Genomic DNA, 72,089 nt, shown 5'->3' on the forward strand with positions numbered 1-72,089 from the left:
ATCCCTTCTTCTTGCTGTTCGCCGCTGCCGCTACCAGTTTGGATACGCCGCCGATGCAATCTTCGTTGTGGAGTTTGAAGAGCCCAGTCTTCGTTGTTTTTATTGTGGCTGAGAGCGAAGCCACCGTTGGGGTGGCGTTCAATCGGGAATTGATTCTCATGGCGCCGTTGTTGTTGCTCGTGAGTCGTTGTTTGCCATCGCACGACCAGACGTCGGGAATGTGGAAGAACTCCATGTGGGATGTTAGAGACCTTGTGACGGGAGTTTGAACCGGTTTTGTGGTCATGGGAAGGACCGGCCATACCTGTTGACGTGGGATATCGATATGAACGTACGTTGCCGCCCTTAGCCGCTGTGTTGCCTATTTTCCATGCCGTTGTCGCTGCCTCATGTCACCAGGTGGGTGGCCGGAGTCCTAAGCAAAATCGTGTGTGTGGGTGTGTTTTCAGCTATTAGTGTGTGATGTGAATGATTTTCTGGGCCAGAAATGTAAAGGGACCACCATGGCCGCCAGCCATGGTGGCTGCCACCATCCAACCACCGCCCGCCGCCACAAGGTCGGTCGGGTGTGTGTGTATGTGTTCCGTGAGTGTGTGTTTATTTGAACATCATGTTGTAATATTGTAATCATCGGAATAGAAAAGAAAATCCGTCACCACCACCGTTAGGTGGTGTTTGCCGCCTCCTGCCGCCACTGGCCGCCATGTCGGGTGGCGGTGTGCTTTGATTGCGTTTGGACCTCGTTTGGGGGATGTTGGGACAATGTGGGATCAATGAAACCCTAAAGGGCCCAATAAGGCCCAATGTGACCTAAAAGCCCAACCAATGGACTAATGGGATAGTATTGGGTTGGAAAACCTTAATTAGGGTTTGGAAAACCCTAATGGCATAAAACCCTAATTTTGAGAATTCATCGGGACACACGAGATTATTGAATAACTTGAAATATTAAATAATAATCATTGGCAAACTAACTTAAGGCATAATGGACTTAATGGATTAAGTCCTTAATGGGTTAAGTGAGAAACACTTAACCCTAATCATCATTTCATGTGAAAACCCTAATTTTGGGATTATGGGCTTAGACTTATCAGGACCCACATTTAGGCCATTGGAATGGACTTGTGTATTAAGCCCAATCACACCATATGACTTATTTAGTAAAGTAAGGGACTTAATGGATTAAGTCCTTAATGGGTTCAGTGAGAAACACTTAACCCTAGTTATCATTTTATGTAAAACCCTAATTTCACTTGGGCCTTGAGTTGGGCTTTCCTATAGGGTTTTGGTGGTTAGACTATTGATGGACCATCCAAGAACAAGTTAATGGACCAAAGTAATTAGATGGGCTTTAGGATAAGTCCTATGTGAGGACTTGGGCCCGATTTGGAAGATTGGGCCATATGTTGGGCCTTGGCCCATTACTTGATTTTTGGGCTTTTGGAGTGTGAGTTGGACTTTGCGCTTGGAACCCAATTATTAATTGGGTATTGTTTGATGTTGACAGTTCGGAAATATCTCAATCAGCAGCTGGAGTGTACTTGCGGGACTTCAGCAGTGCCAGGTGAGTTCTCATCACTATATCAACAGGGTCTAAGGCACCAAGGCCGACCCTTTATGGATTGTATTCGGATTATTGCATGTTATGCTTACTGATTTATATCCTGGTAGTTAGGATGGTGATAAGCTATGCTTTAGTGACCCGGTTGGGTCGGTATCCTGGTATATAACATGATGCTATGTTACTGACCTGTTTGGTTGATATCCTGGTTATAGGATTGTTGCTATGCTTGTGATCTGTTAGATCGGTTTGACTGTTATACATATACATGCTAGTGTTATATGATGTCTATGTGCACATGATTGTCCTGGTTATAGGATGATGCTATGTTAGTGACCGGTTAGGTCTGTACCCCGATTATTGGGATGTTGCTATGATTGGAGATCAGTTTGACTGTTATATGAAATGAGCTAGCATATGATATTTATGTGCACATGTTTGTTTGATTGAGGGTTGGGTTGAGGCGGCCCTGCTTTGTGTTGTAGGCCAACATACCCGGCGAGCGGTCCGAATAGGTTGTAGGCCCTGTGTGGCGGTTCAGACGTGCTGAAGGCTCGAAGAGCAATCCAGATAGACTGAAGGCCTGTGAGGTGGTCCAGTCAGGCTGATGACTCATTATGCATGTTGTTTTGCATTGTTTATATGATATGGTTATGTTTGTATGGCGTTGGTATTTTGGGGAAACTCACTAAGCTTCGGGCTTACAGTTGTTGATTTTGTTTCAGGCACTTCGGATGATTGCGGGAAGGCGAAGGCGTGATCGTGCACCTCCTCATATTTTCATGATTGATTCTGGGAATACTCTGATGTCTAAACTATTTGGAAAACAACCTGTAATAACTTAATGGTTTTAAAATGTGTTAAAAAGTTTAAATTTGGCTTGAATTTTATGGATGTTACAAGTTGGTATCAGAGCTTTGGTTTGAGTGAATTGGAGGAACACTCGTGTGAATCCAGTCTCAAATCAAGGAAAGGATTTTAAAATGAATTTTTAAAAGGTTTTCAAAATATGTAAAGAAGGATGCAGGGTGTACGATCAGCCGGAGCCAGTAGATAGACCCAAAATACCATACAGTTATTTGATTATGTGATATGTTAGAACAACATGCTAGTATTACGCTAGGGATCTTCAGCAATTGCATGATAGAATTCCCTGATTACATGATGCCAGCTAGCCTAGGGTTTCCTTATATGAGATTGACATCATTATTGTAGTTACTTGTGTATGCATCACGGCTGTATATAATTAAGATCTTATAGCCTGAGAATGTTTGATTTGGCCTTATGTTCTATTCTTATTGACTAGGGCATAGGGTAGGATCGAATATTCAAAAGTCTATGTGATCCAGCGTTATGTATGGCTAGCATACACTAGTGCTGCAGGGTTGATGGAAGTTTCATGGATGGGTGGGTTGTGTGAGTCCGGGAGGCCAGTTATGAGATATTTAGCATTCCTCTAGGAGTGAGGATTGAGTGCTCGCTATGTTTATGTATATTGTTAGGGCATTGTGATGATACTTGAGACAAATATGGGTAGGTGTGGAAGGTAGTATGGGCCCCTACTACTGAAATCACAGGACCCATACGCGTAGCAACGAAGTCACAACCCCTAGGGTTTGGTTGGGAATTGGCTCTTTGTCATTATATGGGTTATCAGAGACCTTTCTGGTGTGTTACCAAAATGGTGGTTACGAGATGTCTTGAGAGCGGATTCGAGTTAGGATCGGGAGCTGGCAGCCAGGATAGGCCAGCATTGTCAGTGGATCGTGTCGGTGAGATCATCTGGGAGGAGGTGATCAGGGTTTGTCCGGGGTCAGATTCTGGAGATTTTTGTGTCTATCAAGACCGCCATGGTTGAATACCTTGATGAGCACTATGTAGCCATTATTGAGACGACTGCCGCAACAGCTTCAAGAGTTGTAACGACGGCAGGGGGAGGAGCTGGTCGAGCTTTTCAGTACCGGGACTTGTTATTGGGACATATTCTGATGAGCAGAGGGATACAGTTATCTGGGATCAGGAAGACGATTTGTACTCATTATATTTTTGCGGGTGAGTGGGAGAGGATAACACCTTATTTTCTAGATTTGAGGCTCGTGGGTTTTGCTCGAGGTCGGATGTGAGTCGCGGGGACTCCGGAAAGGAGTAATGATTGTGTTCAGCTGGAGTTATGCAACTGGATTTAAAAATGGTTTATTGATAGGATTGGAATGTCGTTTCTAGGGCAAGGATTGTGCCCTTTCATTTTACAAGCTCGAAGGATTAAGCAGGCTTGTGACCCCAGGATCAAGTTGTATTCTAACTCGGGGTTAGTTGGTCATCGGGATTGGCGACCGTCGTTTAGCACGGGTAAGCACAGGTGGGTCGATGTGGCATAAGTATTTTGGAGGTCCATTTCGCCTTGGATCTCTTATATTGGACGGTAAGGACTGATTGTGCAATCTATTGCACTTTCAGGATTGTAGACTATGTCTTGGGAGTGGTTGTAGCCTGGTCTAGGGCAAAGGTTGTTTCAGCTACTGCAGTTCAACTATGGATGATTGAGTTGGTGAGTGAGTCAGGGTGCGAGGCCCTGAATGATATGATTTCTAGAGCCGAGAGCGGGGGATTTGTTGGAGCACCTTGAGAAGAAGGGTATTATATGTGAGGTCTACGGACAGGGTCCCACATGATGGTTATTCAGCATTGTCAGGATTCAGTGGTTTTAGTAAGCGTTATTGATTGGCGGAGGGAAGCACCAAGGGAAGTAGCTTGTTGTTGAGACATTAGTTGGAGTATCTATCTTTGGACTTTAAGATTTGGGAGTGGGATCACTCGAGCATTGGGGACTGTTGGTGTCCATGGGATTCAGAAAGTGTTCAGCTAGTTGTTAGAATTGTGTGATCACTAGGGATTGGCTGGTAATTGAGCACTAAGTGGTAAGAGTTGGTTGTATTTGGATCGATCGTTGGTAGTGAGAAAGATTGGAAATTCTCCAATTTTCATGAATTGTGAAGACTTAGTCGAATCTTAGTGGAGGAGAATTGTCTTGTGATATAGAGGCAGGATTAGTTTTGGAGATAGGATAAGTTTCGCATCATTGTCATGAAGGAAGACAACCTAAGTGGCTGTTTGGTTTTTGGGTTGTGTGAATTTGGAGTTTGGTAGAACTCCTGAGCATGAGTATCATGTTTTCCTGGTGATTGATAGCAGAAGTCGGGAAACCAGGTTGGAGTTCTAGTCATAAATTGTGTTCAGGTCGAGTATTCGGCCGAGGGTGTGCTCGACTCTGGAGGTTTTGGATTGATAAGTTGAGGGTTTTGATAGCTTCCAGGACTCGGCAGTACATTCGGCACAGGTGTGCGGGTTATTAGCATAAGCGGTAGACACTTAGGTCAGGAAATAGACCACGAATTTCCGAGAGGATGGACGATCGACATAAGGCCTAGGGTTAGGCCGGTGTTAGATTCCACGAAATGGATCAGGAGTTCGGAACCCTAAGTGGGTGAGAACAGTCTGCTTGGGAAAGATCACCAGGGGTGGTCCAAGGAGATGTTCAATAGTTTAGAGTGGTCCAGATGATTGAAGGCCTAGTGAGGCGGTCCAGTCATGCTGAAGACTCTATATGTGTTTTTAGATGTATGTGCGGGTATTGAGTATACTGCTATGCTATATCAATCAGTAGGTCTGTTCCCAAGTATCGAACGTGTTGCTGGAGTGGGCTGAAGACTCCAATATATTTTGGGTTGATCGAAAGTTGTTATTAGAAATCGGAAAGAGTACATTGGATCTTGGTGATCTCATCAGTTCGGAGGGTCTCATGGGATTAATCTCTTTGAATCAGGTAATACTCCATTTAGGTGATCGGGAGTAGATCTGAATGGGTATTCGTCAGTTTTGGGAAGGCTTGGGATTAGAATGTTCTGTCGTTTAGGTTCTGGGAACCGGATTAGACCTGGTTAAGCTAGTGATAAGACTGTAGGAACGTCACTACATTTGTGAGGTTGAGGAAGAAATGGATTGCTTAAGGTTGCTTGTGATGTAACGCTACCATTGGTCAAGTAACAATCGCTCTTAGTCGTGGATTTGGTAACGGCGGGATACGCACATGGATCCAATTGGGTGGATCAGGAGGTTGTTAGAGTCGCAGTGGCATGATAACTAGTGGTAACTAGTTCCAGGAGTGGATTTTGTTCAGGAGTCGTGAGAAGCAACTATGTGGGAGTCCTTAGCTTCGTGACCGAGCCGGAACCCGGTATTTCAGATGAGTGCTATTCGGTTGTGGCGAATCAGAGGATTTTGGGTGAGATGCAAGGATAGGTACTTGGAGTTCAAGTTATAGGTTAGACCCGAGTTATGTATATAGTGGTATTCCAATCGAGGGTATTCCATCCTAGGGATGATTGGACCCGTCGTAGGCATGCCTGGTATTCCAGCCCAAGACTGATTGGGTCAAGTATGAGTATTCATGCTTATGAGTCGATTATTATACGTATGTGGTTCGGTAACTAAAGGAAACATTGTCTTGTTGATCTAAATAGGGGATCATAGTTAGCAGTGTGGGGTTTGTGATTCTGTCTTCTAGTGTAACCTCAGGTTATCAGGAGTTAAGTAGCTGATTGAGAGTTAAGTGCAATGCATTCAACAATGAACCAGGGTGGGTAGTCTGTCAAGGAGCCAAACTCTCCCGAGACTCCAGATTTCGAATTGAGTAAATATGATCATATTGTAAGGGATTTATTTATTTTCTTGGTTTTAGAACCCTTCGAGGGTTGGACATGGTCGCCTGGGAAAGGCTAGGGTTATGCTCGGGATGCTAGCCAAGTAGTCCAAGTTGTTTGGCATGTAAGGGATGATAAGAAACGATTTCGAGGACAAAATCAAATTTAAGTGGGGGAGAGTTGTAACATCCCGTTTAAAACATAGCGATTAAATAATAATCCCCGAAACCCGAGAAGCGATTGTTATTATTATCTTATATCATTATAGTCCAAAAGTCAAATAATAATTAGTGGGGTATTGGTTTCGGGGAGCCAAAGATATAATTTTGATTTCTGAGGGTTAAAATGTAATTTCGGGACTTTATTGTAAGGATTTTCATAAGTCAAGGAGTGTTTGGTAACATTTTGGACTTGATATGAAATGATTTTCAAAAGGGAGGGTTTAGATTGTAAATTTCGGATTTAATTTGCAAGAAGAGGAGAAGGAGGGGTGGGTCTTGTCAATATGGAGAATAGATTGGAAAGGATCGGGTATAAAACTGTTGTATCGCCTCTCCAACCCTAACCCTAAGGAGCGGTCGTCACCTTAGCATTCAGCTGCCATCACCTGGTGCCCCTTCGATCTCCGGCGCCGCACCACCCCCCTTTCATACATGATATCGGCCGGCGACGCTAACCTTTGCTACTGCGAAAACTCGAGTCGCTAACCTGCTCTTTCTCCGTCCCTTCTTCTTGCTGTTCACCGCTGCCTCTACCAGTTTGGATACGCCGCCGATGCAATCTTCGTTGTGGAATTCGAAGAGCCCAGTCTTCGTTGTTTTTGTTGTGGCTGAGAGTGAAACCACCGATGGGGTGGCGTTCAATCGGGAAGTGATTATCATGTCGTCGTTGCTGTTGCTCGTGAGTCGCTGTTTGCCATCGCACGACCAGAAGTTGGGAATGTAAGGTCCAAATAAGAATCTTTACCAACAATCAAGCAATAAACAATCACAGAATAAGAACATGATGAAAAGAAACCAAGCTTGCACATGATTATATTCAATAAATCGTCAGGTACAACTCGATGGACTGCTCTGTAAACTCTATGGCATTAACAACCACAAAAGACCAACTCCTCCGCTATTTATACTTGACTTAGACCGCAAACAGTATTAACGACCGTAAACATGGTTTACGGCCGTAAACCATGTTTACGGTCATGAACACACAAAATGACCAAATTCACATAAACACCACATAAACTGTATTACAGACTCTTGCCAAAACAAAATACACTGAAAGCCTAGACCAAACCATTAACTGGACTCTTCAATCTCCCCCTTGGTTTGGTGCTAGCTTGGACTCAGTTGTCGACCACCAGTACATCGGACTTTCCCATCGCTCCGTTCCATATTTTCTTCTCTATAATTGCAGCCACCATCGAAGTATATTCTTTTGCAGCAGGCTCAAAGATATCTTCATCCACCACAATCTGATGAGCAGCGAGATGATAAATGTCCCGCTTGCTAAATTGATGCAAATCCCTTTTGTCATCCAGACAGAAGTAATCTTCCTTAAGCTTGATGACAGCAGCATCTGTGTGGATTCATCATACATCCAATATTGCATGGATGTGAGAGAACCATCTGAATAATTTTGAAGAACAGGAATGTGCTTAACTTGAGCAGTAGCAGGCCACATCACTGACCGAAGTGGCTGACTTGTTTTGGGATCAATGACCTTTTTGTGGACCTTGACAAAAGACTGCAATCTTCATTGAAGGGAAGCCCTTGGCTACTTGATCTTCCAAAAAGGATTTGAACTGACTCGCCCTGGGATTTCCTGATGGATTTGAGAAAGGAGGATTGGACAGCTCAATAAGATCAATCTTAGTAAAAGAATGAAAGTCGTGAGCGTCTTTGTATAGTTCTTTATTGCCTCTCTTTCTCCTCACCATAAACATGTTCATGGTGTCATGGAATCCCCACGAGATGATTCCAGACCTATCGCCATACATATCTCTGAAACGATGCACGCCCAGATCTGTAATGGTGATCTGTGGACTATCCCTGGGTGCCTTTGTTGGATTAGTGAAAACCCATCAGCCTTATGATCTACGCTCCTTTTAAATAGCAATTGACCTTTGTCATAAGACTTGTCAGTAGACTTGTCCAATTTGGCATGTTTCAATGTTGCTGCACTTGGAGCTTGAGCCGGTTCCTTTTCAAAATGGTCCTCGATGATGGTGGTTCTGGTAGGTTGAGGAACAATGGGAAAATCTTGGTTGGGAAGATAAATATGTGGCTTGTCAACAGATGACTTGAAATCATCGCCGATTTTATCTTCCATCTTTCTCTTCAAATCGTAGTAGCTGGCGGTCAACAGGCCAAAATGTGTCTGAAGATCTGTAATCTGCTTTGTCTTCAGAACTTTATCCTCATTAAGTTCGGCCACTTGAATATTGAGCTCTGTGTTTTCAGCTTGAAGGTCTGCGACCTTGATAACCAGCTCAATATTTCTCTGATTAAGATCAATATTCTTCTGATTCAGTACGTCGATCTGTTTCTAGAGTCCAAGAAGTGAGGGAATCTCTTCTCCTGAGCTGTCACCCCAATAAAAATTCCTTTGCCTGATGGGGGTGGTGTAGAAAATTGTTCTTCTGCCAGGAGCCTAGCTAGCCTGACCGAGGCATCATCATCCTCTGTCCTGGGAGGAAAGAAACCTATTGGGAATGAAGAGCCACCAGCTTCATAGAAAGTACTAGGACCTTCATTGACGGTTTCTTCAGAGACTATGGCAGGTGTGGTTGTTGGTGGAGCTGTAACACTTTGAGTTGCCATTCTAAGGATGATTATGCGTCTTTTACTTGGAGGAGGAGAGGCTTGAGTAGTGGTGTGATCACTTTCCACTGGCTCAGATGTAGGTAAGACAACATCAAGGGGAGGAATCCCTAATACTGTCACCATAGGAGTTGTTATTTCTGCAGATGGATTGGTAGGAGTAGGAATGGCTTCAAGAACATATTCTTCTTCCCTTGTCTCTGTTGTCGTATGAGCAACTTCATCGACATTATCAAGCAACTTGTCGAGGCTCTCTCCGGTCATGAAATCTTCATTGCTACCGAAGTTTAAGGGAATTTCATCATTATCGAATCCTGTGAGGTCGAGATACTCATACAATTCAGTCTCAACCCCCGACCCCTTATTGTAATCCCCTTGAACCTGTACCGACTGCAATTCGTGTTACTCGGCGACTTGGGAATTTGCAGCTGCAGTTTCATTGGCATCATGATCTAAAATGGTGATGACATCATCAGAAACATCCCTTTCAGAGGAAGTGGGCTCAGATGATGCTTTATCATATGTTCCATGAGACTCAGAAGATTCATCAAGCTCATCAAATTTCCCGAACTTCACCAGGGGATGTAATCCTTGAAAAACAACCTTGCCCTTCCGATTTTGTTTAATAAGACCAACAGTGTGAGGCCCCAAGGATTTTATATCCAGCTTGTCACCATCCTTGACCATCTTTGGAAATTGATCGTCGATGAACGCTTGAATAAACCTCGAATATAACAATAATGCATCTCTGGTTCCCCGGGTCATGGCATTAATGTTCACCAAGAAATCATCAAGAATAAACTTCGAGAAGTTGAATTTAATGCCAGCAGCCAAAGAGACAATCGCCCCTGTGTTTCTGAGAGAGATTTCGTCAGCTCCTGATCTCCTGCCTGAGATGCAGCTCACGAACACGTGTGCCAGGAATCGCCAGTAAGGAGGCAAGAGCTTGTTCACTGTGGGAGGGTATGTACCCTCATATCCCATCTTCTCAAGAATCCGCTGTACATCATCAATCCCAATTTCAGTAGGAAAATTGGATTCATCATTGACCAGCAAACTATCTCTGATGTACTGCTCTGTGATTCTGATCTTGCAGCCCTTAACCACAGCTTCGATCGACATCTCTCCATTGACTTTTGACATCTTAGCCGTCAGGTAGAACTCCCGCACAATGTTCTGATTAATGATGGGATTCACTGTGATGGCACAAAACAAGCAACACTCTCTCAGTCTGTAGATCATTGATTTGAATTCTGCATGAGCGACCGGAGGATCATCCAAGACAATCGCTAGGTTGTGCATGTCTGCAAACTTAAGATTCGCCATTGATCTGCACTAAACAGGCCAAGTAAGAAAACACAGTATTTAACAATTTAAAGCTTTTAGTTTTCTTAGATAAACAATTTTTATTTTGGCCTTTAAAAATTAGTTTGACTGCAAAAGATTAGAATTTACGGTAAAAATTAGTCAAACAAGGAGTTTACGGTCAAAGTGGGTCAAAATAGGGTTTACGGTCAAAGTTGGTCAACAGACCGTAAATTGAGTTTACGGTCGTAAGCTCAGAGGAGTTTACGGTCGTAAGGCCAAAATGGGTTTGCGGTTCTTGAATCTCCCCAAACCGTGAACCCCTCAAGAACAGTAAACGCCGACGATCATAAAAACGCAGATTACTCCTCCGGTTTTGGTCGGAACGACGAATAGAAAGCAGATTCCCAGTCGGTTTCATCATACCTTCGAAGTGGACTAGTCGATTTCACAAGATCTCGCAAAAAGTTTTTCGAGGAGAGAGAGTAGAGAGAGAAAGTGTGCTTGCGGCTGTAGAGAGGAGAAGAGGGAGTGGAAAAGGTTTACGGAAGTAAACTTTTCCTTTTATACTCCTTAAGCTTTTACTTGTCTCCCACATAGTGTAAGACCCAGTCCAAATTTCAATTAAAATTTCAAAAATAAAACCTTTTGAGAATATTAAAATAAAAATAAAATTAAACTAAAAATAAAATAAACTAATTTCTAAAATTTAAGAATAAATATATTTAAAAATTAAATTTTTGACAATTATAAAAATAATATTAAAATAAAAAAAAATTGATGCAGACAAAATTTACCTCAAAATTCAGTGAAAATTTTCTTGTGATGTTGGGATCAAAGTTGTTAGACAACCTTAATCCACTTATCGGTACCTTTCATCTTCACATCTTTGTCTGGTCGATCGTCGGTATTGTGGTCCACTTAAACACGAAAAATTGTGACAATTTTAGGACATACTAATAATTGTAAGACAAAGTGATCATAAGTTCCTAGATACTATATCTGAAGCTAAGTTCCTAGATACTATATCTTAAGGACCATTCAACTAAAGAACGACCAGGGATATTGTTTTCCACCTAAATTGAGCAACGAGATCTACAGACAATCTGTATGTGTTCAATTTTAATTGTACTAGAACGTGTTTCCCGCTTCCTGATATGCCCCAACAATCAAAGGCTTCCAGAATACTCCTTACATCGGGTGAGCAGAAAATTATAAAGAGAGAAGATAGATTTAGAATGCATATGTTATACACCCAGGTCGGATCTCTTCCAATCACGTAGAGGGTGAAACATATGACTAACTGAAGTTTTAGAGGGGTTGAAAAGTAGAATGGTGCTTATACTGTGTACCAGGTCGGATTGTGAGTCACACAAAGGATATAGTATATGGCTAACAGATAGAAAGAATTGCATAGATAGAAGATGCAGAGAAATAGAGTTGCATATGTTACAATCTAGGTCGGATTTTGAGTCACTCAGAGGAGATAACATATGACTAACAGATAGAAAGAAATAATATAACCTTCTACAGACCTAATTTATCGGAATTTACCAGTCGCCCCATCAATACCGGAATTAAGGACAGAATCCGCACATTGAGGAAAAGTTAATCCATGGTTCCGGATACGGGTTCATTTAATGTGACGAGTAGATTACCATATATATCTCCCTGCTCAAGCTATCCAAGCGTCGTATTGTCAGGCTAAACAGATCTAACTAGGTCAAGATTTTTCAAGTCTATAGATTTCCTAGGTTCAACTCTGCCTAGTCATGTCCATTTAGAATCTTTCGTGCAGACTTAGATTGCTTGTTATCACTTCCCAGTCCTTCATCAACAAGCAAAAATTTATGCAACAATTTTTTTAATTTTCTGAATTTTTAATGTTTTTTGATTTTTGAATGTTTTATGAAAAAATAAAACAGAAGCAGAATGTTTTTGGATTTTTTTTTAATTTTTCAATTTTTGTTTGGTTTTGATTATTTCTCCCCCTAAATTTGTGCATGGAAGAGAATGAAATGACTTAAATGCTCAAATTTAAACTAACCTAATTAATAACAAAAATTAATCCTCAAAACGAATCATTTTCAAAAATCCCACAAGCACATCGAATCGAGCTTTGTTAAAAGGCTTAGTGAATAGATCTGCCACATTATTGGCAGTGGGAACCTTTTCTAGCCGGATGAGAGAACGCTCATAACAATCTCTGATAAAGTGAATTTTGATGTCAATGTGCTTGGTTTTGGAATGTTGGACCGAATTTTTAGTGATTTGAATAGAAGCCTCATTATCACAATGAATTGGGGTTTCTAGATAATTCAAACCGTAGTCCAACAACTGATGTTGGATCCAGATAACTTGAGTACAGCAAGCTGATGCAGCAACGTATTCCGTTTCTGATGTTAAGGTAGAGATGGTATGTTGTTTCTTGCACTGCCACAACACCAGCCTATCACCAAGGAATTGGCACCCTTCTGATGTGGATTTCCTGTCAAGCTCACAGCCTCCATAATTACTGTCAGCAAAAGCATATAAATCAAATTAAGAATTCTTCGAATACCAAAGACCCAATTTTGGGCTGCCTTTAATATACCGAAAAATCCTTTTGACAGCAATAAGATGTGAAACTTTAGGATTAGCATGATAGCGAGCGCATTGACACACTGCAAACATGATATCGGGACGGCTTGCAGTGAGATACATCAAGGAACCGATCATCGATCTATAGTGAGTCTGATCTATGGATTCTCCATCAATATCTGGATTCAGCAGGGGTCTTTCGGCCATTGGTGTCGATGTAGGCTTTGCGTCTTCAAACCCGAACTTCTCAAGAATATCCTCCACATACTTAGCTTGATGTAGCAGGATTCCTGTTGAAATTTGTTTGACCTGAAGCCCCAGAAACATGGTCATTTCACCTAGAAAACTCATCTCAAATCGCTTTTTCATCACGCCTTCAAACTCTTTGCAAAGTTTTGGACAGGTAAACCCGAAGATAATGTCGTCAACATAGATCTGAACTAGTATCTGATCATTACCCACATGCTTGATGAATAAAGTTTGATCAATAGTACCGCGAGAGTATTCATGCTCGAGCAAGTGCTTTGTTAGAGTCGCATACCATGCTCGAGGAGCTTGACGTAACCCATACAACGCCTTGTCCAACTTGTAGACATGATTAGGGAACTTTGAGTTAACAAATTCAGGGGGTTGATCAACATTAATTTCTTCCTTCACCTTGCCATACAAGAAGGCAGTCTTGACATCCATTTGGTAGACCGTGAATTTCATGTAGGAAGCGTATGCGAGAAAGATACGAATAGCCTCCAAACAAGCCACGGGAGCATACACCTCAGTATAATCAAGACCCTCGATTTGTCGAAACCCACGAACCACCAACCTTGCATTATTATGCACTATTACACCATAATCATCCTGCTTATTACGATACAACCAACGCGTGTCAAGAGACCTTTTTCCCTTTGGTAACTCAACCAACTTCCCAACCCCGAGCTTTTCAAACTGATTTAGCTCTTCATGCATTGCATCTACCCAGCTGGGCACATTCAAAGCCATGTCAATGTTCTTGGGCTCTATTTTAGATATAAAGCAAGAGTAAAGACATGCATTGACATGTCCACTCTGACTTCTGGTTTTAACTCCATCACCCAGCTGGCCAATGACGTTATCGATCGGATGATCGCGTTGAATTCTTGAAGGTATGTCTTGGCTGATATCATTGAGTGAAACAGGAAGAGTGTGTATGTTGAAACCTCCATCATATACTGATTGATTCACATTAGATGAATCTGTTACAAACTCATTAGCAATTTCTTCAGGAAAGAGTAGTTCCATAAAAGTTAGATTGACAGCAGAATCATCTCTGGACATGAACTCTCTCTCTCTCTCTCTCTCAACAGCTGTAAGAGGTGTAGCATCTGCATCAGGAGTTTCATTTGTAACCTTAGACTCTGGACTATTTGGTTGATCAAATGACTCCCCCTCAGGTGGAGCAGAGGACGCCCCCTCAGATGGAGCAGAGGACTACCCATCAATCGTTGAAGGTCTGTAGACAACTTCTTCGTCTTCGTCTTCAGAAACAATCTTCGAACCAGAAGAGGATCCACTTGAACTATCTGTAGACACATTTAAAGATTTGAAAAGTGATATGTAATCAAATAACCAGTCGGGACGCACTCGAGCATCTGTTTCATTCTCCTCCAACCAGCGCACGTCATAGGATTCTACTATATGCTTAGTCTTTTTGTTGTAAACCCTATACGCGGTGCGTGCAGCATACCCTACAAAGTAACAATCATCGGCTTTGGCATTGAATTTAGGGTTGGATTCCAAGTGAAGAAGGGTGCAAGGGCAGCCAAATACACGGAAATGGCTGACAGAAGGCTTGTGTCCATAGAGAATCTCGTACGGTGTCTTCATCTGTGCTTTGTTGATTAGAACACGATTATGCATGTAGCAAGCAGTGTTAATCGCCTCGGCCTAAAAGAAAACAGGTAGTTTGGAATCACAAAGCATTGTCCTTGCGGCGTCTTTCAAAGTTCTATTTCTCCTTTCAGCAACACCATTTTGTTGAGGCATGTGAGCAGAGCTATATTGATGCACTATCCCCTTTTCTGCACAAAAATGGTCAAGAATTGCATTCTTGAACTCAGTTCCATTGTTAGTACGAAGCGCCTTCACTTGGTTGTTGGTTTGCTTCTCAATCATCACAATGAACTTCTTTATCAAATCAGCAACCCCGACTTTGTTGGATAAGAAGAAGACGCACGTAAACCGAGAGAAATCATCGATCACAACGAGACAGTACGAGCTTCTGTTGATGCTCAGGACGTTGACCGGACCAAATAAGTCCATACGCAATTCTTGGAGCGGTTGACTGATTGAGTTGACTTGCTTGGGCAGGTGTGGTTTCCGATGATATTTGCCTTGAGCACAGGAAACACACTTCTCAAATGTAATAAAGTCTCTGATGGGAAGGCCTCTGACCATCTCATTCTTATCAAGGCAATTCAGGTTTTTCGCGTTAGCATGACCAAGCCTTCTGTGCCACAACATTGCATTTTGTCCAGGGACTTTTGATAATAGGCAAATGACTTGTTCAGGTAGGTTACTGTTCATATCAATAATGTAAGCATTCCCATCCTGCTTAGATTTAACTAGAATCCACTCTTCCGGGATGACAATGCCTGGCTTGAGAATCATACATTCTTTATCGGTAAAATGGATAGAGTAGCCTTTGTCGCAGATTTGAGAAACACTCAACAAGCTGTGCTTTAACTCGGGAGCGAAGTTGACATTCTCAAAGCTTAACACTCCATTTGTAACGGTTCCTCTTTGTGTGATCTTGCCACCATCTCTGCCCGCGAAGGAAACATAACCCCCATTAAAAGATTAAATTTCGCTCAGTTAGGAGATGTCTCCTGTCATATGCCGGGAGCAGCCACTGTCGACGTACCAAGGACAAACGGCATTCCTCTGCAACTGTCCCTGCAAAATGAGCGGAATCATTTAGATTTAGGAACCCCGGTCATCCCTATCCTGGGTTTCCTTTTTGTTATCTCTGATTTATCATTCAATATTTTCAAATTGGGATCCTCATTCTTAATCACTTCAGAAGATGTTAATGATGGATTAGAAAGTGATTTGGGCTTCCATTGATATTTGGGTTTTACAACATTCTTAGGTGGTTTCGAAATATACTTCTTAGGAGTTTGCATTGAGCCTCTGGATTTTCTACCAGAAGCGGTGGAAGATCCAGAATTGCTTTTAGATGAAGCCGATCTTGGCAAAGCCTTGTTTAGTTTTGGCAAACTATTTTGAGCTTTGTTAGTAAAAAGCTTTTTATTCTTTCAAAAATTAGCCCTTTTTCTGCTTCGATCATCTTTCTAATCATCATTTTGAGAACGAGTTCTTGAGGATTTTCTAATTAAAGACCTTCCTCGAGATTCGTTCTCTCCTCTTGGTGACAAGTAGTTTACAAAGATCCTATTTTGACAATTCCTAGCTATATGACCACCAACACCACAATTAAAACAAATCTGTTTATTATTTGAACTTGTACTGCATTTTTCAGATTTATTTTCTTGACAGACACTCTCACTTTTCTCAGAAGAACATGCATGAGGGATAAATTGAGAGATAAGTGAGGGTGTCTCAGATGTTGTGACTTGTGGAATTGATGGTGTTTCATGAGTATCACAAGCATCAGAATTACCAAACAGTTCATCAAACATATCAAAGAAATTAAATACTGCAGCATCAGATGTGGAAGCATCACACAAAAAATTATCAGTCTTAACATCAGAAACATAAACGTTTTCATTTGAAATAGAAAACTCAGAATTAGAAACAGAAACAGAAACAGGTCCTCCGACTCCATGCTTTGCCTGGTCTAAGGGTTGATCTGCAGGGGAAGTATAAATGTTAGTACTTTCAACGTTAATAAATCCGCCTGAAACGAAACCAGATGGCTTGCCATAAACCATAAATGGTTCGTTGGCAACCTCCTCCTTGGATAGAGGTTTATAATGATATGTATGATTACTACCAACCTAGACCAAGATTTTGCAAAGTCTGGTTTATGATTTCACTTACAATACCCATAAGTGGATAAGACCCAACCTTAGCCTTGGTTAGTATCGAAGTTGGTTACATGTTTGATACTAATGTTTGAAGTTTGCAATTTGAGGAATATGCGAAGTTACCGTTGACGTAGTAGGTGGTTGATGACTGTTGCTTTCTCTTTGATCGAGGCAAACACTCATGGCTTTTACATGTGATAGATAATGATGATGTCTCTTCAATTTTCACCTTTCCATGTAGCAGAACATTATTAGTGGACGTTTCAAATTCAAATTTTCTCCATTTATAAAAATGGTTTCGGCGGTTCCTTGTTAGTTTTTCTGATCTTCGTCTTTCTCTCAAGAACCCTAACCCTAAATCAATCTATTTCTCTACAAAAGTCTTACCTCAAATCATCATGTCTAACGTCGACCAGTTTAATACCACCGAAGAAGAGATTTCCATTCCGCAAATGAAGATCCAATCAAATAACATATGGTTTAATCCAGTTATTGGCGCTTATCCAGAAGAATTATAGATGCTTGTTGAATGTTTCAATTCATCTGTTTTACCTCACACATTAACTACTTCTTTTTCCATCCTAATGAAGTGGTTATCCTTGGCTTGTTCTACTGCGGTTTACATCAAGGATTGTGAATTAATTACTTTTCAAATGGAAACGAAAAGCAAGAGGAATCTCACGAAAAAACAGTTTACTCAGATTCTCCAGTTTGAATCTGGTGGTCCGTTTGAAACTATGACACCTAATCAAGTTCTTTCAATGTTGAATGAAATGGGGTGAAATCCTCCGATTACGCTAATCGGTGCTTTTCAAAAGTCTAACTTACCATCCCTATGGTGTTTTCCTTTTTGGAGTGATCATTTGTTGTCTAACTAGACAAAATTTTGGGTTAGATAGGGCAAAACTTCAGTTTTATTCTCTTCTAGCAGGCTTGTACTTTCATATGAAAGTAGATTATGCTTCTTTTCTATGGGAGGAATTTACTTCATATTTCAATCACTCGAAGAAAGCTACTAAGATCGCTAGTGCCAGATTTTGGATTTTGATACTTATCGAAGCTTATCAACAAGCTGGGATTCAGGTTCCAAAAGGAGAGGAAGTTGTTGTGTTTTCTCATCTCCAAATAAAAAAATTGATTGATGATCCTAAGGTGTTTCCTGTTATTGGAAGGATACCAAAGGCGATGATCGAGTTGGTACCACTATCGAATCCTATTCTGCTTCGATATCGTGAAATGCTTAGTGTGGTTCCAAAGGTACCTACACCCAAGAAGACAAAGTCCAAATCTAAGGGAAATGTTGTGATTGCAGAACCCTATGCTGATGATCACAATAAAAAAATGAAAGGTTGTTGGAGTGTTAAAGACTTTGAATGGCAGGAAGCAAGTTAATATGCCAATAAGAAAGAAGAACTAGACTGTCGAAGTCACTATCCTTGGTAATCATGATGATGATAAAGCAACTGATACTGAGGATATGGATTTATCTAAGAGAGCATTTTTGCAATACAGCCGTCGTGTGAATGCAGATTATTTGGATTATATGACCAATGATGTATTTGTCAATGATACTCCACCTGTTTCACCACGAAAGATTGCCACTTTCGAATATAATGCAAAGGAGATACCCAATCCAGATGTCACTATGAACATATCTGATGTGGACACAAACATCACAAATGCTGAAACATCTTCATAATCTCTTCCTCAATCTACAATAACTACAACAACTATCATACCACCCGAGTTTCCTATTTCCAAGTCCATTCCATAGGAGGGTAGAACTTTAGGCATCCCTAAGAACACATCTAATGTGGACTCAAATGTCAGCATGGGTGAGAAGTCTGCAATTGACACTTTGATAGTCCATCCATCATCAGATTTACATCTCAAAGTCTCGTTGTATCTTTTGCAACATGCTCCAATGTATGCTGGTATTCATACTCAACCAATTACTATTTTGTTTTCTTTTTAGTCTACAGATCAAGGAAAGGATAGTCCTTAGACTATGGAAGAAGATAATAATGAAGGTTTTGGTTTTGCAGAGCTAACTTTTGATCCCGGTGAAGAAGATATAGCTGATGAAGTTTGAATGTTAGGGAAGCAATACAAGACTCTTAACTTGAATATGAAAATGATTCTTCAGTTCATTAATGATTTCACTGGGGATACTTTTTCATCTGTTAGCAATGATGAAGTGGTATCTTCGTTAAAATCTCATGAATCGAAGGTGAAGAATATAGTGAAAGGACCAGTAATTGAACTCCATGAGAAGATGGATAATAGTTTGAAAACAGTCTAGTTGGATCTTACTGAAGTTTGAAATGTTACGAGGGAGCGACATGAGATAATTGAGAAGTACCTTTACGAGGTCAAGCAGTCTGTTGAACTTTAAATCAAAGAATTTTATGACTTGCTCAATGCCGAAGTTAAGAAGATTGATGGACTGTTCCTTGGAGTCCAAAAGAACGTTGATTGTCTGTTAGGTGCTTCACAAACTTTCGTTGAAGATGTTCATGCATTTAATGTGGAATACAGCATAACACTAGAGAAAAAGAATGTAGGTGATGAAACATTGTTTAACGGTTTTGAGCATTCTCTAACTACTTTCTAGGAGCAAATATCGAAGGTTGCTACTACTTTTGGAACTTTGATATATATATATATATATATATATATATATATATATATATATATATAGAGAGAGAGAGAGAGAGAGAGAGCATGTAAAAAAAGGTTGTATCTTCAATTGAAGCTTGTTTCAAGACTCAACTTGCTCCTATTTTGGATCTTGTTCTTTTTCTACCCATAAATGCTCCACGTGCTTTGCGTGTGTCACAATGGGGAGACAAGGGTGGTTCGTTGAAGATTAAAGGTGCAGAAGATAATGGCAAAGTGGTAGGGAAGATATTTACTCAACAAATTCCAATTCCAATTGCAATAAAGCCAGTTCAAACAAAAACAACAACAATAACAACAATGACTTCGAGTGTAGTGGTGACTCATCACGTTGAAGTTGATGTCTCGTAGTTTAAACAAATAGTTTGGTAATTAAGGAAGGAGGAAGCTCTTCGATTGTTAAACCTGTTGGTGATCCAAGTAAAGACAAAGGCAAAGTTCTTGAGCCAACAAGGGAAGAGAATAAGAGAATGAAAGAGTTGGAAGCTGAGAAACTATGTCACCTAAGTAGTTTCATAAGACAAAGGGTGAATGATCCTCCAGGATTGAATAAAGGGGATGCGAACAAGTTATGGAATTACGAGACTATAGAGTCAGTAGCATATGGAGAATTAGATGTTTTTGACAAATTGCCAGAACAAAGCTTTACAACTAAAAACTCTTTAATGTTGAAATTAGATTTTCCTTTTATCCTAATTATGTTCACTTTTATTTAGTTCAAGCTTGCTGATAATTTTCATGAAAATGAAAATTTGAAGTTTATGAAGATGATATTTCATGCCATTTTGAGGCAAAATAAAGAAGTGGTATGTTCTTTGAAGAAGATAAACAAGTTACTCTCAATATCAAAGGATGTTCTATTTGAAGAACGACTGCAGAACTATCAATACAAGGTCATAAGAGCTGGAAATAGTGTATGTAAGCTCACTATTGCTGACTTCCCATTGATGAATCTTAATAATTTGATCACATTGGCTTATATGATCAAGTCGTTGGATGATAAATATGTTACTGAAAAAAAAAAGTTTATTTGATTGGATATGCCTATATCAAGAATTATATTGACTTTTATTTAGCACATCTTGGTCTATCTGAATTTGAGATAGCGAAGGCATACAATAAACCTGAGAGGAATCCAAAGACTACAATTGCTAATGTGGATTTGGAGCAGTATGATGATGGGGAGATACCCTTGAAGCCTTTAGGAGTTATTTTTCAAAGAAATAAGATCAAGGGAAAACAAAAGAAGCGTTTATTTTACACAAACATGAAGGATGTGTATTTTACAAAAAACTTAACAAGTCTTCTATTTAGAATTGCGAATTGCAGAAAGAACTCTGATGCTGAAAGACTCGAGATTCGCAAGCATATTTGTCGGTACTTGGAGATAAGGGAGACAATCATGGAAGCAGTGAAGTCACTACCAACAGTTTGAAGACTTGAATAATCTTCGCAAAGGGTAGAATGTAGAGTTCAAAATTTATGAAGTTATTCTTGTTGGATTAATGTCTAAGTCCATAACTATATTTGGTATGTACTTGACCCAACTCGGCATGGTCCATTTGGGTTGCACTTCACCAGCACAATTTATATGGATAGTCTTTTGAGAATAGTATATTTATGATTAATATTAATATATTATAAGTTCTAATATATTAATATGGAATCATATTATTTAATTAGTATTGATCAAGAATTAATTTAGAATTAATTATGTGATCAAAAGTAACTAATTAAATATGGACTCTTATATATATGGAAAGGGCCAAGTTCATTTAGGTTGGGCTAAGCTTTTATGGATAGTCCATGGAGCTTTTAACCCATGGATCCTATGTAAATGAAAGTTCATGGGTATTAGGGTTTACATGGATGTAACCTTAATCCTCCATAATATATAAATGGGTCCTTGGCTCACAAAATTGACACAAGTGTGTGAAAATAAGAGTGGGCCAATTTTAGTGTGCATACATATTCTCTCAAGTTCTTCCAAGGTGTTTTGGTGATTTGTGATTCCATTTGAGGCTTCCACACTATTGGGGCTAAGCTCTTAAAGCTTGAAGACATCAAACTACATCAAAAGGCATGTCATCTAACTAGAACTTTGTAATATAGGTGCTTCATAATATGCTAGTTAGGATGAAACCTTGGAATAGTTAATATTTGCATGTATAATAGAGAAAACATAGATCCAAGGTTTATAAGGTTGCATGTACACCATAGGAGTGTTAGAATGCTCAAACCCAACAGTGGTATCAGAGCCATGGGTTGTTTTATGTTATATTGATGCAAATGTTTTATTTTCAAAGTTGAAAAAAAAACATGACGTTTGTCAAATTTTAAGATAATTACTTGTTTTTGTGAAAAACTAATTATTAGTAAAATTTGAATCATTTTCTATATGAGTTGAATTAGGTCAAATTTAGTAAAAGGTAAAATGATATGATTATTTTATTAGTTTTAAAAGTTTGATCTAAAGAGTTTTTTAAACCTCCATAAGTTATGGATATTAAAAGGTTTTTTTTTTTAAAATTGATTCAAATTTTTTTATGGAGTTACAAAACTTGGTCTTAATGTTTTAAAGAATTTTATAATTTGTTCTTAAGTTATGGAACATGAAAAGTTTCAATATAAAACAAACATTAAACTTCATAAGTTATGAAATCCAAAAGTTTTCAAGAGTTACAAAACTTGCCCTCAAGTTTTGGTATTTGGAAAAAGTTTTTATGAAAAAAAAAAAGAATTGAATTCTAAAAATCTTGGGTTTATAACTTAAACAATTAGTTAAATGGTTTTAATTTTGAATTTAATAATTGGAATTATGATATTTTTATTGAATAATTCAATTAACTCTTATGGACTTTATTAATAGATAATTAACGTGTTTAATTAAAATAGAATTAATAAGTCCATAATGACATGGTTTAAGTTTAATTAAATTAAGAGTATAGTTTAATTAATAGATTAAACCACCAAGTATTTATAATTGTCTAAAATTCACCCTTACACTATTATAATATTAAAAGTTTAATATATTATATGTATAAGAGCAAGTCGTCTTACCATTAGTAGGCCTCATTCACGAAGCCAGTCTATAAAGGGGGTATAAGGTTACTGCCTATAAAATTACAGTTTAATGGGTGTCCACTTTGACCCACCACTTCCTTGACCGGTGGAGGGTCGTTAGCCGAACAGGTAGTACAAGGACTAATAATTCTCCCTTCATTAAAAGTATTAATGATAAATATAAAGTAACTAAATGTTTTTTTTAATTCCCAATCTTAGTTACTTTAGGAAAATGTGAATAAGGTGTTAATCCATGAAATTACACTTTGCACTTTGTTTAAGTCAGTTAGTGGAGCGTGTGTGGTTAACCAACACACTAACTCGTATTTAACAAGGTAGGAAAAGGGTAACTTAATATTTATCATAGTATCGATGGAGCGTGTGTGGTTAACCGACACATCGATTGAGGGCTAAATATTAAGGGTACCAAGTATATTTGCATGGTTATTCACACCTTGTTTTATGATCCTCGGCATCCCAGTCACAAAACCTGAAGGGCACACTCGAGATTGAAACATGCCATTGAAAAGTTCAATGTATCTCAAAATATATAGGAGTTTCAAATCCAATTAAAACTTAATTATATTTCGTTTTTCATGGTGGAAATTGGTAAATCGTCATTTACCTACCTTCAACTATTTTATAACTTGGATTACGACGTCCCTCTTCCATTTATAAATAGGTTGTTGGGTCCTAGCCTTAATATTTCATAATGGGTGTTATATTAAGGACTTTAAATCAACTAAACTTGAATATCTCCCAAAAGATGTCTAGTTCAGACGTCTATGATCTTCCCAAATCTCTTGAATCTTCACTTCCTCCACCTCCTCCAATTATTCTCCCTAACCCACAAGTTCAAGATCACTCAAGCCCTAATGGCAAGGCAAGGTCTAGGTGTGGTCACATCTTGGAGATGAAGTCACATATTAACAAGTCGGGAGAGTTGAATGTCAAAGTCTTGAGAAAGTTGGTGGTTTAATCACTTTCTAAGTCACATAGTGAGTTCCTTTGGGACTCCTATGAAACAGACTATAACAAGACCCTTAATGCTCTTATTTATTTGCTTGGTACTGCTGAATCAACAATGATTTGGAAGGCTAGTAAAGCAAATTTGATTAGAAGATCGACTTCCCAAAACTTTATGGACATTGACAATGGTGACACTAGAAATCCAGAAAAAGCATTGTCTTCCCAATGGAAAGGGATCGGCCATAGTCAACTCGGTTAACCAAATGGTAAAGAGAAAAGCTAAGTTTGTGATAGTCCCATGTACCATTACCAAAGGGTCCATATGTTAAATTGTCAAAGTAAGGGACATTGATTGCGAAGCTGCCAAATTTACCTAACGATGTTAAAGTCAATAAGTTTGACTCTACTTCAGGTAAAGTCCATTGTCTAACTCTGTTAAGCTCCTATTTGGAGATTCTTATTACATAATGTGACTGAGTCACACGGTGATGTTATAAGAATCAAATAAAATATAGAAAACTTAAAGAAAAGAGTATGTTGAATCTGATCACGAAAATGGATTTCAATCGCTTGGTTGAAGATCGGATTCTTGAGCTACTTTTAGGAGTTATGATAAATAGCCAGGAAACATGTAATAACATAGTTTTAATTTCAAGTTGCATTGTAAGGAAAAGGTTTTCCGTATTTTTATAAATAAATAAAAGTTTTACTTTATGTCTCCTTGCAATGGCATTTATGAAAACTTGATGTTTGTATGTTTCTAGCAATATTGGAAATATGAATTTGATTCTTTCGTTTGTGGTAGTGTCTAAATTTACCAAATAAGGAAAGATTCTCATCACCTAAGTTTCAATTGGACCGAAACTTGGAATCATACAAGTTGTATAGTATGATGTATGAGAAGTTTCATTTTGGAAAATTAAGACTAGTTCCTTGTTCACATGTATATGTGACTCAAGAGAAGGACTAAGGGATCAAGTACACATTCTTGTGCACTAGCCAAATTTCACCACAAAAGATGGATAAGACTATTCGTCATGATTTACTAAGGTTTAGTAAATATGATTATACTTACAAGCTTAAGTATAATTCTGAGACATTGGAAAAGTTCCAAATGTATGGCAGAGCGAATAAGAAGAATCAAATTAGGCAAATGGATAAAAGTTTCTCAAATCTGAAAAGATGGGAGAGTACTTTAGTATCATGTATATATGATCATCTTAATGATTAAGGGACCTTATCACAATTCATCCTCTAAGTGCATTTTGATAGCTAAGAAGAGGAGTCGTGAATTGTTGAAGTGGTTAAATTAAGAAGTTGAGTCATACTTTGTTCCAAAACAAGTCTTAGAGTCATACTCCAAGATTGTAACTTGAGTGACATATCTTAAAGAAGGTTTATAACACTTGTTAAATGTAAGAGTAAAAGTTTTCTACTCTTATACATTTGAAATTGGTAAGTTGTGGTGTTTTGGATAAAACAAAGACCAACTAAGGCTAATTGTGTGACGTGTTAGTCTTGATTAGAATCCACACTATTTCCTTGAATATTTTGCAAGCAAGTCTTATAGGTCAAGAAGACAGGCGGAGTCTAACAGATCTTGATATAGTTTCAAGAACTAATCAAGAATAAAACCTATATTTCATCACTAGCACACAACTAGAGGTTTATAACCTATTGTGTTGACATTTCTGTGCCCATTCCAGTTAAGTTGGCTAGAAAATTTGAGCTCTACATGTTCTCAATTGTTTTCATAACTACTTGGAAGCAATGGCAGGCCCTTGTGTTGCCAGGTGGAAAGAGGTAAAGATTGCACAAGTTCAATCCATATGAGTTAGGATTTGTCACTAACCTAGTCTTGTGATTATGGTTTTGACAAATTCACGTGGATAAGAACACATACACCATAAAATATAAGGGTCATAAGGTTTCTCTCTGATTCATGAAAATGATGGTGAGGAAACACTTCTACCAAGTAGATTTTAAGTAAGATAGCAATTGTAATCTTTGCATTCTCAAAGTCATTAGTGGAGCGTGCATGGTTATCCGACACACTAACATGGACTTATGAGAAATGACAAAAGTCTAAACAATTGAGACTATGATTACGGCATCCCTTTTCATAGTTCTGAAATTGTTTAGACACACCTGTGAGTTATCTAAAATAAGGTGTATGATTTTGATAAAGTATTATCAAAGCAATCTAGTATCAAAAATATGAACTTTGGTAAGAAAGTCAATAAATATTGACTTCTAGAAGTCCATCTGTTTTCTGGATACATGTCAAAGTTAGTGGGAGCATAAGTGTTATGCTAATAATCATCATGTTAGTGGGAGCATGATAAGTATTGCAAATTAGCAATGTTAATTATAGAAAACAAAAGTTTCAATTCGTGAACAGGGGTTGAAAAAGTTGTTTTGCTATAATTAAGGGAGAGGAAATTATACTTCATTTCAAAAAAAACTTAGATTGAGGTTATAATCATTCTAAAGAGCTTATATTGAGGTTTTAATCACCTTTAGTCAAGAATATATATATATATATATATATATATATATATATATATATATATATATATATGAATTTCATGTTGGATTGGTTCAACTTAAGAAAATTCTATATATTGCGTTTTCAAAATTCGATTATGATTACGACAACCCTTTTTATAGTCAAATTTTGAGAATATGGCAAACAAAAAATTATTATGGAAAAAGACTAGTCTAGAACCATGTCTTTACGTGAAACATCATGAATCGTGTCCCATTTACTTTGGGTACAAGATCGATTACATGTGCTACAATATTTATTCTTTCTGAATTTTCCAAATACCTTGGGGCATTAAGGAGGAAAATGTCTAGAATTGGATATGACTAAAGTGATTAAGCAACTATCGAGGACAATCTAAGGTTTACCAAAGATTGGTTGCTCAAGGACAGTTGAAAGTATATTGTTAATATTGGAAGGACCATATTGACATAGTCTGAAAAGAGGCAACTCTTGTTCAGAAGTGGTAGTCAAAATGAGAATATAGAGTTGTCTTCAATCTGTGTAAGGTTAGATAAACTTAATGCAACAAACATGTTCAAAGCAATGCGCTTTGAATTTGAGACATTGTTTCCATGGAATTACACTCCATTGGGATACTCTGTAATGATTGTTGCCAAGCCTTTGTGGCTTTGTGCATAATCATTACAAGAGGAACAATGCATATAAGTTTAAAATCTAAACAGATTTCGATAAATGTTAGGAATTCTTACATTTACGACAAGGATTTGGAAATGTGAAAAGAGAATCATTGAAATTATGTTCAGTCGATCTGGTTCACAAAGTAAGGATCATAGATAAACATAGAGTGCATACTTGGTGTATGGAAAATCTATTGTTTAGAAAAACATAGTGTACATGCTTGGAGCATGGGACAACTAGTGTTTTTAATTCAAGTATAAAGTTGATAAAACTGAAACAATGAATAATGACTAATCAGTATGGTGATAAATAAAAGTGGTCTATTTATATTCATAGGGTTTCATACCATATTTGATTCATTTATTCTTGTGTTTCACTTTGCATGTTTTGACTTCCATAATAACTAGGTTATTCTTCCAGAATGACTAAGTTATTCAAACCATCCACAGTCGGTCATATGTTGGAAGTAGATATGAATCAAGACTGTCATGGGTTGGCTTGTAGAGGTCCAAGTTGGTGGACAAAGTTGTGCCACAACATTCATGAGTGCTCATAAGTTCTGAGTACTGGATTCAACCCGCGCTCATTTGAATTACTTCATGGATTTTATCACGAGTGATCATGAGACGATAATATCTTATATTCTTCAAACCTAGAGATATGAGTTGTTACTATGAGTTGGTTGTACATTGATTGCACGAAAACGCATTCGATAACTCGATGTTATAAAATGTGCCTTTGTGTATGATTAAACAAGTAGTAGAACAAGCCATCTGAGTCAAATTTTATCCATTCCTTTTACCTTCGGGATAAAAGCGATATCTGTGGGCCCCTCGATGATTTAGTGATGACACATGTGAGTGCTTGGCCAAGCCAGGACTGATTTGATTTGTTCAATCAGTCAGTCGTCATAAATAGAAAATCGGGAATCAACAAATGGATAGAGAGAATGATTATAATCCATGTCTCAATCCATATGATATCCAGAATGGAGGAATATGTGATCCCTTGTCTAATGGAAAAGTCATTGGCAAAGGTCAGAGTTCGTTGACAAGATCATAGTTCGACAGCGACTTTAAGAGCTACGATTGCCAGTTGGTTTTTGAAGTCATACTCAATAATAGTTTTAGACTTATCCAAGTGGGAGACTGTTAGATTAATGTCTAAGTCCATAACTATATTTGGTATGTACTTGACCCGACTCGGCATGGTCCATTTGGGTTGCACTTCACCGACATAATTTATATGGATAGTCTTTTGAGAATAGTATATTTATGATTTATATTAATATATTATAAGTTCTAATATATGAATATATAATCATATTATTTAATTAGTATTGATCAAGAATTAATTTATAATTAATTAAGTGATCAAAAGGAACTAATTAAATATGGACTCTTAGATATATATGTGTAGTGGGCCAAGTTCATTTAGGTTGGGCTAAGTCTTCATGGATAGTTCATGGAGCTTTAACCCATGGATCCTAGGAAATGAAAGGTCATGGGTATTAGGGTTTAACCCTAATCCTCCACACTATATAAAGGGTCTTATGGTTCATGAAATTAGGCTAGTGGCTAGTATGGATACACTAAAGAGGGCAATAATCGATTTCATAAGTGTGAGCCAAGTATCCATATTCTCTAAAGTCTTCAAAGGTGTTTTGGTGATTTGTGATTCCACTTGATGCTTCCACACTATTGGGGCTAAGCTCTTAAAGTTTGAAGACATCAAACTACATCAAAAGGTATGTCATCTATCTAGAACTTTGTAGTATCGGTGCTTCATAATATGCTAGTTAGGATGAAACCTTGGAATATTTAATATTTATATGTATAATAGAGAAAACATAGATCCAAGGTTTACAGGGTTGCATGTACACCATAGGAGTGTTAGAATGCTTAAAACCCAACATAATTATCCTGAGATTCAAAAGCAGGAGCGGTTTTGAAAATGGGATAAGTTCGCATCATTGTCAAAAGGAAGACAACCCAAGTGGTTGTTTGGTTGAGGGTTGTGTGAGTTGGGAGTTCGGTAAAACTCCCTAGCATGTGAATCGCGTCTTCTTGGTGCTTGATAAACATAATTTAGGAATTTCCAGGTTGAGCGTCAACTATTGACGGTTTTGTCTATTTCTGTTCAAATTATGGTTTCCAGAATGGTCGGACAGGAATTAATCGATGAACCTCTTAGGGAGCGGGGATTCTCTGAAGGAGTTCAAAAGGAGACAGTTGAGAAGCTAGTAGCGTGTCACCAATTCCCTTATGCCGTGTGATTATGTTTCCAAAGTATTTGGGGTATGTTTTCCCTCGATGATGGAATAGAATTTTGATTTGTATTGGACTTGGATTTCGGTAACCTTCAGGATAATTGTGGAAGTCTTCTCGGACTAGTTTGGTATTAGTAGATTGGATCAGTCTCGATCGAGTATGGGCTTTGTGGCGAGTAAATATGGAGATAGGAATTCCAAATTTTATGCATGTTAGTGATTCTCGTGTGTATTTGTGGGTATTCAAGGTGGAAATAGAGTTGGTTCGGATTACGTGTGATCAGGTCCAAGTTATAATTTGCAAAGTTGAATATAGAGTTTGACTATCCTTCTATTATGGGATCGTGTACGATCAAAGTCGTAGGATTTAGCTCAGATAAGCAACTTGTTCTATAGGTGGATCATGCATAGTGGAATTTCAGCATTGTGGCATTGGTGGGTGTTGTGAAGGACGTTAGTTAGGCCTTCGTTTTTGGACAAGGTTGATAGTTTATCAGGAGCATTCCGGTCATGAGCTGAGGGCCTGGTAAGGCATACCAGACTCATGTTGTGGGCTCAGAGGTAATCCTAACCTATGCTGAGGGCCTTGTAGGGGTATTCGATAAATGATAGGAATTTGGAATTCTTACATTTAAGACAAGGATTTGGGATTGTGAAAAGAGAATCATTGAAATTATGTTCAATTGATCTAGTTCACAAAGAAAAGGATCATAGACAAACATAGAGTACATACTTGGTGTATGACAAAGCTATTGTTTAGAAAAACATAGTGTACATGCTTGGAGCATGGGACAACTAGTGTTTTTAATTTAGGTATAAAGTTGATAAAACCGAAACAATGAATAATGAGTAATCAGTATGGTGATAAATAAAAGTGGTCTATTTATATTCATAGGGTTTCATACCATATTTGATTCATTTATTCTTGTGTTTCACTTTGCATGTTTTGACTTCCATAATAATTAGGTTATTCTTCTGGAATGACTAAGTTATTCAAACCATCCACAGTTGGTCATATGTTGGAAGTACATATGAATCAAGACAGTCATGGGTTGGCTTGTAGAGGTCCAAGTTGGTGGACAAAGTTGTGCTACAACACTCATGAGTGCTCATAAGTTCTGAGTATTGGATTCAACCCGCGCTCATTTAAATCACTTCATGGATTTTATCACGAGTGATCATGAGACAATAATATCTTATATTCTTCAAACCTAGAGATATGAGTTGTTACTATGAGTTGGTTGTACATTGATTGCACGAAAACGCATTCGGTAACTCGATGTTATAAAACTTGTCTTTGTGTATGATTCAACAAGTAGTAGAATAAGCCATATGAGTCGAAGTTTATCCATTCCTTTTACCTTCGGGATAAAAGCGATATATGTGGGCCCCTCGATGATTTAATGATGATACATGTGAGTGCTTGGCCAAGCCAGGACTGATTTGACTTGTTCAATCAGTCAGTCGTCATAAATCAGAAATCGGGAAACAACAAATGGACAGAGAGAATAATTATAATCCATGTCTCAGTCCATATGATATCTAGAATGAAGGAATATATGATCCCTTATCTAATGGACAAGTCATTGACGAAGGTCAGAGTTCGTTGACAAGGTTAGAGTTTGACAGCGGCTTTAAGAGCTATGATTGCCAGTTAGGTTTTGAAGTCATACTCAACAATAGTTTTAGACTTATCCAAGTGGGAGACTGTTGGATTAATGTCTAAGTCCATAACTATATTTGGTATGTACTTGACCCGACCCGACATGGTCCATTTGGGTTGCACTTCACCAGCACAATTTATATGGATAGTCTTTTGAGAATAGTATATTTATGATTAATATTAATATATTATAAGTTCTAATATATTAATATGGAATCATATTATTTAATTAGTATTGATCAAGAATTAATTTAGAATCAATTAAGCGATCAAAAGTAAGTAATTAAATATGGACTCTTATATATATGGAATGGGCCAAGTTCATTTAGGTTGGGCTAAGCTTTTATGGATAGTCCATGGAGCTTTTAACCCATGGATCCTATGTAAATGAAAGGTTATGGGTATTAGGGTTTAGATGGATGTAACCCTAATCCTCCATAATATATAAAGAAGTCCTTGGCTCACAAAATTGACACAAGTGTGTGAAAATAAGAGTGGGCCGATTTTAGTGTGCATACATATTCTCTCAAGTTCTTTCAAGGTGTTTTGGTGATTTGTGATTCCATTTGAGGCTTCCACACTATTGGGGCTAAGCTCTTAAAGCTTGAAGACATCAAGCTACATCAAAAGGTATGTCATCTAACTGGAACTTTGTAGTATAGGTGCTTCATAATATGCTAGTTAGGATGAAACCTTGGAATAGTTAATATTTGCATGTATAATAGAGAAAACATAGATCCAAGGTTTATAGGGTTGCATGTAAACCATAGGAGTGTTAGAATGCTCAAAACCCAACAATTCTTATGCGAAGTCTTGTATTGTAATGACAATGGTAGTGTAGTAGTCTATTTCGAGGTTTACACAACTTCGATATGTCTATGTATTTCTAGGAACGTATTGTTTGTGTACTTAATGTCAAAGTCTCCTTGTATATCTTTTATATGTTGATAGAACTATAAATAGTGTTGCAACATAGTTACAGGAATGCTTTTCAGACTTCATTTTTACACACTTGTAACTATGCTTGCTTTCCAAATAATGAGAGCTTAAATAGATTTATCTACTTCTTGTATTCATCAATCTGTTTGAAATCGATACTTGATTGAATTATTGACTCTTCAGAACTTCAAGAATGTTAAAATAGTTGTCATTCTCTCCTGGGATCATATATATATATATATATATAGAGAGAGAGAGAGGGAGAGAGAGAGATAGGTTTAAATGTTTTTGACAACTATTGTGTGCATGACTGCACCAATAGGAATTCAGGAAAAAATAAATACTTAAATAATCAAAATAAGGCTAGATATGTAATTTTGCATATAAAGTAAATAATAACCAAAATTAAATCCCTTGATTCATGGATCAAATCCCTTAAATGAGACCATCGATTTAGCAAACCTATAGCACCACCACTGATTCCCAATTTTCTCTAAGAATCAAAGTCTACAAAAACCCTTCGTCGTTCCCTCGTTTTCGTTGGTCCTCCACTTCCCGCTGTTAATCGCTCGAATTTCACCACCATTCTCGCTACCCTCTAAAAACACTATCTTACAAACATACATGCTCAATTGAACAGTTCATCAATTGGGTTTTCTTATATTATAGGTAATTTTGATTATTGAGTTTTTGATTTGGAAAAATATGATTCTATATTTTTGGTGTTTGTTGAAAATGGTTTAAAAATTTTAACGTTTTGGGAAATTAGCAAAACATTGCTATGCATTTGATGTAATCGAAGATTGGTCGTGGCAATTCAAGAACCCAACATTGCGATTATCAAGGTTAGTTTGATATTTTACTCATATTTTTGTTCCTGCATTTTAATTTAATTAGGGATTTTAGTTGTAATCTTGATTCTATTTGTGGCTTCTTTTTTATCTTTGTATGTTTTTTAATACAAATCCATGTTGTAGTTTTTTTTAAATAAAATGAATTATTAATTTTTTCCACCATTATTTTGACAGAATTCATATGGTGTTAAAACTAATACAAATTCTTTAAGAATATTAAAAACCATTCTTGGAGAATTTTTACAGTATCATTCTTGTAGAATAAACATGTTTCTTGATAGCTATTAGACTCTAAGTAATATTTTGTTAGAATAATTCTTTAATTTGGTGTATTTTATGTTTTTGGAATCTTTTTTCGATTAAAAATTGGTGGTCTGAGAATTACATTCTATCAAAATGGTTGAACAAGTTCACACTTCTTCATGTACTTTATATTAACTAGAAGGGTTTCCCCCGCGTTGCGGGGGTTGGAATGTGTCACTTTTGTGTGAAACTATAGTACATAGTCTGAATTGGAAGTCACCGTAAAGTATGTTGCTATTCTTTGCAACTGAAAACTGGAAGCTATATAAAGAAATGTAAGCATTAACTGAATTACTCAACATGCAAAAGCACTTGGAGGTATAGTAATGTGTTTCAAGGGATGAGTGAACTGTTGTGTGCAGATATTACATAAAGATTGTAATCCTCCTTCAAGTTTCATTTAAAAATTGTTGTAGAAAATACAACACAAAATTCTACCAGGTCTCCAATAAGGTTTTTCCAAAATCTGTGGTTCCAATAAAGAACAAAGAGTCAATATTGAGAGAAAAAGGCAATTTAGACATTTCTCATAAAGAATTTACCTCTTTCTTTTGTGGATCAAGTCCAGTAAGCATTTCTGAATGGACATTCATGGGTGTATTTTGCATTTCTGTTAAGCTGTAAAGCAAAAAAATGAATAATCATAACTCTCACATGAAAATCAGTGTGACTAATATTTTCTCTTTTCAATGAAGTTCAGGCTACGGCTAAAGAAAACTATTTACATTAATTTTAACAAATATATGGTTTTAAAAATATTTCAGGGAAATGTAATCTTCTTTATCACTATTTTCACGGCTTCATCAAGCACATTGGCTCTCCTAATCCCCTCTTCTATTAAAAGAACTTCATTTTACAGATTTGGTTGACTCGGACGCTTCATCAAACAGCTGGCATGAAAAATAAAATACAATTACAAATAATAACAAATTGTTTGAATAGAACCAAATCTAAAGGGTCAAATTCTAATACCTGAAAGAGATTATGAACCCAAACCTATCAAAAAATATACATCAAAACTTTATAATGGACCATCATTAACCATTATCCAACAAAGAAACATACGAAAATTCAGAAGAAACACTGACGAAAATCAAACTTTATGTTTGTATTCTCTGAATACAAGTTTGAAAGAGAGTTCTTATTACCTTTCATAACTATTCATCAAGAACAGAAAGTGTAGAAACATGAAGAAATAAGAGCTCCGCTTCCAGTTTCAGCAGCTCTACCCTTCCAGTTGTTTTTTGGATGTTCTTGGACTATTTTACTCCTGCTTTGTACTTGTTTCAGTAATTCTTTTTTCTTATAATTGATCTGAAACGATGATGTGTATTGTGTAGTAAAAGGAAGACCTCTTCTGGTTGCAGATTTGTGTTACCTTTCCGGATTTAGCATCCAAGGTTGGTTGTTGTCTCCTCTCTTTGTTGTAGTTGTTGATGTAATTCTAACACAAAAGAGATACAAATGATTCACTACGGTCCGACCTGCATTCATCCAACAAATAACACTTGCTATTACATTTTACAAACAATTTACCCTTTTTCCAATTTTAGGGCGATAAAAGTTTTTTTTTTCTTAATTGTAAGATTTGAAAGTTTAGAATCTGTGATGTGAAAGATTCATCAGCCCTGGACCAATTTTTATATAAGATGAATTAATTCCTTAAAATCAAATTATGAAATTTATATTTCCTAATTTTAGTTAAACTAATGTTAGAAAAATATGTAACCTGAGATATGGCAAAAACCATTACATCCAACCTCTATATCAAGAGCTCCAAAATGAATAACTAATGCATCAATAATGAAAATAAATAAATGAATAACTGATACAAAAGTTTTTCTTTTTTCCATATCAGCTTCAGTAGTTACCGATTTCATTGTTTTCTTGGGTTGTCTTTTGATTTTCATGTAGATCGATGGATGATATTCAGAGAATTAAATCTGTTCTGGACCTCCATTCATACAGAATCGCCTTTCAAATGTAACCCCAAATTGAAGTAAACCCTAATCCATAGTAACCAACATTCAATTTGTTTTTTGAATATCATTTCCTTTTGTACGAACAAAAAATATTACGATATGGGGATATAGACAAACAACAAACTCACCAAAATCAACATACGATTTGATTTTCTTAGCTCCTGATGAACCCTTTGAGCAAACCTCAGCCATCACCTCACTTCCTGAAACTGCCACTGGCCGGCGACGCCCTCACACTGCCACCAAATTCCCTAATCGAGTACAAAGCAGAGGTGGATGTGTACTCCATTCCCGGATGTTACGCCTGAAGCCGATCATAATTCCGTCTTTGTTATCCGTTTCTTCTTCTTCACCCTCCTCCTCCTCCTCTTCTTCCGCATCATATTCCTCGTCTTCGTCATCCTCTTCCATCAGGGGAATCGGTTCAGCTGGTGGCGGTGGCGGTGGCGCCGCAGCTCAGTAAGTAGGAGGAACAAAAATGAAAGCGGTGGAAGGAACTGGTGGTGTAATATGGCGCTGAGACGGTAGTACGGTGTTATATTAAAGTGTTTACCTGCAGTTGAGGCAGTGAGTGGAGAATCGGAATGAGAACATGACGCTACCTCACAATTGTCGTTCCTAGGGTCTCGGTTGATTGCAGAGAAAGGGGGAAGGAAAGGTGTATGGAGTTGAACCTGATAAGAGAGGCGGTGGGAACTGGGAAGGCTACGCAAGATGCCGACGGTTGTTGCTGACGAATCTTCTGGACTTCGAGCGGTGGTAAAGTGAGCAAGAAATCAGGAGTGTCATCTATAGCGGTAAAGTGACACACAAACAAAAATAGAAGGACCGAAAATGTAATTTAAGGGACCAAAATTAGCCAAAATGTGTCAGGTTTATTGTTAAAACTTTTCACAACTTTAATATATATATATATATATATATATATATATATATATATATATATATATATATATATATATAATATGATTTATTCACCCTTGGAAGGTCTTCTTCCTACTTATAGTTCCCTTACGAAGATGGTTTATATATTCTAATTGTTTTTTTCTTAGTCACCTTTTGTGTTAACATGATCTTTTCATGTATTTATATTTCAAATTTTTTGTTCGTTGGGTATATTCTTGATAATACAAATTCTTTAAGAATATTCAAAACCATTCTGCAAGAATAGTTTATTCTGTAAGAATATTATTATTGTATTCTGATAGAATTGTAGTTAATTATTTATATGTTTAATGTGCAGTTGTTACAAGTGTATCACTACAAAATATTTGACAATGAATTTGTGATAGAAATGGCTTGAAGAATGAATTAAAGAATGATCACACTCACTATTAAAGAATACTGTTATTTTTTAAGAATTACATTTGTTATTCTTTCAGAATGTTGTTATTATTCAATGAATCACAATCATACAATGTAATTATTTGGTATATTATTAGTTCAAGAATCGATTTTGTGTATTCTTTCAGAATGTATTTACTAGTTTATGGTTGGCATTCTGTCATTCTGACAGAATAAAATCAAAAAATATATTTACTAGTTTATAGTTTGCATTCTATCATTCTGACAGAATAAAATCGGATTTTTAAAATTTGAATTACTTTAAAATATTCAGATTTTTTAAAATAAATGAATTAATTATCGCTAAGAATCCGAAAATTTCCTTTTTTAATATAGGTTAATTTACTAAAATGTCATTATGCTGAAATTTATGTGATTATATGGTACATGTTATCCTATTCTAATACCATATACTCTCAGATCATGACCTTTGATTCTATTCCATCCGGTGGTCCAGATCTATGCATTCTGGCACACAATAGTTAGTAAAAACAAAATAATTTAAGCCTATATAGAGATAGGTTATATATATATATATATATATATATATATATATATATATATATATATATATATGGGTTAGGTTATTTTGTTTTCACTATTTATTGTGTGCATGTATGATTGATTCGGGACCAATCATTTTAGTTATTTTAAGAAAGTAATTAATGCATATTACATGTTGAAGATATAATGGGTATTAATTACATCTTCAGCATTTAATATGCATTAATTACTTTCTTAAAATAACTAAAATGATTGGTCCAGAATCAATCATAAATGCACACAATAGATAGTGAAAAATATTTGAACCTAACTTTTATATATATATATATATATATATATATATATATATATATATATATATGTAGGCTTAGGTTATTTTGTTTTTACTAACTATTGTGTGTCAGAATGCACAAATCTGGACCACCGGATGGAATAGAATCAAAGATCATGATTTGAGGGTCTATGATATCACAATAGGGTAACATGTACCATATAATCACACAAATTCCAACATAAGGGCATTTTAGTCAATTAACCTATATTAAAAAAGGAAATTTTCAGATTTTTAGGGATATAATTCCTTTATTTTTTAAAATCTGAATATTTTAAATTAATTCAAATTTAAAAATCTGATTTTATTCTATCAGAATGTTAAACATTAATTAGTAAAGATATTTTATTCTTGCGGAATATATTTCCAATGCATATATTTTTGATAATTAACCTGATTTAATAATTCAACATATATTCTTCATATATATTAGAATGTGAATACAAAATCATACATATTCTTACAAACTAATAGTCTTATACAATTTAATGTAGTTATACATATTTTAACAGAATATCATCAAAAATAAATAAAAATATTAAGAAATAACATTCTTAAATATACAATTATTAACCAAATACACATGATCTTCATCAATGGTACAAATAATGCACTTGATTCAACTATGATAAAAATGTGATATATCATCGTAAGAATTTAATTCTTCGTAAAATATACTTGTTGTTGTACTCGATTCCAAATCTTTCTCTTCTATGATCAATATTGAATTCCTTCTTCAAGCCATTCTGAAAGAATAAGATGCATTGTTCATTAGTGTTACCAGTGAAGCTAATGTACTTGTTGTTAACAAACATTCTCAAAGACATTCTAACAAAATGCATTTATACAAATAAATTCTGATAGAATACAGACATTACTTATTTAATAGAAACTATATAATAGAGAATGATAGCATATTCTAACAGAATGTATTTCATTTTTCCTATCTTGCAATATTTTTACTTTTCCTATCTTAACAAATAAGGATATTGAAATCGAATTCTGTTAGAATAATAGACATTCTAAGAGTTTTGACAGAATACATACCACATGACCAGATGCTAACAGAATGTATTTCATTTTTCCTATCTTGCAATGTTTTTTTACTTTTCCTATCTTGACAAATAAGGAGAGATTGAAATCAAATTCTGTCAAAATAATAGACATTCTAAGAGTTTTGACAAAATACATTCTCTTTTAGGCATTTCCACAAACACCTTTCGTGCAACATATATAGATAATAGAGAATCAAAGCTCCAAGTATAAAAAAACAAACATCCACCAAGTGAAGATTTCTATGTACTGTGAGTGTGGCTTGGCTTTCAATCACAAATAAAGAAAAGAACAAAATCTAAATTAAACAACACCAATTTAAAAATCGTTTGACAATCCATCTAAAGTGACAAAGAGGAACAGATAACAATTGTGTGTATGAAAAACGAAAGAGATAGACCTAAAGAGCTTGAAGGGTAGAGAACTTGAAATCGAGTTTTTCGCCTGATTTAAAAATCAACATACGATGCTGAAGAGGAATTGCGCTTGTGAAACCTATTCATCATCTTATGCTTCATCATCTCCTTCATTCTGATTAGCAGCCAATCTTCAGAATCATTTAAACTTAGAATCTTCATAATCAGATGGTGATATTAAGGTTTATTGTGGTTGTGGTGGTCGTGGTGTCCGATGACTTTCGTGATTTAGGGTTGGGTTGTGAAGAAGCGGAGCAGAAGATGAAGGCAGGTCGTTCTTCCTCTTATTTTGGTGATTTTAAAATCAAATACCCCATTTATCTCAATTACCATAAATTTAGAGTCATGATTTACTATTTACCCTTTTTAATTTATTTAATGATTAAATTATTAATAAATTCCTATTGGTGCATTAATGCACGCAATAGTTGTTAAAAGCATTTGAACCTAGCTATCTCTCTCTCTCTCTCTCTCTCTCTATATATATATATATATATATATATATATATATATATATATATATATATATATATATATATATATATATATATATATATATATATATATATATATATATATATATATATATGAATATTTGTTTTTACTCTCTAGCTTTGTTTAATACAACATTATACTTTTCATTAATAGAAATGAAGACAAAAACATTAAAACAAGAAAGAAATCATGCTTTATTCCATCCATTTTTTCATAACTTTGCCAAATATCAAATCCTCTGCAATCGCTCATTTTGCGTTGATGCGGAAAACATGAGTGACTTTTGGTGTATATTATATTAAAATTTAAATTGATTTAAATATATTATGAATATAGACTATAGAGGTAGGTGAGCAATTTAATGATTTTGATTGGTCGGTGGGAAATCATAAAGGTCGATGCTTGTGTGATAATAAAACGATAGGTGATGATAAAATAATTGATAAGAGTTTAGTTATTTAATTTATTATACATAAAAAATACATTTTTATGAATACAAATTACATTTATAATATTTAGTATGTAATAAAAAAAATTGTCTAAATAGCTATTCCAAAATATGATAATTAAATTATTGAAAATTCAATGTCTATAAAGTCGAGACTATACTCCAAAATATGTTCCAAACAAAACCTATAAAAAATGATTATTAAACTTCTCATCTATAAAAATTAGTTTAATTAATATCCATTTCTTTTATTACAAAAATCAGTGCTTGCAGTAATTTATTTTGCCTTTGGAAGTAATTTTCTTTTTAGCTAATTCTTTGAGCATTAAAAATGATAATTTTGTTTTTTACTGAATATTTAAATTTTACTTTTGGCATATTTTTTGGGATGCTCGAATTTAAAACAGAAAACGCGAACATATCTGGTCGGGTTTTCAGTGTTCTTTTGTTTTCACATGAGTATTTTATTTCAAAACATATTCAATTTATTGTTTAAAATTGAGCACCAACTATAAAAATAAGATGATTAATATTTTACGTATACCTACGTGTTGCAATTTGCAACAACAATGTTTCATTTATTTTTGTAAAAATCTTTCATAAACCTCTCCCAACCTACCTATATTATATTCATGAAAGTTTCTAATTAAATATAATAAATACATCTCAAGGAAACCTTCACTAAGTTGAAGATTCTCCACTTGAACAATATGTTTTTAAAGAATCTGCTAATAATTTTATTCAACCTTGATCAACCATTGGAACAATGATCCAAATCTTCTAATTATTATCAATTTTCAAGTTAATAGTTATTTTTTAGGGTAAATGTCACTGTAGCACAATCAACTATTGTCGTTTATCCGGTTTGGTCACTAAAGTATTTTTTTTACACAATACGTCATTAAACTTACAACTTACCAGTTTATTAAGTCACTTTCGTTAGTATTTAACATATCCCCCGTTAACTAGTTATTCTAAAGTACAAGAATAGTCCTTATGATTTCAATTTTTTTTGTGGTTGATCTTTACAAATATCATTCATCACCGGCACCATTATTGTTCACTTCCGGTAGCCACCACCTTTCATCTCCGACCAAAATCGAAAATCTCCACCATTTTTGAAAATCGATATAATTTTGTTTCATCTTAAAATCCTTTTAGAAACATCATTGATTTGTTTATAACATAAATACATATAAAAGCATAGCATCATAGTATGGTCAAATCTGTTTTATTCCATGTGATTTTTAATCCGGTTTGAAAGATTGTTTTTTAAATGTCCCTATTTTTCAATTGTAATATTAATCGATTTTTAAATGAGATGTTAAAGAATGTAAATAATTCTACGTTAGATGCGATAAGTGCCATTTTAGCAAAGGCTATTTATTGACCAAATTACTTGCTGGGCAGTTAAAGCATCCTTTTCAGAAATTACTCTTATTTAAATTGAATCCACACTACTTCCCTTTCTTCTGCTCATACTTCCTTAACAAAAAGTTCATGTCTTTACTGTTAACCTTTTAATTACCTTTGATTTTCCTTCATAACCTTCAGATATTCTAAAAAAAAATTGTGTGGTGTACGTCTCCACATTTGCTATAACAATAATGGGGTTTTGAGTTCTAGCATTATTATCACAAAACCGATATTTTCTATTATTGAGAGTTGTAATTTATCATCTTCATGTTAACCCTACGATCGACCGATGTGAATGCCAGAGTGGTATTTACATTTTTTTCTGTGTCTTCACTATTCTGCTACTCAAATACATGGTTCTATATCTATAACTAGTAATGTGGTTACCCGTCGACATCGGTTTATACCGAACAATGTGAAACTAAATGATATTTGTTTTCAAAGATGGTGGAGATTTTTTATTTTGGTCGGACGTGAAAGGTGATGGTGTCGGTGATGAACGGTGTTTGTGAGGACCAACAACGAAAGAAATTGAAACCATAGGGACCATTCTTGTAATTTAGAATAGCTAGTTAACAGGAGATTTGTTAAATATTAACGAAAGTGACTTCATAGACATGTAAGTTGTAAGTTTAATGACGTATTGTGTAAAAAATACTTTAGTGACTAAATCAGATAAATGACAATAGTTGATTGTGCTACAGTAACATTCACCCTATTTTTACTCAAACTATATAGATTTTGAGTGGAAAACTAACTTTTGAAGCATGTTTGAATATAACTAAATGCTCATTAGGAACATAATAATCTATTTATTGCTCAAAGCTATTAGTCTATCTCTATAAAAACAAACTGTAACACTTAACTTCTTAATCCAAAAACTTTTATTTTTCAAATTAAAACACTTAGTTATCATCGTAAAACGAATGAGAAGGCAAGTTGCGCCGCTAAGCCTTTTTGTATGGTAAAGTAGACCACAACCATAGATTTAGGGGATATAGCATTGCTATACATGATTCGTTGTACTCTACTAAGATGTTCCACCGTATCTGGTGCAAGAAAATCAAACGTATCAAATGAAAATGGTATGAACACGTGTTGATTTTCCATGCATGATTTCTCATGTTTGGTGACCTTGTATGTAACAGCTTTTAAGGCAGACTGTCCCGCCGTGAAACCCCCGTCCCTCAAGCCTACAAGAGGGGATACCCCTATAAAGTCTACACATGCGTGTTTCCCTCCGACCCATCCAAAAATCAAAACTTCAACCGGTCTAAGGGTTGACCTCCTTCTGTCGGGTCAGTCAGGAAATTCACATGAGCCTCTTTCTCGACGGAAACCCCGGCAGACTTAAATATGTCGACTGGAATATTGGAATCATGAGCTGATATTTGAGGATGGTACGATACTCCACAAGAGATGAAATGTGTAATAAGGGCCGAAATGTATCGGAATATGTTTTTAGTTTCTTCTCTGGAATGTGTCGAAATAAAGTCTAGAACCCAGTTTTGTAAATTTAGCTCAGAAACAAGTCGTATTAGTCAGGAATTGTCATTTCGTAATTTATTTAATGGGTCGGGTTGTGTATACTGTCCGAAGTGGATTTCGGAATGGCTCATTCTGGAACGATGGTTATTTTTCAAAAACGATTTTATAGTGATTATTTTTGTAAAGAAATAAAACACAAAAAAACAAATAGATTACTCAATTTCCCTAAAATTATACTTGTAATATATAGCAGTATTGCCGCCCAAACCGTTAATCAAAAAAATTCGATCCATTTATTTTTTCTTACCGATTAAACAACTGAATATATGAGTTTAAATTATGGATTCTTCCTTTTGAGAGGTTGACTCCATGCTAACCACTCTTGCATCATCTTACAAAAAAAAAAACTATCATATTTTAGTTTGTTAGATGTAATTAATTTTTATTATCCGCAATTCCACATATTTAAAAAGAAGGGAAAACTGTAATAAAGTCCTTATATATTGGCCTCATAATCGATTTAGTTTTTATATATATTTTTTATTCAATTAAGTTCCAAATATCGGTAATTGTATTCAATTTAACCCTTTGACCCGGTCAACAGGTCATCCAACTTTCAAAAATTACATTTTTTGCCTAGATTTCAAAATTTATTAAAAATTTGGTCCAAAATTTACACTTTTGGCCTAGATTTTAGATTTTGTTACAAATTTGGTCTAAATTTTACCTTTTTTACCCAAATTTTAGAATTTTATTATGAATTCATCCTAACTTTAGCTTTTTTACAACTTTTTTTCTCAAAAATTTGTTTCTAATATGTTTTTTCTTTATAAACTCATATTTATACAAAAAAAACATATTTTCACATAAAAATATTATATGAAATATCTACTTATAAAAATAGGTTTGGATTATTTGTGTGATTTTTCTTAAAAAATCATATAAGAAATTAAAAGTAACCCTAGATTATACTATTAAAGTATAGTTTATCAAACTCATTTGTAAATTCTTTAGAACTTTAATTAAAGTATTCTATTGTGTTATTGATATTTATAATATTTTATATATTTATGTTGCTATTGTGTTTTTGGTCCTTTCTCACTCCCCTAAAAACATGTTTATTGATAATAAATTGCAAGCGGTATTCCATATAATAGACATTAAAAAAGAAAGGAAATACAAGATTATAAACAATCCAAGTAAGAAGAGGTTGATTGGAAATAAAAAATACAACCTATTGAGGGCAGATATATTCTTAATGGACCATTAATCATAAATGAAGTCTGTAAGTGGGCAAAAAAAGCAAAAGAAAACATATTCTTACTCAAAGTTGATTTCGAGAAAGCATTTGATTCAATCAACTGGGGTTATCTTGATTCGGTAATGGAGCATATGGGTTTCAGTGGTAAGTGGAGGAAATGGATTTACGGTTGCCTATCATCCTCTAGAGCATCAATCTTAGTCAATGGGTCCCCTACAGAAGAATACGTTATCTCAAAAGGTGTTCGCCAAGGTGATCCTCTCTCTCTCTTCCTGTTCATTATAGCAATGGAGGGGCTGAACTTTGCTATCCGGAACGCATTGGATAAATCTTTATCGTGTGGTCTTGCAATGCCTAACAACGGTCCTACCTTGTGACATCTCTTTTAAGCAGATGATGCCATTTTTTAGGGACATGGGACAGAAGTTGCATCAGAAACTTGGCGCGAATTTTAAAATGTTTTCACATTTGTTCCGGGATTAAAGTGAATTTCCATAAATCTAGACTTTTTGGCATTGGAATCCCAGTCTCAGAATTACAAAGCCAAGCTAGGGTGATTGGCTGTCTAGCAAGCTCCCTTTCATTCATGTATCTAATGGGACCGATGGGGGCAAACATGGCGTTAAAAAAGAATTAGAAACCGATAATTGATAAATTTTAATCGCATCTCTCAAGTTGGAAATTCAAGACACTATCGTTTGGTGGTAGAATCACTTTGATCAAATCAGTGCTCAACAACGTTCCAAACTATTACTTTTCACTTTTCAGGGCTCCATATGGAGTTTTAGATGAACTTGAAAAACTTAGACGGAAATTCTTGTGGGGTGGTAATGCTGAGAAATCCAAATTACACCGAGTATCGTGGTCTAAAATCATTGCATCCAAAAAAACGGTGGACTCAGTGTGGGATCGTTGAATACATAAAACCTTGCTCTACTCACCAAATGGTGGTGGATGCTCAAAGAGATACAAGGTGGATTATGGAGAGATTGTATTATCAGCATCCATAATTTACGTAGGAAACCTTTCACCTATATTGCTAAAACATCGATGGGGGGTATTTGGTGTAACATAGATAAAGCAATCAAGAGACTCCATGAATGCGACATTCACTACCTGGACATGTTTTCTTTAAGCCCTAGCCCGAACATTAATATCTTATTTTGGAAGGACAGATGGTGTAGTACTTTGATGTTACAAGAAAGATTTCCCAGGCTATATGATCTTGAGAAGGTAAAGCTCTGTTATGTTTCAGAAAGAATTTTATCATCCGGTTTTGACTGGAAATGGAAAGTTCAAAGCATGGAGGAAGAAGCCCGTCTTGACTTGGAAAACTTACACACTGTACTGCAAGGTGGTGTCGTCAACCAGTCACAAATTGGTTTTTGTTTTAAGTTCAATTCCGATGGTAGATTCTCGGTCAATACCTTGCGCAAGATGATTGATTCCATACCCACCACGTATAACAGTTCGATCATTACTTGGTTGAAAGCAATCCCATTAAAAATCCTTTGTTTCGTATGGAAAGCTTCTTTAGGCAGAATTCCGGTGTTAACTAATCTTGCAGGTAGGGGTATTTTGGTAAACTCAACTGTTTGTTCCTTATCTGATTCATCTTAGGAGATGGTTGATCATCTTCTGGTGGTGTCCCCATCGCGAAGGAGGCTATGGATCGGATTCTAAAATGGTGTGGATTACAACACACACAATTCATAGGTATGAATACATTTCTCAACGTCGCTGCTTCATGGGGAATTGTCCAAAGAAAAAGGAGATGGTCACAGCAGCGTTTTATGCTCTTCTCTGGTTCATATGGAAGGCTAGAAACAACAAGATATTCAAAGGGCTAAATACCAATTCGGCTAAGATCACGGACGAGGTTATTACCCACACATATTTGTGGTTTAAGCATAGAACCTCAAAGGTGGGATGTAGTTTGATTTATTAGAGTATCTCTCCTTTTAGCTAGTTCTATGTACTTGCTTTGATCTTCAGTTGTTGTACTCTGCCTGTGATTTATTCACTTGCTAATCTCATGGCTTTTTAATGATATTTATCGTTTCCAAAAAAAGATCGGACACGTGCCATGAATGGATAAGTTTTATTTAGATAATATATTTATTAAAAAGTTATAAAAAATATATCAAAGTTATGATTTTAACTTTTTTCTTAAGAAAGTTCTTACGAATAAAATATAATATAAATATAGTATATATATTTTTTAAACTTTCATATATAATGTAATTTTAGTTTTTAGGTTGTTGATATATGGTAAAAGAAATTTAGATTGGTTGGTAATATTAGTTATATTATTAAAAAAAATATTTTATATAAGATTAGATTATGACCAAATGCTAACAAATATATTTATTTAATTCTATGGTGTAAAAATGGTAATTGAGGTTTAACAAATTTTATTTAATTCAAAACAAATAAAACAGTTAAAAGGATATATAATGCAATGAAACATATTTATTGTTAATTGAATATCTACAAATTCCACATTCTTAGGAATAAAATGAAAATTTCTATGAACTACAATTAAGAACTGACATTATTTGTCATATAAATGTGATTAAAGAACAAATAAATAATATTAAAATGAGTGTAACTAGTTTTTGACAGACTATAATTTAATAGTATAATTTAGGGTTACTTTTAATTTCTTAATTCATTTTTTAAGAGAAATCACACAAATAATCCAAACCTATTTTTATAAGTAGATATTTCATATACAAAAAAGTTTTTATATAGAAAATATAAGATTTTTATGTGAAAATATGTTTTTTTTGTATAAATATGAGTTTATAAAGAAAAAACATATTAGAAACAAATTTTTGAGAAAAAAAGTTGTAAAAAAGCTAAAGTTATAATGAATTCATAATAAATTCTAAAATTTGGACAAAAAAGGTAATTCTTGGACCAAATTTGTAACAAAATTTAAAATCTAGGCCAAAAATATAAATTTAAGACCAAATTTGTAATAAATTTTGAAATCTGGGCCAAAAATGTAATTTTTGAAAATTGGATGACCTGTTAACCGGGTCAAATGGTTGAATTGATTACGATTATCGGTAGTTGAGATTTAATTGAATAAAAAAGTATAATGATTAAATTGATTATGACACCAATATGTAAAATCTTTATTGTAGTTTTCGTAAAAAGAAAATATTTTATACTTATTATTATGGATTTTGATCATGAGAATTTAATTGACAAAATTAAAATTACAGGATTATTGTAAACGGAAAGAATGCATAGTACAGTTGTGAGAAGCATGTGTTTGGAGGTGATATTGTCGTTGAAATGAATTTTAGTGACAAACACCCAACTGCCAGCAAACATCTCCTTTCCTTCTTGTCATCTTCTATGCCTTTTTTTTTTCTTACTTAATTGTCTTCGTTTTTGTTTTGGTTTTTTAATTGACAGATTTGATTTTTAAATGGTCTAAATAATCACAAAGATATGAAAAAGGTTGGTGTAAAAAGGCTAAATTTCCAACATATTTAAAAGATAACATCTCTTGGGAACCAGAATGAGCATTTAACTAAATCTAAAATTGTACTTATAAAATTTGGTTTTCGGTTCTCCTGTTTGATTTTTTTAGTATTTATGCACAAGAAATTTTTTTATTTTTTTAGTGAATTAAGTCTTTAATACGTGACTTAATGCACGGTAAAGTCAAAAAAAAAAAATAGATGTCTCAAAAAAAAATTTATGTTTTTTAAAAGTTCTTGGATTTCCACGAATTATTGAGTTAAAAACGGATCTCAACTTTATATATATATATATATATATATATATATATATATATATATATATATATATATATATATATATATATATAGGGTTAGGTTCATTTGACACCATTTATATTTTGTGAGACCGTAAGACGTATTTTTTTATTTTTTTATTTTTTTTAGTTAATTCAAGTTCCGAAAATAATATTTAAAAAAAGAATTTTTGGATTTTTCCATTTATTTTGCATTTTAAAATTATTTTTTAGAATATATACAGTGTAATATTTTATTAGAATATTTCACGTATTTTTCAAAAAAAATGGAATTTGTTTTTATTTTTATTTATTTATTTAGTTAATTCAAGTTATAAAAATAATATTTTAAAAAAAAAGAATTTTTAGATTTTTCCATTTATTTTGCATTTTAAAATTATTTTTTAGAATATGTCAGTGTAATATTCTATTAGAATATTTCACGTATTTTTCAAAAAAATGCAATTTATTTTTATTTATTTTTATTTATTTTATTTTTTTTAGTTAATTCAAGTTCCGAAAATAATATTTAAAAAAAGAATTTTTAGATTTTTCCATTTATTCTGCATTTTAAAATTATTTTTTAGAATATGTCAGTGTAATATTCTATTAAAATATTTCACGTATTTTTCAAAAAAAACGGAATTTTTTTATTTTTTTTATTTTTTTTAGTTAATTCAAGTTCCGAAAATAATATTTAAAAAAAGAATTTTTGGATTTTTCCATTTATTTTGCATTTTAAAATTATTTTTAGATTTGGTTTCACGGTCTCACAAAATTAGAATGGTCTCAAATGAACCTGAACCTATATATATATATATATATATATATATATATATATATATATATATATATATATATATTAGGGGATGGTTCAACTGAAGACAGTAAATAAAGTGAGGACGTGAATACACTATTTTTATGTTATTATTCTGCTAAGAATTTTACATATATGTTCTATTGTTGTAATTCTAACATGAATATTTGGCGTATGATTATTGATATATTTATTTGTACTAAGTTATAATGTTAATATTAAAATATGATTATTCATATATTCATTACCGAATAAAGACATGACAGTATATAGAAGATTTATGGCAGAATAATAACATAAAAGTAGTGTTTTCACGTCCTCACTTTATTTACTGTCTTCATTTGCACTTATATATATATATATATATATATATATATATATATATATACCCACATACACACACACACTAGATGAATGGCCGCGCGTTGCGCAGAAGCACCTATATAGTTGAAGTCTTTACAAATATATGTTTTTTTTTTAAATATAACAATAATATTGTTGTTAAATTATATATAATATTTTTTATACTAAATTGACGTAATATATTGATTATTTTGAATTATATGATAATATATACATATATATATATATATATATATATATATATATATATATATATATATATATATATACATCTATTATAACTGCATAATCTCAATCGTTTGAATGACTTCTACCCGCGAGTTACACATGAATAAAATTAAATATAATATATTGTTTAATGTTATTTATAGTTGTTGTTATTGTTAATTAATTTTTTTATATTTATTTACTTAATTTTTTAATTTCAATCATTATAATTATTTAAAATATCAAACATTGTTTTTTGATTTTAAAGGTAACAATATAATCATTTGTATAGAGTTATTTTTAACTATTGTTATTGTAAGTTATTTTAAGCTACTTATTAGAAAACTTTTAACCATTATAAAAATATCTTTAGAAAATAGTTTAGTTAAATTGAGATTACAATTTAGTTTTGCATTTATCACTACAATTTATTACTTTTAACTATTTACAAAATATTTTTTGGTTTTTTAAGTGGAACTGAAATTTATATTTAAATTGACACTGTAATTTATATTTAAATTAACAATTTAATTATTTTGTCCAAACTGTTCAAAAGTTGTAGCTTCAAATTAATAATGATTTATATACAACAACATTTTAAATCTAATAAATTAAGTATAATATGTTAAAAGTTAAAGACATAACTTTATAAATAGTAATAAATATATTATTTTAAAATTGAAATTCAGTTTATTTATGATTAATAGGTTTGATATTTATTTAACCTTATTAACCAACTTATAATCATTATTAGAAAGACACTACAATTTATCACTTTTAACTATTTACACAATATTTTTTGGGTTGTTTAAGTTAAAATAAAATTAATATTTAAGTTGACCATGTAATGTTATATTTAAATTAATAATTTAAGTGTTTTATACAAATTGTTCCAAAATTGTATCTTTAAAATTATAATGTTTACATCCAATAATATATTAAAACAAATAGATTAAGTATAATATGTTAAAAATTAAAAAAATATATATATATAATTTTATAAGTAGAAGTAAAGATATTATTTTAATATTGAAATTTAATTTATATATGATTACACTTTAGGCTTGATATTTATTTAACCTTATTAACCAACTTATAATTATTATTAAAAAGAAATTGAAAAGTCATGGGAGTTTCAAATGAATGTGGTGAAAGGAAAATATTTCCTTTATAAGTATACTAGGCGAATCCCCGCGTGTTACACGAGAATAGAATTATATAGTTAAAATAATAACTTTTACCAAATTATTATTTAATATTTCTACTGTGAAACAAAATGTTAGTAATAAAGCAAACATATAGTTACCATATTAGTTTTATTAAAATAGTTTAATTTTTAAGTTATTGTGATATATACAACTATTTGATAATTTTATAAACCATTTAAAATTGTGTAAATTATATATCAAATGAATGATAATATAACGGGTAACAAAACGTATGAACAAAAATATGAACTGCAACTTTTAAAAACATAAAAATAGAAAAACATCTATTATAACATTTTTATTAAAAGATATATATATATACAACGAATAATAAAAAATATGAAAAATAAACACTATAACTTTTAATAACATAAAAACACTAAAACATCTATTATAACATTTATATTAACTCTTTATATTTAAATCACAAATCTCTTCAAATACATTAATGTTTTTAATGAGCAAAACTTTACAACCTTATAAAAGAAAGGAAAATAAAAAGTTATTAGTGATTACTAATTAATAATCATAAGTTAAAAACTCTTGAGTTGTAACTAATAAAAGTACATAAATTAGAAAACTCTTGAGTTGTAGTGTGAGTTTCAAATGAATGCGGTACTTGTAAATGTGTAATTATTATTATTATTATATTCGTCTAAATAATTGGTTTTGATGCATCATTTTAATCCCTTCAATTATTAAACATAAAGATATTTAATTATAAATTTATACCATACATAGGTGCATATACATGTTAAACAAATCACATATAATATATATATTTTCGTAAATGTCATATGTAATTCTTATTGTAGTAATATGGATAAATGTCACACCCCAAAACCAAGAACGGCGGAAACGTTCTTGGGCGGAGGACGTCATGTACAATATCACAACAATGAATAGTAGTAAACAAGCAACAACATCATTTATTGCATTAATAATATAATTTTAATACAAGTGTGTTCTGACATGATTAATAGACACTAAAGTATAAATCAAAATGAAAGATGAGTCTTGAACGAACTCCATCTTCTCTAAACATTGCATTGGTACCTGTCTAATGTTAACCTGAGGATACAAGTTATTTTGAAAGAGAGTATCAGCTTTAAAGTTGGTGAGATCATAAGTATTTTAGTGTCTGAATTTGTAAGAAAGTATTTGTCAGTATGTGAAGTGTAAATATGTAAAAGTTTTGAACCTCCTAGAAAACCCTATGTTTCCTACTAAAAGTTGCCTTCTACCAAGGCATCTAGTATCTGTGTGTGTCTCTTGTAAGAGTGTGTATTTTCCCAAATCCAACTACCATTAACCAAAAACATAGTTTTTACATTACCGTGCATCGTGTGAATGTTCACGAAGTGAATGTAATGGGAAAAATATTATAGTACTGTAGTATTGTAATAAGTAACTACTGCTATACTAACTACCTTAAACCAATTGTAATTTAAAGTACCATGTGATCGGCCTGTATCCTGCTACCAACTCTAGTAAAACGACGATGTAAGACGCCGTAAGAAATGACATTTGGCACCCATAGACTTGCAAGTCCCACTGTAGCGAGCAGCAAGATGTAGGATAGTCAATCGAGTATAGATCTATACGTAAACTCATACGCTCCTCAATTAAGGAGATTCTGGATACAAAAACGGTCATGGCAGGTAGTGTCATGCCCCGTTTAGTGGCTCACATAACTGCATGAATGTATATGTAATGAATGTGCTAGTTGTATTGTATGTTCTCCCTCTGCCAAGCCTGTATGTATTGTAATGTTCTGCGTGTACTAGCTGTATTGTGTGTTCTCTCTTTATCTAGCAAGTATTGAAATGTATTGTGTGTACTAGTTGTATTGTGTGTTCTCTCTATCTTGCAAGTATTAAAATGTATTGTGTGTACTAGTTGTATTGTGTGTTCTCCCTATCTAGCAAGTATTGAATCATGAATGAACTGACTCATTGTATGATTATTTGTTCTAGTAATAGTGTTAGTAACTTCCTAAACTATGTCTATCGTAGTTTACTAGTAATATGACCTGTACGTATGAACATGCACGTATACCCTTGCTACCCAAGGGTATTGAATTGACTCATAGAACTTTTATGTCTATATATGTATACATAATATATAACTAATATTTAGACGACCTTCGGACGGATAACCGATGCCCTAAAGCCACATCCCAACGAGGAAAAAGAGATAAAGCGAGCTAGCCTTCCTAAGTCCTTTAAACATTAATTATATAACTATACATACATAGGCATGCATTTGACAATATAAAAGTATAAAAGAAGTTTTTTAAAACCATTAAAAAGTTTAGTAACTAAGAAAGGATGATTTGATGTTAGTTTGTAAAACGATTTGAAAGCAGTTTGTTTGATAAGAATAGTTTAAAGTATAAGGAAACCTTTGTTTGAAACACAATTGTAACAGAGTTTGAAAAGAAACATTCGGTATGTAAGACAGTTTGATAAAGAGTTTTAAACAGGTAAAAATGTTTTGGAAAGCCATTTGAAGTGATCTGTCTGGTAAAATAGATAAAAGAATAGTAAATCCATTTGTATGCTACTTATTAATCACATGTGATTGATATAATAACTAGCATGATTCAACTTGTATCCCCCCATAAAAGCATTTAAAAACATTTAAAATATTGATTAAGGGGGTATGAACTCACCTGTAGTGAGTGGTTTGGCTGAACGGACTATATAGGATGCTAAGTGTCAAGTGAAGACTCGAACATGTACAATGATCCTAGTTAACATATAATAAAACATATATGTATCCAATTAGTCTTTAAACAACTAATTAACAAAGTTAAGACATCCTAAGACATACAAAACACCTTATATAAGTGCTATAAGTCCTAAGGATTGCATCTAAGTGTTGTAGGACATTGCTATTGAGTCTAGAGTTCAAGGGAACCCTTCATTTGAGTTTACGGTTTTTGTGACCATAAACCATTGAGTTTATGGTTGTAAACCCACGAGTTTACAGCTGTAAACTCATGCTCCTTTGACCACTTTGTGATTTGAAGCTTTATAAGTCCTTAGAAGCATTTCTACTTGAAGTATTAGCCTATGGAAGGGATTAGGGCACCATTTCACTCCTAAATGGAGTTTACGGTCCTTAGACCATTTTCCTTTGGGTTTACGATCATAAACCCCTATGATTTACGGTCTTTTGATGTTTTCAAGTACTAAGCTCATCAAGGAAAGGATCTATGCTAGTTTTCAAGGCTTAAAAGGGACTAGAGCACACTTTGGCTCCCTTTTTAGGGTTTACGGTCCAAGAACATCTTGGACCGTAATCACCTTGATCTTGGTGTTTATTGTGTGATTTCTTGATATATGGAAGGGTAACAAGCCTTAAGATACTCTAGGATAGAAGTACTTACAAGATAGAAGCTTGAAAAGGTGCTAAAAGTCCAAGAACACTAGTGTGTGTTCTTGGTGAAACTTGAAGAACTACACTTTTGGAAAGATTTCACGGATGGAAGTGTGTTAGATCACTAGATTAAGGTAGATATCAACTTATTAGGGCTAGGAAGACTTAAAAGTTGAATATCAAGAAGGAAAATTCGGATGCTACTTGAGAGGATTTGAGTTTGCTCTTTAAAAGTGAAAAAGTGTGAAAATTGGCTAAGTGCCATATATATAGTCATTAGGGTTTACGGTCCAAATACCATTTGGGCCATAAACTCCAAACACTTGTAGTTTTTGGAACATTATTGTTGCACAATAAACCCTAGGGCATCCTCTCTCCTGATTTCTCCTAAAGTGCTAATCCTAAAATACTCAAACTTATTCCAAAAAGCTTAAACATTAGCAGAAATTGTTCTGACTTCTATTGAAGTGAAGGGTTGTACAGAATAGAAATTTTGGGTTGTCACATCATCCCTCCGTTAGAAGGAATTTCTTCCTGAAATTAGGATTTAGGTAAAGGAGTAGGCATGAATAATCGAGACAAGAAGTGGGGATACCTCCTAAACGATCGATTCTCACGCTCCCAAGTGAATTCGGGTCCTTGGTTGGCGTTCCAATGAACCTTCACTAATGGGAAACGGCTATGAATCGTTCGCATGACCTCTAGGTCCATGGTCACTATGGTTCTTTCACGAAGTTGAGGTTCTCGTTGGACCCGATCTCGTCGAGTGGGATTACAAGAGTCTCGTCGGACAGATACTTTTTCAAGTTCGAGACGTGGAGGGTAAAACGTACGTTACCGAGTTTGTGGGGTAGGTTAAGTAGTGGATGCTTCTTTGCCCTCTCTTACTACATGAGTAGATAAGTAAGTCATTTACAAGGACAATAACTAACTGATCCAAGTAAGGATGGCGTACCCTATCCATTAAGTTTATAAATACTACGGGCGTATTGGTCTTATCTGAGGGGTATCACTACGGACTCATAGTGTCCGCATCGAGTTTGGAAGATTGTCCTCGGGACATCCTTCACTAACACTCGTAACCTGTGATATTCGGATCACAAGTCTATTTCTGAAAGGTAAATAGTTCCTTGTTGTTGGTCAACCGACTCATCTATGCGAGGCAGTGGGTAATGATTTCTAATGGAAATCTTGTCGAGGTCTCTGAAGTCGATGGACTTACGAAACAATCGGTCTACCTTCTTAAAGAATAAGACTGGAGCTCTCCAGGGTGAGGAGCTTGGTCTTCAATTTTGTTGCTGAGTAGTCGTTAAGTTGTCCGGACGTTTCTTGTATCTCCATAGGTGTTAGGCTGTAGGGCAATCTGGTTACAGGAGTCGTATTTGGTTCTAATTTTGTTCGCATGACAATGCGATTACCCATAGTCTTGGGCAGTCTCCGTCCTGAAGTTCATATTAGAATTCATACATGGTTCATCAATCACAGTCTTGTGTATAAGAGTCGTATATAATTAAGATTGAAAAGGTAATCGAATGAATAATTCTTCTTTAAGCTCACATCCCAACGAGGAAAAGCAGTTAAAGTGGAATCATCAATTCTAAACCTGTAGAACCTTGATTATATACCACTCTTGTGTATACATTCTTCCGCGATAGATCAATCGTATGGATCTTTGGATTGAACTTGATGTACTGTACGAGTGGTACTCTGGGGAGGTTTGCTGAGGTTTCTTCGGAAAGGATAAGAAGCATGAGGTACTCTACGCATGAGTACTTCAGAGTTCTGAAATGACGGCTTCGCTAGAAAGACGTTTACGGAGAAAGAGATGTGCGCACGAAACTGGTATTTGTGCGGATCGAATTGAATCAGGTTGTATGATAATATTGGACTCACTTGGAAATAAAGATATTAGACTTGATCATAAAGGCGTTACAGGCAAAACCCAACAGTGCAACCTTTAACAGAGTTACTGTACTTTAGATTTACTACAAGACTATTGCTGCGAACAAGGTATACTACAAAAGACAAGTATATGCAGCACGAGGGTCCCTTTACTGACGGGATCTCGCAAAAGATAAGACTCTAGTTGCAGTAGTTTTAAACGCTTTATGAGTCTGTTACAACGAACGCCTTAGATACTTTAACGAGGGTCTGGAGTAGTCTCTCCTGCGGCAGTGATCCTTAGTATTCTCCCGTCTGAGCCGGAGTTCTTAGTTATTGGACAATCCTTCTTGAGGTGCCCAATCTCACCGCATTGGTGACATATCTGGTTGATACTAGCATCGGTGGTGGAAATGAGGTGTCGAGTCGGAGTTATGTGGACATGGGTGCTTTCCTTGTTCTTTCCTTTTGGATAATTCCTATGATAATGTCCTGTCTCACCACAACTATAGCAAACCTGGCTGGCTCCGGTGGTGGAGGTGGTTCTACAGAAACGAGTAATGTGCCCCATCTTGTTGCATTGCAACACTCGACAAGCTCCATTATGATGATAGTTACACTTGTTACACTTCGGGAGTGTTCCCTCATAACGCTTGACCGGTGCTGAGGTGGCAGGAGTCGCCACTGGTCGTTGTCGCATGGCAAGCCTTTGAAATCTCTTGCGTTCTGTTTGGGCTTGACTCTTCCGTTTCTTGAACTCTAAGTTGTTGTTTTGGGTGTTGGTGACTGTTACTATTTGTTGATTTCTCGGATCGTTACCACGATCGGAATTGTCAACCCCTTTTTCAGTCTTGTTTGTGTTGCCAGAGTCGAGGTCTCCAAGGAAAGCTGACACGGCAGCTGTTAACTGTAACACCCGTAGATCAGGGCTAGTCAATTTAGAGACGATAGGCGTCAAAAATGAATTTTTGATGAAAGATTATTTAGAATGAATAATCTTAACTAAGTTTTAGTATATGTTACAAGGATTCCGTACATATAAAGAACACCGAAATCCAAGTTATAACGAAGAAGTTATGACCTGTCGAAGTTTCGCGACAGAATCGGCACGACACAGCGCGACGTAAAAAGTGAATTTACGTTAGAGTGATATTTAGCCTTAGCAATCTAAATTAAAGTCGTATAATACGTTAAACCATGAGCGTGCATAAAAAGAACGCCCAAATCTGACTTCGTATGAGGAAGTTATGATTTTTCTAAGTTTCGACTTAGCGGTATGCAGCCCGAAATACTCGATTTGAGATCGAACGGTTTTTAGCCGAAACAATCTAAACGAGAATCGAAGATCTCGTTGTTGGTATCGAAGCGATGAAAAGTTAGGCGAGAACGGACGTCAAACGAAGAAGTTATGAATTTATAACGAAGTTTTCCTGTCCGGGCCTACTAAAAATAAATAATAAAAATAAAGTCAAAATTAGCCGACGAAGTCTAAACGAAAGTTGTAGAGCGTAGTCCCACCTACGCGTGGATATAAAGAACGTCGAAAACGGAGTTCGTATGAAGAAGATATGAATTTACGAAGTTTATTAAATAATTAATATTTAAATTTAATTATAAAACCCGGTATTATCCGAAGGGGGAGTCACCGGGCATATCCGAAGTACGCCCAGCGTACTGCTGTACGCCCCGCGTACAGCGAAGCATGACGACCTTCGCACTCGAGTTCTTCGGATGACGGACGCAATGACGATTTCGGACCAGTACGCCCCGCGTACTCCGAGGCTCCAGCCTCCTATAAATAGGATGCGAGGGTTCCGGGCTTATTTGCTCATTTCTCCTCGTTTTTGTGGCGAAGCTCTGCGTGTAAACCCCCGAAGCCATCCCGACACCCCGGATCTCATATCCAAGTTAAGAAGGAAGTTTTACGCTCCCGAGATCCCGTGAAGTGCGATTCCCGAGCCGAAGCTCTGCCCGCGAGAAGTCCAGTTTTTTGTGGAGATCTTCCAGATCTACCGAAGAATACTACTTCTTCAAGTCGTAGTGTTGTTCGATCATCTTCTGATCAAGTGAGTGTATACTACCTTTCATAAACACGATAATAATACAAGTATGGTTTGAGTGTATTAAGTATATTGTGGTTTATACGGGTGAGTGTGTAGTTATTTTCTTCTAACACATAAATATGAAGTATTTGTTATAAAATACGTGCTATGTGTTTATATATTGTTGTTTATTTGAGATGAGTATGGAATGAATGTTTTATATAGTTTTTAAATGAGTTAAACTGTATATGTATTTTATATCTACAAATATGTTGGGTAGAACATGGGTAGATGAGATAGTTGGTATGTGATAAAATGATGAGGTATGAAAGATGATTAAGAATGATATTGGTAGATGCACCAATTAAAGAATGTCATAAAACTAGCAGATGCGCTTGAGAATAATATCGGTAGATGCACCAAGTAGTGAATGTCGTGATCTTGGCAGATGCGCCAAATAGAGGTTGTCATAACAATAGTAGATGCGCTTATAGGACAATCTTGGCAGATGCGCTTATAAGATAATGTCGGCAGATGCGCCTAAAAGAGAATGTCATAAACCTGGCAGTCGCGCCTCATAGTGTATGACGTAATCCTAGCAGAGGCGCTTAAAGGATAATGTTGGCAGATGCGCCTTATGTAGCAATGGAAGTTTGTGTAAATTCCTTAGGTCAATCCTTAGGAATGAATGAATGACGGGTAGTTGAATTCCTAGGGTAAAATCCTAAGAAAGAGAATAGCGATGAGTAATTGAGTTGATTGTTTGATGGTTGAATATAATAATTATATTATTGTGGGTTGAAAACCCTATATGCTCACCAGGCTCCCAAGCCTGACCCACTCAGTTTTCTTTGCATTACAGGTAATGGCACAAGAGTATAAGTTGGTGGACTTGACGAGAGATTTTGAATTATAGGCCAGTAGTTATGAATAACTGTTGTAAGGTCTATTTCATATTTTTTATGCTTTTGGTTTGTACCGGAACATGACATCCCGAGGTTTTATTATTTAATGAAAATACATTCTCTTTGAGAAACGTTTTGATAAATGGTTATCATATTTTATTTTGGGAACAAATTCCGCAACCGTTTTCTTTAAACGATCACTCTGATTTATAAAACAAAGCATAAACAAATCGGTCTTTTCTGGCCGTGAAAATGGTGATGTCACATAAACAAAGGATAGGGGTTTCGTTGTTCGGCTGACTATTTCCGGATGACGAAATGATTTTGTTACACAAAAAGAAAAGGAGTTCATGACTTATTATGGTTGAACCTAGATGAATTTCGATCGTTCAAGTAAAGAGTAAGAGTATGTTCTCGAAGGTTTGACCTACATCCCTATGATGCACTCCTAGTACGGAATAGAAGTATGTTCGCGAAGGTTTGACCTATATCCCTATGATGCAGTCCTAGTAAAGAGTAGAAGTAAGTTCGTAGAATGGTCTCAAGACGCTTGACGTTTAAAACAGGGTACCATCGGTTGGTAAATAACATGATCCAACCCTTGAAAAAAAAGAATTGGGAATGATTCCTGAGCTAAATTACCCTAGTTCAATAACTCAACTAGAGTGGGTTTCAGATAGACTCCTATGATAGCATGATGAAAGTATTTGAACAAAGAATGACTCAGAAGTTAGCCGACTGTCAATATCTTTGATATTCATGACATAATAAGTTCGGGAAAATTAACCTTGTAGAGGGTCTTACATCATATCCAGAGTAGAAAGGTTTTGGCCGCATAAAGGCCTAACTAAAAGTACCTATAGTACAAGATAGTCTCATAGAAAAATGCCACATAGGACATAGACAGGAAAAACGATTCCTTTTAACAGGGAAAGAAAGTAAGGCATCTACTACTGGTGACAGCCATCCCTCTGGTGAAACCTTAGTTCAGCCAGTTGGTGTTCCATATCAAGCAGGTATCTTTCGTACACCCTCTGGCATACTCGGAGCTCTATGACTTTGGATCGGGTTTCAGCTAGTGCTTGTAGCAGGGTCTCATGGTCTCTCTCAGATCTCTCCTGAATGTATTCAAGGTGATTGGTGCGGATGGTATGCATTTCTGCATTGGCATCAACCTCTGCGATACGATGGAGAGCTGTCATGCCCTGAATCTCGTTTCGGGCAACTCTACGGACCAGGATTGGCAGAACTCAGTCTGCTAAGCTTCCTTCGCTTAAGTTGTAGAAGCTTCGGTCTCCATTAAATGGCATAGGTTGATCTTGCTCTTCGCTCCATGTCTCCAAACTTTCTACCCAATGGGGCGTCGGGCCATGAAAAGCCAGACGAGGGTTAGGATTTGGAATGGGAGCTACCGGGGGTAGGTTCTCAACCTCGGGTTCGGATTTATCATCATCCGAAAGGTCTTCAGCATGGTGATCATTCAAAGAGATTGGATGACCATTCTCAGGTTCTTCTCCAAACCACCCAGCACTGCCTTCATTCGGAAGGTACGGGTTGTCGTGGGGATGAGTCCAACCATGTTATCTACGTGAGAATTGGGGTAAGAAAATAATTATTAGATGAACTATCTAGATAATTATTAGATAATCTTCATTAGTTACATCACTATTTGTAAAGTGCATACCATTTATATGTAAGCGAAACAGGATAGGCCTTCGAATAAGTGACCTTAACTCCAAATTCACAAGGAATAGGGGTAAAGCAAAATTTTCACAGATTCTAAGTCTATGACATCCTAGTTACATATAACTTTGGTGTATCCACTTAGCAACTATGGACTTAGTAATGAAAATCCTTTTTAGTTCTCAAGTAAGTAATTTTAGTAGCACAAATTACTCCTATAGTATCTTAGACTTAGGTTCTGTTATAATGTTCTCAGTGTGGTAGTGTTGGTAAGTTTTTAGACTTGTTGAAACATCACAACCATTCTTGGGCATGTGCTAATCACTCCTCGGACCAGCATAGTTGATCAGGCTATGCCACTCCCAAGACTGACCATACATCCCCGAGCTTACCTGTGATATTCAACAATCGTAATACTTTTGTTCTTGTCATTGTGACGCAGATTTTAGTATGAATGCAGGCACATATACTTAGTTAAATAATTTACTATTTAAAGGTATAAACTCTTGGTCAAAGTATTTTTAATCCCATTGTATTTATAGTTAGTATATCTTTTATGGGTTGATATACTTAATTCACTATAAACAATGCTTTGATACCAATCTGTCACACCCCAAAACTAGGAATGGCGGAAACATTCTGGGGCGGAGGACGTCATGTACAGTATCACAACAATGAATAGTAGTAAACAAGCAACAACATCATCTATTGCATTAATAATATAATTTTAATACAAGTGTGTTATGACATGATTAATAGACACTAAAGTATAAATCAAAATGAAAGATGAGTCTTGAAAGAGCTCCATCTTCTCTAAACCTTGCATCGGTACGTGTCTACTGTTGACCTGAGGATACAAGTTATTTTGAAAGAGAGTATCAGCTTTAAAGCTGGTGAGATTATAAGTATTTTAGTGTCTGAATTTGTAAGAAAGTATTTGTCAGTATGTGAAGTGTAAATATGTAAAAGTTTTGAACCTCCTAGAAAACCCATTGTTTCCTACTAAAAGTTGCCTTCTACCAAGGCATCTAGTATCTGTGTGTGTCTCTTGTAAGAGTGTGTATTTTCCCAAATCCGACTACCATTAACCAAAAACATAGTTTTTACATTACCGTGCATCGTGTGAATGTTCACGAAGTGAATGTAATGGGAAAAATATTATAGTACTGTAGTATTGTAATAAGTAACTACTGCTATACTAACTACCTTAAACCAATTGTAATTTAAAGTACCATGTGATCGGCCTGTATCCTGCTACCAACTCTAGTAAAACGACGATGTAAGACGCCGTAAGAAATGACATTTGGCACCCATAGACTTGCAAGTCCCACTTTAGCAAGCAGCAAGATGTAGGATAGTCAATCGAGTATAGATCTATACGTAAACTCATACGCTCCTCAATTAAGGAGATTCTGGATACAAAAACGGTCATGGCAGGTAGTGTCATGCCCCGTTTAGTGGCTCACATAACTGCATGAATGTATATGTAATGAATGTGCTAGTTGTATTGTATGTTCTCCCTCTGCCAAGCCTGTATGTATTGTAATGTTCTGCGTGTACTAGCTGTATTGTGTGTTCTCTCTTTATCTAGCAAGTATTGAAATGTATTGTGTGTACTAGTTGTATTGTGTGTTCTCTCTATCTTGCAAGTATTAAAATGTATTGTGTGTACTAGTTGTATTGTGTGTTCTCCTATCTAGCAAGTATTTACTCATGAATGAACTGACTCATTGTATGATTCTTTGTTGTAGTAATAGTATTAGTAACTTCCTAAACTATGCCTATCGTAGTTTACTAGTAATATGACCTGTACGTATGAACATGAACGTATACCCTTGCTACCCAAGGGTATTAAATTGATTGAGAGAACTTTTATGTCTATATATGTATACATAATATATAACTAATATTTAGATGACCTTCAGATGGATAACCGATGCCCTAAAGCCACATCCCAACGAGAAAAAGGAGATAAAGCGAGCTAGCCTTCCTAAGTCCTTTAAACATTACTTATATAACTATACATACATAGGCATGCATTTGAAATTATAAAAGTATAAAAGAAGTTTTGAAAAAGCCATAAAAAGTTTAGTAACTAAGAAAGGATGACTTGATGTCAGTTTGTAAAACGATTTGAAAGCAGTTTGTTTGATAAGAACAGTTTAAAGTATAAGGAAACCTTTGTTTGAAACACAATTGTAACAGAGCTTGAAAAGAAACATTCAGTATGTAAGACAGTTTGATAAAGAGTTTTAAACAAGTAAAAACGTTTCGGAAAGACATTTGAAGTGATATGTCTGGTAAAATAGTTAAAGAGTAGTAAATCCATTTGTATGCTACTTATTAATCACATGTGATTGATATAATAACTAGCATGATTCAACTTGTATCCCCCCCCCATAAAAGCATTTAAAAACATTTAAAATATTGATTAAGGGGGTATGAACTCACCTGTAGTGAGTGGTTTGGCTGAACAGACTGTATAGGATTTTAAGTGTCAAGTGAAGACTCGAACACGTACAATGATCCTAGTTAACATATAATAACACATATATGTATCCAATTAGTCTTTAAATAACTAATTAACAAAGTTAAGACATCCTAAGACATGCAAAACACATTATATAAGTGCTATAAATCCTAAGGACCGCATCTAAGTGTTGTAGGACATTGCTATTGAGTCTATGGTTCAAGGGAACCCTTCATATGAGTTTACGGTTTTCGTGACCATAACCCATTGAGTTTACGGTTGTAAACCCATGAGTTTACAGCCGTAAAATCATGCTCCTTTGACCACTTTGTGATTTGAAGCCTCATAAGTCCTTAGAAGCATTTCTACTTGAAGTATAAGCCTATAGAAGGGATTAGGGCACCATTTCACTTCTAAATGGAGTTTACGGTCCTTAGACCATTTTCCTTTGGGTTTACGATCATAAACGCCTACGGTTTATGGTATTTTGATGTTTTCAAGTGCTAAGCTCATCAAGGAAAGGATCTATGCTAGTTTTCAAGGCTTAGAAGGGACTAGAGCACACTTTGGCACCCTTTTTAGGGTTTACGGTCCAAGAACATCTTGGACCGTAACCACCTTGATCTTGGTGTTTCTTTTGTGATTTCTTGATATATGGAAGGGTAAAAAGCCTTAAGATACTCTAGGATAGAATTAATTACAAGATAGAAGCTTGAAAAGGTGCTAAAAGTCCAAGAACACTAGTGTGTGTTCTTGGTGAAACTTGAAGATCTACACTTTTAGAAAGATTTCACGGATGGAAGTGTGTTAAATCACTAGATTAAGGTAGATATCAACTTATTAGGGCTAGGAATACTTACAAGTTGAAGATCAAGAAGGAAAATTCGGATGCTACTTGAGAGGATTTGAGTTTTGCTCTTGAAAAGTGAAAAAGTGTGAAAAATGGCTAAGTGCCATATATATAGTCATTAGGGTTTCGGTCCAAATACCATTTAGGCCGTAAACTCCAAACTCTTGGAGTTTTTGGAACATTATTGTTGCACAATAAACCCAAGGGCATCCTCTCTCCTGATTTCTCTTAAACTGCTAATCCTAAAATACTCAAACTTATTCCAAAAAGCTTAAACATTAGCAGAAACTGTTCTGACTTCTATTGAACTGAAGGGTTGTACATGTAACGCCTGTGTTTCCGGGCTTGCCACTTTTAGCAATGTAATAGTCTAGGTTAACCTTTGTAACCCGTTTTGAAATAATGAGATTTTATTATTTGAGTATTATGTGTTTTGTGCTTAATTGCTTAATTATGTGGTTTGATTAATTAAGAATAAAAACAAGCGTCAAAATTTAAGTGTAAAATAAACTTAATATATTTGGTTAATGTTGTAGTATTTGAAACGAGGTTTCCGAATATATATAGAACGCCCAAATCTGACTTCGTATGAGGAAGTTATGATTTATCGAAGTTCCGGCTTAGCGGTATACAGCCTGTTTTACTCGATTTGAGATCGAGCGGTTGTTAGCCGAAGCAATCTAAATGAGAATCGAAGATCTCATTGTTGGTATCGAAACGATAAAAAGTTAGGCGAGAACGGACGTCAAACGAAGAAGTTATGAATTTATAACGAAAGTTTCTGTCCCGACCTATTAAAAATAATTAATAAAAATAAATTCAAAATTAGCCGACGGAGTCTAAACGAAAGTCGTAGAGCGTGGTCTCACCTTTCCGTGGATATAAAGAACGTCGAAAACGGAGTTCGTATGAAGAAGTTATGAATTTCCGAAGTTTATTAATCATTTGGTATTTAAATTTAAATCAAAATTCGGAAGCATTATCCGAAGACGAGTCACCCGTCTGATCCGAAGTACGCCCCGCGTACGCGAGAACGCCCCGCGTACTCCGGAAGTGTCGACACTTCGGATGACGCATGCAGTGACGATTTCGGAGGCTAGTACGCCCCGCGTACGCCTGTACGCCCCGCGTACTCCGAGGCTCCAGCCTCCTATAAATAGGATGCGAGGGTTCCGGGTATTTTTACTCTTTTCCTCTCGTTTTCGTGTCGAAGCTCTGCGCAAAAACCCCCGAAGCTATCCCGAAGCCCCGGTATCATACTCTAGCCCCGAGGCAAGTCCCGAGATCCCGAAGATCCCGAGAAGTGCGGTTCCCGAGTCGAAGCTCTGCCCGCAAGAAGTTCGATTTTCGAGGAGATCTTCCAGATCTGCTGAGGAATACTACTTCTATAAGCCGTAGTGCTGTCCGATCATCTTCTGATCAAGTGAGTGTGTAGTTATTTCCTTCCAAATACAATAATACGAAGTATTATATATAAAATACGTGCTATGTGTATATATTTGGTTGTGTTATGTGTGAATGAGTATTCACTCTCTTCTATCTTATAGATCTGCTTATTTCTTTATGAGATATGTGTTATGTGTGTGTGTGCCTCATCTGTTATGTGAAATATGTGTTGATTAAAGCATGCTATACAGGTTTTCTTTAAACTATGTATACAAATGTATATTTTTATCTACTAATGTGTTGGGTAGAACATGGGTAGACAGTTGGTGTGTAATAAACAGATGAGAGGCCTCGTTGTTGTTTGATTGAGTCATCTAGCGGAGTTTAGATGACGACCACTGGCTATTCTAGACAGTGTTGTGGAAACATTAGCAGGTTCGCCACCTGTAGGTGTTAATGAACTTGGGTGTTCATTCGCTGTACTCCATCCCCCTCATGGTTGCCTTATTTGACTTATATTGCTGAGGTACCCCCGAAGCATGTGTTGTCGCCCCGATGAAATATTCTTAGACTAGGTCCCTTATGTTAGTTGTTTTAGGGACATTAAAGTGAGAATAACGGGAATGGGTAATTGGGTTATTGTTGGTTGGTGAAAATTAAATATGATATTTATTGTGGGTTGAAAACCCTATATGCTCACCAGACTCCCAAGCCTGACCCACTCAGTTTTAAATTGTATTACAGGTAGTGGCGGAAGGGCACGAGATGGATGAACCATCAAGTTGTTTTGTTTACAAGTTTGCATATGTTTATATTTGTTATATGACTTGTAATGTATTCGTTTATGCTTATTGGTCTGTATCGGAACATGTCACCCCGAGTTTTGATTATAATGAAAATACATTTCTTTTATGAAATGCTTCGGTAAACAATGTTTTATCATGTTTTGTTTTTGGGAACAAATTCCGCAACTCTTTCAAATCAAAAGGATTTACTCTGAAAATATTTAAAAGCATAAATGAAAATCGGTCTTTTCTGGCCGAGATTTTGGGGATGTCACAGTTGGTATCAGAGCATTAGTTTAAGCGAACTAGGAATTTGTAGGATTTCTAGACTTAAACTTAGAATGCTAAGTGAAGTTTTGAGATGTGTGTCTGTTGTGATTTAGACACGGGCACTAGTTTATTTTAGGAAAGTTGCCTAAAATGCTTTATGTGCTAAGTGTTATATGTTGCCATATATGATATTATTTGTTCGGATCTATGGTCTGTTGCCGACCGGATCTAGAAACCTTATGTGTGTAGGATTCTAAGCGTACGTCTACGATATTAGAACTAGCATGTAAACGTTTCGGAGTGATAAGGATGATTTGAATATCTATCATGATTGAGGATCCAATTTCACCTTATTCGGTGTGTAGATCAAAATGGTGAGAACAAGAAGTGGAGTTGGAAATGCTGACGAAAACAGGAATCAACCACCAGTGATTGAGCCAATACCTGTCGTAGCAGCAGCACCAGAGCCAATAACCATGGCTGGTGTGCAATTGATGATTCAGACGATGTTGGATCGTCAGATGGATGAAACTAGACGGTTGCTTCAACAGAATCGTGAAGAATTGTCGATTCGTGTGGAAGAGCCTGAATTAAATGAAGGGCACTCGGAAGGTGGAAACTTCAGTGGGTCTATTGGTCAAGCCAACCCACCGATAGTTAGGCAAGATAACCATGATGGAAGGAATGATGGAATGGGATGCAAGTACAAGGACTTTTTGACTTGCAAACCATCGACCTTTAATGGAAAGGAGGATCCGATTGGGGTTATGGATTGGATCTCCGAAATGGAGCTAGCCTTCATGACTTGTGGCTGTAGAGGTAAATTGCAGACTATCCATGCCGTGCGTCAATTCCAAGGTGGAGCCGTTCGTTGGTGGAACACTCTAGGGAAGACCTTAAGCCCTAATGAGCCACTGCAATTGTCATGGGCAGAGTTCTTGGTGCAGTTCAAGCGCAAGTTCTGCTCGGCTCAAAATCTGTTGGAGTTGGAGAATAAGTTTTGACATTGACGAAGGGTAGCATGTCGGTGGATGAGTACACCAATAACTTCATCGATAAGATGGAGTTTGCCTTGCGTATCGTTCTAGATGAGCTGACAAAGGTGGACCGGTATGCGAAGGGACTTCCATGGGAGTACGAGGTGCCAGTACGTCAGGCACTTACTCTAGAGGCAGCTATCTGGGCTGCCAAGTCTGTGGAGAACATGATCAAGGGGAGAACCACCGTCAAGGTTGAGGTTGGTGAGAAAAGGAAGTTTGAAGGAACATCTGGTTCCAGTAAGAAGAGCAAATTTTCGAAATCTGATTCGAAAAAGTTTGGAGGAAAAGGAGGCGAGGCGAAGTGGTGTGATAAGTGTAAGAAAAAGCACTTTGGGAAATGTAGCGAGGATGTGACCTGCTACAAGTGTGGAAAGGTTGGACATTTTGCCAATGAATGTCCGAACAACAAAAGGATGTGTTTTGGTTGCAATGAAGAGGGGCATATTTTGAAAGACTGTCCGAAGAAGAAGGAGGCAGCTAGGCCCAACATTCCACCAAAGCCGAAGGCGAGAGCCTTCCAGATGACACTTGAGGCTGCGAAAGATGAAGCTGATGTCGCTTCAGGTACCTTTCTCGTAAACGAATTACCTGCTCATATATTGTTTGATTCTGGAGCCAACTACTCCTTTATTTCGCATGAGTTTGGTAGAAAGCTAGCTTTGCCTATTGATAGACTAGATAATGCTTTATTAGTCGAAGTAGCTAGTGGCAAGTTTGTACCTGTTAGCCATCGTATGAAAAACGTCTTGATCGACCTTAATGGGAATAAGTTTCACGAGGCGTTATTGCCTATCGAAATTAATGGTTTCGACATCGTCTTGGGAATGGATTGGCTTAGCGCCAATGATGCCGAAATTTTATGCAAGAAAAAGATAGTTAAAGTAAACCCGCCTGGAAAAGATTCGTTTATGGTGTATGGGGACAAACGGCGAGTGAATTCTGGGATCATTTCTCTAATGAAAGCCAGAAAGTGTTTGACCAAGGGATGTACATCATATTTAGCATTTGTGATTGATGCTAAGAAAGAAAAGAAGGTGATGCAGAGCATTCCAGTGGTGTGTGATTTTCCGGAAGTATTTCCCGAGGATCTTCCTGGATTACCACCTGATAGACAAGTGGAGTTCAGAATAGACTTGTTACCAGGAACCACGCCAATAGCAAAAGCACCTTATCGATTAGCACCGACGGAGATGAAGGAGCCGATGATGCAACTTCAGGAGTTATTGGACAAAGGTTTCATTAGACCTAGTTCATCACCCTGGGGAGCTCCGGTGTTATTTGTAAAGAAGAAAGATGGAAGTATGAGAATGTGCATCGATTACAGAGAGCTGAACAAGGCAACAATAAAGAATAGATATCCGTTGCCGAGGATTGATGACCTGTTTGATCAATTGCAAGGTTCGAGCTATTTCTCGAAGATCGATCTTAGGTCAGGATATCATCAGCTGAAAGTAAGAGAGCAAGATATCGAGAAGACTGCATTCAGAACTAGATATGGACACTACGAGTTCTTGGTTATGTCGTTTGGACTAACCAATGCTCCAGCAGCGTTCATGGATTTGATGAATAGGGTTTGTAATCCTTTCCTTGATAAATCCGTGATAGTGTTCATAGACGACATTCTGATCTACTCGAAAAGCCAGGAGGAGCATGGCAGACACTTGCGAGAAGTGTTAGAAGTTTTGAAGAAGGAGAAGCTTTATGCAAAGTTCTCCAAATGTGATTTTTGGATTCGTGAGGTCCAATTCTTGGGTCACGTGGTCAACCAAGAAGGGATAATGGTTGATCCAGCGAAGATCGAAGCTGTGACGAAGTGGGAACAACCGAAAAGTCCCACGGAGATTCGAAGCTTTTTGGGATTAGCCAGATATTACCGCAGGTTTATCCAAGGCTTTTCTTCGATTGCTACTCCATTGACAACTTTGACCCACAAAGGAGCTACTTATGCTTGGAGTGAGAAGCATAAAGAAGCATTCGAGAAGTTAAAGAAGAAGCTATGCGAGGCACCGATACTTTCTCTACCTGATGGAGTTGAAGACTTCGCTCTTTATAGCGATGCGTCTGGGGTTGGATTGGGTTGTGTTTTGACCCAAAGAGAAAAGGTGATAGCATATGCGTCTCGACAACTGAAAGAGCATGAAAAGAATTACCCGACTCATGATTTGGAGTTGGCAGCGGTAGTTTTCGCTCTAAAAATATGGAGGCATTACCTCTATGGCACGAAGTGCAAACTTTTCACTGATCATAAGAGTCTCCAATACCTCTTTAATCAGAAAGAACTGAATATGAGGCAACGACGCTGGCTAGAATTACTTAAAGACTATGACTGTGAGATACTTTACCACCCCAGTAAAGCTAATGTTGTTGCTGATGCTCTCAGTCGGAAAGTCAATCTTGAAAGGAAGAGGCCAAGAGCGTTGAAAATTGAAGTTGTCTCGACTATTGTGGAAAGTATAAAGAAAGCTCAAGAGGAAGCTTCTGAGAAAAATGACCGAAAGGAGGAACGTTTGGGTAAAACGTTGGTGGTTGGTACTAACGGTCATGGACTGAAGGTATTCCAAGATCGTATTTGGGTACCTAAGTCAGGAGGAATTAGGGATCTTCTGATGGAAGAAGCTCACAAAACCATGTACTCAATTCATCCAGGTAGCACTAAAATGTATAGGGACCTAAAACCCTACTACTGGTGGCCGACAATGAAGCTTGATGTTGCAAAGTATGTGGCCGAGTGTGTGACTTATGCGAGAGTCAAGACACAACATCAGAAACCTTACGGGAGTTTAGAACCTTTGCCTGTGCCTATGGGTAAGTGGGAAGACATTACTATGGATTTTGTCACTAAACTGCCCAAAACAAAGAATGGTCACGACATGATTTGGGTGGTCATTGATCGATTCACTAAGAGTACGCATTTCATAGCGGCCAGGGAGAAATGGTCTATGGAGAAGCTCGCGAATTCTTACGTGAAGGAAATTGTGAGGCTTCACGGTGTTCCGTTAACAATTGTGTCAGATCGTGATAGCCGTTTCACATCAAGGTTTTGGAAAAGTCTACAAGAGGAAATGGGTACCAAGTTACATTTAAGCACAGCTTACCATCCGCAGACTGATGGTCAGAGTGAAAGAACAATACAAACACTTGAAGATATGCTGAGAGCATGTACCTTGGAATTCCTAGGTAATTGGGATGAACATTTACCATTGGTAGAATTTTCCTATAATAATAGTTTTCACTCGAGCATTAAGATGGCACCTTTTCAAGCTTTGTATGGACAGAAATGTCGTACGCCGTCTTGTTGGCTTGAGGCTGGGGAAAAGCAGTTTATGGGACCGGAGATGGTTCATCAAACTGCTGAAAAGTTGAAAATAATTAGGGAAAGAATGTTAGCAGCTCAAGATCGTCAAAAGAGCTATGCTGACAAGAAGCGAAGACCGATGACTTTTGAGGTTGGAGATTCAGTTTTACTTAAAGTCTCGCCGTGGAAGGGACTTATAAGATTTGGAAAAAAGGGGAAAGTTGAGTCCAAGGTTTATTGGACCGTTTAAAGTCCTTCAGAGGATTGGGAATCAAGCTTACAAGCTCGAATTACCCGAAGAGCTGAATGGAATTCACAACACTTTTCATGTGTGTTATTTGAGGAAGTTCACGGGAGAAGTTCCCGATATAATTCCAATTTCTGAATTGAGAATTGATGAGAACAAAAGGTTGATTGAAGAACCAGAGGCAATTGTTGACCGAAAGACTAAGAAGTTGCGACGCAAAATGGTTGGGTTAGTGCTTGTCCGATGGAAACACACGAATGGGCCGAATCTCACCTGGGAGACGGAGAGTGACATGTTAAGTCGCTATCCGCATTTGTTTGTTGATGTGTGATTCCGGGGACGGAATCATTCTAAGGTGGGGAGAATTGTAACGTCTGTGTTTCCGGGCTTGCCACTTTTAGCAATATAATAGTCTAGGTTAACCTTTGTAACCCGTTTTGAAATAATGAGATTTTATTATTTGAGTATTATGTGTTTTGTGCTTAATTGCTTAATTATGTGGTTTGATTAATTAAGAATAAAAACAAGCGTCAAAATTTAAGTGTAAAATAAACTTAATATATTTGGTTAATGTTGTAGTAATTGAAACGAGGTTTCCGAATATATATAGAACGCCCAAATCTGACTTCGTATGAGGAAGTTATGATTTATCGAAGTTCCGGCTTAGCGGTATACAACCTGTTTTACTCGATTTGAGATCGAGCGGTTGTTAGCCGAAGCAATCTAAATGAGAATCGAAGATCTCATTGTTGGTATCGAAACGATAAAAAGTTAGGCGAGAACGGACGTCAAACGAAGAAGTTATGAATTTATAACGAAAGTTTCTGTCCCGGCCTATTAAAAATAATTAATAAAAATAAAGTCAAAATTAGCCGACGGAGTCTAAACGAAAGTCGTAGAGCGTGGTCTCACCTTTCCGTGGATATAAAGAACGTCGAAAACGGAGTTCGTATGAAGAAGTTATGAATTTCCGAAGTTTATTAATCATTTGGTATTTAAATTTAAATCAAAATTCGGAAGCATTATCCGAAGACGAGTCACCCGTCTGATCCGAGGTACGCCCCGCGTACGCGAGAACGCCCCGCGTACTCCGGAAGTGTCGACACTTCGGATGACGCATGCAGTGACGATTTCGGAGGCTAGTACGCCCCGCGTACGCCTGTACGCCCCGCGTACTCCGAGGCTCCAGCCTCCTATAAATAGGATGCGAGGGTTCCGGGTATTTTTACCCTTTTCCTCTCGTTTTCGTGTCGAAGCTCTGCGCAAAAACCCCCGAAGCTATCCCGAAGCCCCGGTATCATACTCTAGCCCCGAGGCAAGTCCCGAGATCCCGAAGATCCCGAGAAGTGCGGTTCCCGAGTCGAAGCTCTGCCCGCGAGAAGTTTGATTTTCGAGGAGATCTTCCAGATCTACTGAGGAATACTACTTCTATAAGCCGTAGTGCTGTCCAATCATCTTCTGATCAAGTGAGTGTGTAGTTATTTCCTTCCAAATACAATAATACGAAGTATTATATATAAAATACGTGCTATGTGTATATATTTGGTTGTGTTATGTGTGAATGAGTATTCACTCTCTTCTATCTTATAGATCTGCTTATTTCTTTATGAGATATGTGTTATGTGTGTGTGTGCCTCATCTGTTATGTGAAATATGTGTTGATTAAAGCATGCTATACAGGTTTTCTTTAAACTATGTATACAAATGTATATTTTTATCTACTAATGTGTTGGGTAGAACATGGGTAGACAGTTGGTGTGTAATAAACAGATGAGAGGCCTCGTTGTTGTTTGATTGAGTCATCTAGCGGAGTTTAGATGACGACCACTGGCT

General features: G+C 35.9%; 1 long non-coding RNA gene across 2 annotated transcripts; it reads right to left on the reverse strand.

Moving 5' to 3' along the window:
• Positions 1-33,167: 33,167 nt before the first annotated feature.
• On the reverse strand, positions 33,168-35,634 carry LOC145069231 (uncharacterized). Of its 2 annotated transcripts, XR_013689377.1 has the most exons (4): positions 34,643-35,634; positions 34,062-34,397; positions 33,886-33,909; positions 33,168-33,803 (listed from the first exon to the last, which is right to left on the reverse strand). It is a non-coding gene; the product is annotated as an uncharacterized LOC145069231 (long non-coding RNA). The 2 variants fall into 2 exon arrangements; XR_013689376.1 differs by having other exon boundaries at positions 33,886-34,397.
• Positions 35,635-72,089: the final 36,455 nt, after the last annotated feature.

Source organism: Lactuca serriola, chromosome 8, assembly GCF_051521515.1.
Source record: "Lactuca serriola cultivar US96UC23 chromosome 8, Lser_US96UC23_V15, whole genome shotgun sequence".
Classification (NCBI taxonomy): Eukaryota; Viridiplantae; Streptophyta; class Magnoliopsida; order Asterales; family Asteraceae; genus Lactuca; species Lactuca serriola.